The following is a 60,948-nucleotide window of genomic DNA, read 5'->3' as shown; positions in this document are numbered from 1 at the left end:
GGAGGAAGGCAAGGAACCATCATGGAAGGACAGGCCCCTGCACGGTATGTACCACCGGCAGATAGAGGAGGTGGCTGATATCCAGAAATCCTACCAGTGGCTGGACAAAGCTGGACTGAAAGACAGCACAGAGGCACTAATCATGGCAGCACAAGAACAAGCTCTGAGTACAAGATCCATAGAGGCTGGGGTCTATCACACCAGGCAAGACCCCAGGTGCAGGCTGTGTAAAGATGCCCCAGAGACAATCCAGCACATAACAGCAGGGTGCAAGATGCTAGCAGGCAGGGCATACGTGGAACGCCATAACCAAGTGGCCAGCATGGTATTCAGAAACATCTGTGCCGAATATGGCCTGGAAGTGCCGAGGTCAAAATGGGAGACGCCCCCAAGGGTGGTGGAGAATGACCGAGCTAAGATCCTGTGGGACTTCCAGATACAGACGGACAAAATGGTGGTGGCTAACCAACCGGACATAGTGGTGGTAGACAAACATGAGAAGACAGATGTAGTGATCGATGTAGCGGTTCCGAATGACAGCAACATCAGGAAGAAGGAACACGAGAAGCTCGAGAAATACCAAGGGCTCAGAGGAGAGCTCGAAAAGATGTGGAGGGTGAAGGTGACGGTGGTCCCTATGGTAATCGGAGCACTAGGTGCGGTGACTTCCATTCTGGAACAAGGCTTTAACATGATGTGGAATAAGTGATGTGCTGTGAATACTTTCTGGACACGCTCTAATTTCCTATATTTCTCAGTTTGTTGATGTATTTAGAGACAAAACCTCACTCATAGTTTTATAGGGATGTAAACCCACAGAGGAAATGACATAATAACTAATAAAATATACAAATGAATAAGACAACCAAACTGTGAAAATGGCCCGAGGGCAGAGATGAACTGAAATTCCTCCACCCAACAGATTATCTTCATGGGCCTGTCTAATTACACAGGCAGTTTTTGGCAGAGGTGTTCACTGAAACTTGGAACAGCGTGGACATGCTTCTTCTTTTTTCAGCAGTTGTTATTTTTAACTTTTTTGTTTTTGCTATCAAAATAGTCTTAGCACATACTCAACCTTTATTTTTAAGTGGGTTTTATTGGGTTAGATTAAAAAAAAAAAAAAAAAAAAAAAAAAAAAACAATATCTCAAGGTTTTAACAAAATCAAATCAAATGTATGTGCATGACCAGAGTAATGGCTATGATGAAACTGATATTTCCCAACAGTTCTGGCTCTAATGTTTGTGTTACAGAATAGCAAACATGATTAAAAATATGTGGAGCCTCTGAGGCAAAAAAAAAAAAAACTACTTTCCACATTCCTGAGCGACACACACACACACACACACACACACACACACACACACACACACACACACACACACACACACACACGTGCTCATGCACAAAGACTGAAGAGTGAGTGAGAGAGAAAAAGAATCAGACAGAGAGGGAGGGCCAAAAACACATACAGACTAGCAGAGCTAACAGAGTGCCCATAAGCTTACAGATCCAGTGGTGAGTCACTTCTCACTAAGCACTGACAACAGAACAGGTTAGAATGTGTTATGAAAAGTCCAGCTAAGGAAGACCTGAGCCTGTCCAACATGAGGTGAGTGTAAACATATTGTTTTCATGTCTATTTCAAGCTTGTTTTGTCTCTTAACATTTAAAACAATCTACCTGGATCACTTGTAGTTCCAATCTTTCAGCACATTCTAAATGTTGAATAATAATTCTAATTGCTATATTTGAATTAGAATATATTAGAATGGTAGCATGGCTCAAGATCCTAAAGAGATGTAGTTTATTGTGGAGGCACATAAAATTCACTAGTTGATCTAAGGGGTGGAAAATGTTAACTTGATGGACTTCCTCTACTTGATAGTAATTCTAATTCAATACAGTGTTCCAGACAAAATAGCGTCCCATACTTATCATTTAACAGTACACCAGTTAGACAGGAAGTGGGAAAAGTGGCAGGTTTCAATGCCCAGTAGTAACATTTTGTAGGTCGTTTGACATATTGACTCTATCTTGGCTTAAATATTTGAGCCCAGACACAGCTGTAGTTGTCCACTAGTTCAGGGATAGTTCAGTAGGTAGAGTAGTGGCCCCATGATCGGAAGGTCGGGGGTTCGACTCCACTGAACGGCTACCCTGAGGTACCCCTGAGCAAGGTACCGTCCCTACACACTGCTCCCCGGGCGCTGCATTGGTGGCTGCCCACTGCTTCACTGGGTGAATGGGTTAAATGCAGAGGAACTATTTCCCCATGGGGACTAACACGCACACTTTTTACTTTACTACAAAAAATAAATAAATAAATCAAACAAAAATAACTAACTAACAAAAACAATCTCTTCCAGTGGTCATGCAGTAGCTTCCCTGGATAAATGGGGGTTAAAGAGGAAATGAAACTCAAACTGACATAGATGTAACACTGTCTGTGAATTTTTTAAACACGTTTAAACAAGTTTTTAAACATGTTTAGTGCCATCTTCTGTCAGTATGTTTATGTTTGCTAGCTAGTGACAGAATGGATAACTCTGAGGAAAATCAGGACACTAAAACCAAAAACCAGTCTAAAGGGATCACTTTTGGGCTGCCCCTGGCTGCAACAATAAGTTTTATGTCAAGCAATAATTGGCTCTAATGTTTGATGGCTAGCTGCATTCAAACAGGAAAATCCATGTGTTTGCTGTAATGTTCATTGTTTTAAACCACATTATGAATAAGATAAGTGTGGAAGAGCCTGTTTAAGTCATGTGACAGGTTGTTCACCCAGACCGACATGCTGGAGTTGGAAACTGAGTTTTCTTTCCTTTTTAAAGGTTGCATTGCTTAAGGTTTCCTTAGTATAGGAAAGCAGGAAGGTGTGCATTTTTCACTTCCTCTATTGTTTTTATGTACAGCCTCACACAGCTGGTAGCATGGCTAAAGATCCTAAAGAGATGTATTTATCCAGTTATTCACTGAGCATAGAAAAACACTGAAAATCCCTCTTTCCAATACCTCAGCTGTGTTAGAAAGGAATGAAAAGGGTATTTCAGTGCTATGAAAGGTGTATAAGCTCTTGTGTTAGGAAGGAAGTGATATAACACAGAGCATCTTGTTTTGTAACAAATAGGATATTTAAATCACAAAATAGCATTAAAATATGACTTTCTTGGGTGGAACAATTGTTCATCACAATGAAAATTAAGTTTTTGAGACATCTGGAGTATGTTGGCCTGGAGGCATTCACTATTTCAGCTTTCACTACACAGGCTACAGGTAAGATGGCTTGGAGTATCTCTGCTTATATCCGTTTTTCATCTTTTAATGAGTTGTGTTGATAATTATAAAAAGATAAAGATTTCAGGTTTACTGTATGCTTAGAGACACTCCTAAGGCAAGCAGCCTCCTTAATTGCTGGCACCTGTGAAGCCCCTGTGGTAAATAAGCTAACATTGGGGAGATTTGAACAGCTGCTGGTGTCTATGTTGCCTGCCTGATGGTGTATGTAAAGTCTTCTCTAAAGATCTGAGCGGCTTAGTCATTTTGAGATTACAGGTTTTAAGGTATATTTAGAGAAAGTAGAAGGAGTGTCCAGGATGTGGTGATTATTCAGGGATTTGTTTGTATACTGAACTCACTGGATGTCTCCTGCTGCTCTGCCCTCTTAAATGTTTTTCAAACAGTTTTACTTTTCCCTGTGTGATTTATTTTAGTTCTTTAATGCTTCAACTTATGTTGAACCTTCGGTTATTATTTAACTGTAATGCTGAATGCTCAGAAGCCAACCCAGTTAATCTTCTTATCTTTTAACTGAGAAGATGTCCAGAGAAGCTCATCCTGAGCAGATATAATAGTTGATGCAGTAGTGGACCTGTGCCCACTGATACTGCAGCAGCTTAGAGACAATGAATGCAGTACATGTGAGTGCTGCAGCTCTGCCCTACTGCAGCTGCCTCCCTTTTCCCACTGTATCTAATTAGTTTTTCATTGTAATCAGATTTTATCTCTATGGGGGAAAGTAAAATTATCACATAGCTACTATTTTATCTTTATAATTAATGTCAATTTTCATGGCAATATCTAAAATGTTATTGCATATTTTATGACTTATATAAAGATATGATCAAGATGTTTGACAAGAACACAATTATCATGTTTCTCAACAGGGAACATTTACTACAAAGCAGCCTTCTGTGCTTGTGTGTTGTTGTCACACACATACATATACACACATTTATGGCTTTAGAAAGCAACAATGGAGGCTGCTCAATGAACTAAAGTGAACCCCTGAATCCCCAGAGTGCTGGATCACTCTAGGGCTACTTCAGTTAAAAGGAAGCTTCTTTAGTAAATAATAAGATTTTCATCAGTCCTTTGCTAGTTAGTGACATTACTTTGATATTTTTTTCATATGTTTCATGTCATATTCAGTGCCTGGTTTTAGTCAGTCACTGAATATGACCATTCATTGATTACTCATTCTCTGGCAGCATTAATAGGACACAAAACAAGGGCTTATAGGTGGAGTCAAGTGCCACTGAGACAGCACACATTTCTCTTTGCTGAGTAGTTTTTCCTTTTGGGTTTTGCAATAAGACAGAATTCATTTTAAATCCCTCTTGCTCTTTGTTTGTAAACTCCTCCTTAAAATGCCTGAAACCAAAGCACTTAAACAAAACACAAATCTACCCACACTATCCTGTTTAATAGAGCTTTTACGTGGTGGATGCTTTGATTTGTTGGGTGTGACTAATAACATCTGCAATTGTTATGTTCCACTTGAATGTAGTATTTTACCACAACATTGAGCGAGCATGTGCAACTGGAGAGCACTAGCAGTGAAACACGGAAGCAGAATTTAAAGTTCGTATTGTTTTCTTTAATGCTTTCCTGACCAGAGTATTGATTTGAACAGAGCAGACTGTAATGATTTAGTAATTATTCAAGACTCTCCAGAATACTTTTGTTCTGTTTTGCTCTAACGCCCCAATATAGTATCACACTCTTTCTTTTCTTTACTTGTCGTGTGGTAATAGAAAGAATTTGTCTCATCAAGCACAGGTGTTACTTCTATCAAATTGTGACTATCAAATATTTAACATTTACTAGAATGCTTTTTCTGTTCTTCTAAATCTAAATGTCTGTTGTAACAAAGCTGTATTAAGTTTGAATAATTGTTGTTATTACTTTTCTTTTCCTAGTTTGAGGGATGCTGATGGGAATATACAAAGGCTTTGTGATTTAACTTGACATTTCCCTTCAGAAAGAGTCATTCCTGCCATTTTTATACCCAGTCATCTGTTAATGGATTGGATGTTTTTCACTGTTTGTATAATTTGTGATTTAGTTCTTCAGCTCACCCTTCTTTGGCATTTCTCCCTCTAGAAGTGTCTAGTTAGTAAGCTGTTTTTGCTGGTATTTGTTCAAGTTTTCCTATCTGTCTCCCTTATGGTAGAAGGCTTTTATTGGAAATTCTTACAGGAAAGTCGTGATTCTTGAAAACAACTTTCACAGTAAGCGGTTTCTTTAAAAAAGTAACTGTCAGAGTCAAAGCGAGAAGACGATAAGCAAGTGCTTTTGATGATAGTTTAGATAACAGCAACTTAATTTCATTTACTGTATTTATCTTACTGCTCTTTGTCTATACAGCAACAGTGCTGGTAAAGAACATTTGATATATGATAGAAAAACAACCTGTGCGCATAAACATGTGTAGCATCTGTCCCTGCGGAGGATGAACATGATAACTTAAACAGAATCATCAACCAAGTGCAGCTGTGTTTGTGCATAGCATGTAAACAGCCTCATTAAACCAGAGTAAAGAACACTCATTAGTGAAAAAAGTCTGCTGCCAGATACATTTGTCATATCAGGGCAGTGGGCCCAGCACTGACAACACATGTCAATGAAAGAACTGTTTGCCACCAACTATTGACTGCTGGGTAAATATCAGATGCAGTAATAGATCTTTACACTTACTGGATGACGCTTTCCATGCATATCAGAGAGATATTGCGACTTAATGAATGATAGAACTGTTTGCTGTGTCTTTCACAACCTGGTTACTAATTTAGTGCATAGCTACCCTTGTCAAAAACTTACATTGTATTGTAGAAATTATATATTACCAGGAGAAGACTGACTTGTTGATATTCATATATATATACATATACATATACATATATATATACATATATATATATATATATATACATATATATATATATATATACATATATATATATATATATATACATACATATATATATACATACATATATATATATATATATATATATATATATATATATATATATATATATATATATATATATATATATATATATATACATATACATATATATACATATACATATATATTAGGGGTGCAACGATACACAAAATTCACGGTTCGGTTCGGTTCGATACTTTTGTGTCACGGTTCGATATTTTTTCGATACAAAAAAATGTTCATGCATTTTTAATTTGTCATTTATTAAAATTAGAAATATATATTTTAACTCAAAAGTACAGTTTTTAAATTTAACCCTAACCCTTGTGCGTGTTTTTTATTTTGACAGCGAATGCGCACCTCTGGACCACTTATGTGCAGCCCTGGTTATATAGCTCGTCATATCGCAGCCACAGAAATTCTTTTGTCCATATAAACCATAAAGCTGCACTTTCTTTTTGCCTTATAGTGGAGTAACCAGTGGAGTGGGTGCTATCTGCCCAGAATATGTCACCATGGTTGATTTGTCATAACTTCTCCGTTTTGTGGTAAGCTTTTCTTTGGCTGTCACTTCTTCACCCCGACCTGTCTTATTTGGCTCAGCAGAACTGAAATGCTTTTACACATGCACTCACATAAGCTCAGCGATTCTCTGCGCGATCAACCTCTCACATGTTTAAGCTTGCTGCGGGAGATTTCACTTGTCATGTTTGCATAGTAAGCTAACGATTAATAAGACGATGTCAGAGGAATTGGTGCGCAAATTATCATCACTCACAGATCAGTGCTGTCGCTCTCTATACACAGTTCGCATGATTGCAAAGTGAAAGCAAAAAAACAAGCGCAAATTCAAACGCGACTTCAATATGTCACATATTGACAGTGGCTCACCGATGCCAATGACATAATTACCCAGCTACATTTCTGAAAGAATGCAAAAGCATTGACATATATTTTTCCTACAATAGCCCGACGGGCAGGGAAGAGAGATTTTGGTAGCCCGACTGAAAAAATCGCTAGCTCCGGGACGTCGGGCTAGCGATATTGCGAGCCCTGTATCTGATTGAGGAATCACTCATCTTTGGAAAAGAGAGTTTATTACAGAGAAATGGCTCTTTCCAAAATAAAAGCTATACTATCCGCTTCTTCTGGGCTATATTCTCAGCAGCATATTAAACATATAAGGAGAATCATGTGCTAACAGCTGTCTAAATGACTCGGCTAAAGTTAGTAGCATGCTTGCTTTTTTTTGTCTGCTTCCACTTGTCTTTGCACTAGGATGATGTCGGCGTAAATGTGCAGTCATATTCGTTGTGTTCCCACTAGTGCTTTCAGGTTAATCTCGTTGAAATGACCTTAACGCCACAACACGGCAAATCTCTGTTAACGAGCTACCGCCGATCGCTCCGTGCATGGGGCTAGACGGCCAACACGTTAACGAGCTAACTGCGCTAACACACTAGTTCACACCAATGTAATTGAGCATTGCATGGCACATCCAACATACTGTTTTACTTTAGTCCATGACTCGCTTACCTTCAGGGTCATACGTCACATGAAAACCAAAATAATTCCAAACGCCAGATCTGAATGAGGTTCAATTTGCCTGTTGCAAGGAGAGCTTAACTTCTGTCTCGCTAGCTTGCCCTGCGCTCTTCCTTCTGACTATGCTGTCTGTGTTGAGCGCTCAGTGGATCTGCGCTCGACAGTGCAGCCTAGGCGGAGTAGTCGAACACAGATTCACTGAGCACTCAACACAGACAGCATCGTCAGAAGGAAAATTGATAAAATAAATTACAAATGTTGTATTGTTCGATACATATGCGTACCGAACCGAAAGCACTGTATCGAACGGTTCAATATCGATACGAATATCGTTGCACCCCTAATATATATATATATATATATATATATATATATATATATATATATATGATCTGCTTCTCAACCTTAATAATCAGAAATATATTTACCCCACTGAAGCAACCATCTGATGTGAGGCCCTCTATATCATCAATCAAGTCCTAAATAGAGTTGTTTGGCGTGTTGTGAGCACATCTTTGTGTATTTTCTGTTGGTTTTATTCTTCCAGGAGTTTTATACTAACCTCATTTCTCCTTTCAATTACTGTACACAATTGGATCCTAGTCTTTAAAGTATTTCCAAAAGATCTTTTAAAAAGTAGACCATTCAAATTTTGCTCTTCTTGTAACAACAAATGGAAACCTTGTCCTTGTTATGCTCTTATCTGTTGTTACCTGTTTTAGATACCGGATGAGCCAGTGCAGCTACATGGTGTCCTCTATCAGCAATTATGGAGCAAAAGCAAAGAAAAAAAAAGAAAAAAGCATTCACTCATCTTATTTCTTATTTGGTTATCCATGATAATTTGAGCACTTCCACTTGGTCATAGTTAGAATGCAAACAGTGTCATAGTTGTAAAATTTAAACGTGACACAAACGGTGATAACAAATTATCTTTCTTTTTTTTTCTCACATGCTTGGGGAGATTCCAGCTTGTCTTATATGAATTTGGCAGTGAGCCAGCCTGGGGAGAATAATTAACTCTGAAAAGATTTTGTATAGTATACTGTGTACACAAAAGAGATTATGTGTAGGTGTTTTGACTGCACTACGTACAACTCTATTTTGACACACCACATGACTTTGTTAAACAAATGAAAATAATACTAAAAATTTGAACAGAGAAGTCTGCAGCTTTGCCAACATGTTTGTGCAGATTCCTTTAACCGATAAGACTGTACACCGCAGAACAGAAAACATTTCTCTTGTGGGAATTGTACATTCATGAGAACCACAAAAAATTCAGCAAGAGGTCACAGAGAACAAAAGTACGGTTCATAAGAGGAGTTAAACACAGAAGCTCATAACCTGCTGGTTAATATAAAATCTGATAGACATAACTTAAAAGCTCTCAGTGTTTGCAGGAATGTGGCAATTTGGCTTACCTCTGTTGGAAACATTAATGAGGAATTTGCCTGAGGTAAAAGGTTTTAGTTTTCTGTGGTGGCCCTGAGAGATCAAATGCAGTGGAACTTGAGGAAACACTAACAAAAAGAAAAATGCTGCAAAGGCACACAAAATGTAATAGATGTTGAATAAAAAGCAAAGGAAGCTGAATAAAACACAACAGCAGTAGAAAAAAAATAAAACTTTACAAAGCAGAAGTGTTCTGTAGGAGACAGCAGAATAGCTACGGAAGTGACAGAAACCAAAAGAAAATGCTTAAAGAAGCAGTGAATTTATCAGGTTTGTGAGGGAGAAAATGATGCAAAGCACAATTAAGGGCATGCTGAGGTTTGTCACATGGAATGTAAATGGAGCTGGCACCAGAGGAAAGAGGTTAAAAATATTTAACCAGCTTAAAAAACTACAGGCAGATGTTGTTTTATTACAAGAAACTCACAAACCTGTCACAGGTTTAAATGAACTTAAAACACCTGAGTTTCCTAACGTGTTTGCAGCCGGTTATAATTCTAGACAACGGGGAGTAGCAATTTTAATACATAAAAATGTTAATTTTACAGTACTCGATACAGTTATAGATCCAGAGGGTAGATTTCTAATTATTAAACTATCAATATTGAACAAAAAACTATGTATTGTTAGTATATATGGTCCAAATGTTGATGAACCCTCATTCTTCCACGGTTTTTTTTAGTGCACTCTCTGAACACCTTGATTGCACACTCATTCTTGGCGGTGACCTCAACCTTGGACTAAATGAAGACATGGATAGGCTCAACACAACAGGAACTCAGCGTAATTGGCAGTCCACAAATATAATCAAACAGTATATGAACGACTTTGGTCTTTGCGATGCATGGCGCTCTCTTCACCCCACCAGTAAGGAATATACTTTTTTCTCGCATGTTCATCACTCTTACTCTCGTCTGGATTATTTTTTGGTCAGCAGCTCACTGCTGTGTGACATTTCAGACACTGAGATTCATCCTATAGCTGTCAGCGATCATGCTCCTGTATCTTTAACACTAATGCACAAGAATAATACTACGCCAAGTAAAAACTGGAGATTTAATATATCACTACTTAAAGATGAAGACTTTATTAAATACTTTAAAAAGGAATGGACTTCATATTTAGACTTTAATGACACTCCCGGAATATCTGCTTCTGTTCTATGGGAAGCAGGGAAAGCTGTGATGAGAGGTAAAATAATTTCTTTCTCATCACACAAAAAGAAAGAAGAAAACAAAAATATTCAGGAATTAGAAAAAAACATCAAATCACTAGAAGAAGCCTATGCGTCCCACCAAGATCAGGAAACATTGAACAAAATATGCAAAACAAAACTAGAATTAAATGAAACTATTAATAAAAAAACACAATTCCTTATACAAAGACTTCGCTTGCAGAATTTTGAACACAGTAACAAATCAGGTCGATTTCTAGCTAACCAGCTAAAAATAAATAAAGAAAAAATAACTATATGTGCTGCTAAAGATTTATCGGGGAACACAATATATGATCCTGGAAGAATAAACAACATTTTTAGGGATTTCTATGAAACTTTATACTCACCACAAATAAACCCATCTAAAAATGAAATTGATCTGTTTCTTGACAACGTAACTCTTCCAAAATTACTAGACAGTCAAGCAATGGAACTGGATTCGCCACTGACGCCAAGTGAACTCCAGGAAGCCCTGATAAGTATGCCCAATAATAAGGCTCCAGGTCCAGACGGCTTCCCTGCAGAATTCTACAAAGAATTCTGGACAATTTTGGCACCAGTATTCCACAGCATGTTGCAGGAAATCGAGGAAAAGGGCAGACTACCACCAAATATGAATTCTGCCAACATTAGTCTCCTGCTAAAACCAGGCAAAGACCCTTTATTTCCCTCAAGCTATCGTCCAATTTCTCTTTTAAATGTAGACCTTAAAATAATCTGCAAAGCTCTCTCAAAGAGATTAGAGAAAATAACCCCCCTCTTAATTCATCCTGACCAAACTGGTTTCATAAAAGGTCGGCACTCCTCAACAAACACTCGTAGATTACTTAATTTAATAGACTACTCATACGATAAAAACATCGAAACCATAATATTATCTCTAGATGCAGAAAAAGCATTTGACAGAGTTAATTGGAAATTTTTATTCGCAACTTTACACAAATTTGGTTTTGAAAACTCTTTCATAAACTGGATAAGAATATTATACAATTCCCCAACGGCTCGTATCAGAACAAATGACCAGACATCCTCCAGCTTCTGTCTCCTGAGGGGCACCAGACAGGGATGCCCACTCTCCCCTTCACTTTTTGCAATTTTTATCGAACCTCTAGCAGCAGCATTTAGACAGGCTACAACAATTAAGGGCATAAAATGTAAGAACATAGAACATAAAATCAGTCTCTATGCGGATGATGTGTTGCTTTTTCTGCAAAACACACAAACCAACCTCCCTGAGGTAATTACTTTAATAAACTGGTTTTCAAGAGTTTCAGATTATTCAATTAACTGGCCAAAATCTACAGTTCTCCCCATTAACTGCTCCTTCCATAATTCTTCCTCTGCCCCACTGCAATCCGGAAATATTAAATATTTAGGTATTAATGTCTCTCCTAAGCTTTCAGACTTAACTAAACTAAACCACATCCCACTTCTAAAGAAAGTAGAAGGCGATCTGACTAGATGGAAATCTTTACCCATATCACTCATGGGAAGGGTCGCCACTATAAAAATGATGATCTTGCCAAAAATAAATTACTTATTTTTGATGATCCCTAACAAACCATCACAAGATTGGTTCAGATCTCTGGATTCATATATTTCCAAATTCCTTTGGAAAGATAAACCCCCGCGTATTAGCTTAAAAACGCTACAAAGAACCAAGGATAGAGGAGGATTAGATCTGCCTAATTTTCACCAATACTTCTTAGCCAACAGGCTTCAGTTCATCTCAGAATGGTTAAAACATACCTTCTTAGTTGAGCCCTGGCTAGATGTTGAACAGGCACTATGCAAGGATCTAGAGATTTCAGACCTACCATTTATTAGCTCAAACATCAAAAGACATGAATGCTTTAAAAGTATCGACATCAGCTTTTCTCTAACAGCATGGTGGGAGTTTCTAAAAATAACGGAGTCTTCATTAATCCCATGCAAACGTACACCTATCTGGAATAACCCTGACATATTACAAAACAATAATATGATTAATTTCCCAGAATGGAGTTGTAAAGGAATTAAATACTTAGAACATATATTAGAGGGAACAGAATTTATTCCATTTGACAGACTAGTTGAACAATATGGGATCAACAAGACAAGGTTTTTAGAATATCAACAAATTAAATCCATAGTAAAAAAGAAATTTAACCTCAGTCAAGTTGAATTACAAACACCACTAAGTGCGGCACATTTTCTTACTCTTAAATCCCCCAAATTATTATCTAAAATATACAGAACACTTTCTAAATTAGATGAATCAATATCCCTTCCTACTGCAAAGTGGGAAGCAGATTTATCAGTCAACCTAGACCAAAACTTCTGGTCTCAGATTTGCTTAAAAACTTTTAAATTAATTAAAAATCCCAGTCTGCAATTAATACAATACAAAATACTTCATAGAGTGCACTATACAGGTCATCGGATGTTCAAGATGGGCTTTACATCTTCCAACAACTGCTCACACTGTCAAGGCAATACACCAGACAATTACATCCACGCTCTTTGGTTCTGTCCACCAGTGCAAAAGTTTTGGCGCGAGATATGTGAAGACTTATCAAAGTGTCTGAAATGTAACATTCCAACTTCCCCCTTAGTGTGTCTACTGGGCAGCTTAGATAATGTCACTTCAGAAAAGAATATAGCCCATATGATCTTCACTGCCCTATGCATAGCCAAGAAAACAGTCCTCATGAACTGGAAAAATAAAAATAATCTTAATTCTAACCAATATAGAAATTATCTATTAGATTACATTAGTCTTGACACAGCCTCTGCCACCACATTAGATCAATTGCTCTGGGCCCCTTTTATCAGCTCCATCACCTAGTGGGGGTGGGGGGTCATAGTTTGGTCCCGCCTTCACTGTTGTGATTGGTGAGGGGGTAGGGACAGGCTTAGGGCGTCGGGGGGTTCCCTGGAGGCATCTTCCTTGGGGGGCTCAACCCGGGGTAGCGGTCACGTCCGGTTGGGGGCTCTGGTGGCTCTCAGGTGACTGTTTCCTCGCGGCTGCGTGCAGCGGGGCTAGGGGAGGGTCTGTGCTGACGGACGTGGGTTACTGACCTGGCAACCTGGCTGCCCCTGGGTGGGTCCGGGATGGGCGTGAGGTTCTGGGGGCGCTCCGTCTCTGGGCTGGGGCCCGGGCCGGGCCTCGGGGGCTTGGGTCCTGGTTGGTGTGTTGCCGGGGTTGTGGGCGGGTGGGTGCATGGGGGCCCGGCCCTGGAGCAGGGTGCCGCCGGTGCGTCGAGCCGCCTGGGGGGCTCTTCAACTGGTGGGGGGGATGGTCACATCTTGCAGGAGCTTTCTTCTCTTCAGGAACTCTCTGCAGGAGGGGGAGATACAGGAGAGGTGGAGGAAGATCTCAGCCTGGGCGTTTACCGTCTTATGTAGTCTGGAAGATGTGTGGATGGTGGGGTGGGTGCAGTTTTCTCTGTGGTGGGGTTGGGTGGACTGTCCAGGGCTCTGTGGAGCCGGAGGGCGCTACTGCACTGGGCCCCGGTCTGATGGGCCTGGGCCCCCCTTCCCTGGCGGGTCGCGAAGGGTGGGAGTGCCTACTGGGGTCAGCAGGGGAGCTGGCCCCAGGGAGGGGTTACCTGCCCCTCCCTTCCTTCCCTCCCCATCTCCAGCTGCCTCCCTCTTCCCGCTCCTCCACAACCACCCACACATGCAGGGCCTTGGAGTGGGGGTATGTCACCAGGGTGCAGAGGAGGCTACCCCCCCCCCCCCCCCCCCCCGTCCCCTTCTGGCTGCCTCTGCCTCAATTTTATCCCACAACTTAGACATTCACATTATTCACACTCTCATTACACATACATATAGGATCTTGGGGGTGGGCACAATCACGGAGTCCAAATTACCATCAGGGTGTATACCTCACCCCTGACGTCGTTGCCCACCTCTCAATTTTAAATACACTTAGTCATTGAGGGCTAGCAGGAGGGACTATGCGCTTACCTGCTGCTCCTTGGCAGGTAGCTCCATGCCCTCCTGGGTTTTAATTGCACCTTAGAACACATATGCATCAACACTACAATGAGCGGGTGGAGGGAGGTTTGGAGTCTTCTCCCACCCCCATTCTCTGCGGCCTGCTGGAGCGGGACGGCTAGTAGGAGGAGTTGGCCGTCCGACTGCGGTCTGGGGTGTGGGGCCTCCCTGCTGCTGCGGAGTCGGGGTGGTCTGCCTCTCCCCACCGCAGGGAAAAGGGTAACACCACCTGGGTCTGGGTGCAATTCCCCCCTCCAGGGGCAAGGGTACCTAGACCCGGTTTGTAGAGTACGCTTGGGGAGTGTGATTGTGTGTACAGCGTCTCTTTATGTCTGTCTCCACGTTGGTTGAGTGTGGAGTGAGTGCATATGAGAGCATGAGGGTGGGAATGGATGTTTGTGTCTGTGTGTGCCTGTATGTCTGTGTCTATATGTCAGGTTGGGTATCAGACGCCACCTCTCTGGGGACACCTCAGGCCCTCCAAGGTTTGGAGGCCTATCTCCACCCACCACCACTTCCCCTGCCGGTGGCGGACTCCCTCAGGTGTCGGTGTGTTGGTGGTTCTTTGTGTCTGGGGGTGGGCGTCCGGGTACACACCGGCTCACTCCTTGGCGGCCGCTTGTCGGGGCCTGGGGCCTGGGGCTCGCTCGGGCCCCTTTGGAGGTGGCGTGCCCCCAGCCTCTCGGCCTGGGGCTCGGTCACTCAGGCACAGCTGGGGGCCGGCGGAGCTCACGGGCGCGTCACTGCAACTCCCCCTGACTTCTGCTCCGCGGCTGCTGGGCGAGCCCTCATCTGGGACTCTCCTCAGCTCTTACTGGAACAGTGGCGCGGCTGCCCCTCTGTTGGTCTTCCATGGTCTCTTGTGTTCTGGGGGCCTCTGGATGTCTGGAGTTTTGATCTCCTCCATACCCGCTTCACACCCTGGAGGACGGGGCTGTGGCCCCCCCACACTCCCTAGCAGATCATTACATGGAGAAACCTTTGGAATGCAAGCATGCTGATCCACACAGGTATGCACACATGGGTATTCACAGACGTGGACTAAAGCTTTCTTGGCTGCTGCCTCAAAGCACACTGTGCGCTGTCTATCTTGCGTGCTGCACAATATCGTTTATTATTTAGTAAATATTGATATCTATGACTAGCTAGTTTATTGTGATGGTGCTTTGTTTTCTCTATTATTATGTTGCTCTTTGTTGTTTGCTGTCTCCTCTGTTTGTTTTTTTTGTTTGTTTGTTTTTTTTCTCCATACAGGTGACCCAGGAGTTCTTTTTTTTTTTTTTTTTCTCTCTCTTCCCCCCCCTTCTCACCGTCTCTTCTCCCCTTTGGTTTTCTTTCTTTCTCTCCCCCTCTTTCTCTCATTCATTCCCCCTGTCCTATTTATTAAAAAAAAAAAAATGACAAAGGATGAACTGAAGCTCTGCCATCACGTAATGTCGCATACTGCTGTTTCTGATGTCATTTAGAAAAAGAAAAAAAAAAGCAAAAAAAAAAAAAAGCACAGGTGTTACTTCTATCAAATTGTGACTATCAAATATTTAACATTTACTAGAATGCTTTTTCTGTTCTTCTAAATCTAAATGTCTGTTGTAACAAAGCTGTATTAAGTTTGAATAATTGTTGTTATTACTTTTCTTTTCCTAGTTTGAGGGATGCTGATGGGAATATACAAAGGCTTTGTGATTTAACTTGACATTTCCCTTCAGAAAGAGTCATTCCTGCCATTTTTATACCCAGTCATCTGTTAATGGATTGGATGTTTTTCACTGTTTGTATAATTTGTGATTTAGTTCTTCAGCTCACCCTTCTTTGGCATTTCTCCCTCTAGAAGTGTCTAGTTAGTAAGCTGTTTTTGCTGGTATTTGTTCAAGTTTTCCTATCTGTCTCCCTTATGGTAGAAGGCTTTTATTGGAAATTCTTACAGGAAAGTCGTGATTCTTGAAAACAACTTTCACAGTAAGCGGTTTCTTTAAAAAAGTAACTGTCAGAGTCAAAGCGAGAAGACGATAAGCAAGTGCTTTTGATGATAGTTTAGATAACAGCAACTTAATTTCATTTACTGTATTTATCTTACTGCTCTTTGTCTATACAGCAACAGTGCTGGTAAAGAACATTTGATATATGATAGAAAAACAACCTGTGCGCATAAACATGTGTAGCATCTGTCCCTGCGGAGGATGAACATGATAACTTAAACAGAATCATCAACCAAGTGCAGCTGTGTTTGTGCATAGCATGTAAACAGCCTCATTAAACCAGAGTAAAGAACACTCATTAGTGAAAAAAGTCTGCTGCCAGATACATTTGTCATATCAGGGCAGTGGGCCCAGCACTGACAACACATGTCAATGAAAGAACTGTTTGCCACCAACTATTGACTGCTGGGTAAATATCAGATGCAGTAATAGATCTTTACACTTACTGGATGACGCTTTCCATGCATATCAGAGAGATATCGCGACTTAATGAATGATAGAACTGTTTGCTGTGTCTTTCACAACCTGGTTACTAATTTAGTGCATAGCTACCCTTGTCAAAAACTTACATTGTATTGTAGAAATTATATATTACCAGGAGAAGACTGACTTGTTGATATTCATATATATATACATATATATACATATACATATACATATATATATACATATACATATATATATATATATATATATATACACATATATATATATATATATATATACATATATATTAGGGGTGCAACGATACACAAAATTCACGGTTCGGTTCGGTTCGATACTTTTGTGTCACGGTTCGATATTTTTTCGATACAAAAAAATGTTCATGCATTTTTAATTTGTCATTTATTAAAATTAGAAATATATATTTTAACTCAAAAGTACAGTTTTTAAATTTAACCCTAACCCTTGTGCGTGTTTTTTATTTTGACAGCGAATGCGCACCTCTGGACCACTTATGTGCAGCCCTGGTTATATAGCTCATCATATTGCAGCCACAGAAATTCTTTTGTCCATATAAACCATAAAGCTGCACTTTCTTTTTGCCTTATAGTGGAGTAACCAGTGGAGTGGGTGCTATCTGCCCAGAATATGTCACCATGGTTGATTTGTCATAACTTCTCCGTTTTGTGGTAAGCTTTTCTTTGGCTGTCACTTCTTCACCCCGACCTGTCTTATTTGGCTCAGCAGAACTGAAATGCTTTTACACATGCACTCACATAAGCTCAGCGATTCTCTGCGCGATCAACCTCTCACATGTTTAAGCTTGCTGCGGGAGATTTCACTTGTCATGTTTGCATAGTAAGCTAACGATTAATAAGACGATGTCAGAGGAATTGGTGCGCAAATTATCATCACTCACAGATCAGTGCTGTCGCTCTCTATACACAGTTCGCATGATTGCAAAGTGAAAGCAAAAAAACAAGCGCAAATTCAAACGCGACTTCAATATGTCACATATTGACAGTGGCTCACCGATGCCAATGACATAATTACCCAGCTACATTTCTGAAAGAATGCAAAAGCATTGACATATATTTTTCCTACAATAGCCCGACGGGCAGGGAAGAGAGATTTTGGTAGCCCGACTGAAAAAATCGCTAGCTCCGGGACGTCGGGCTAGCGATATTGCGAGCCCTGTATCTGATTGAGGAATCACTCATCTTTGGAAAAGAGAGTTTATTACAGAGAAATGGCTCTTTCCAAAATAAAAGCTATACTATCCGCTTCTTCTGGGCTATATTCTCAGCAGCATATTAAACATATAAGGAGAATCATGTGCTAACAGCTGTCTAAATGACTCGGCTAAAGTTAGTAGCATGCTTGCTTTTTTTTGTCTGCTTCCACTTGTCTTTGCACTAGGATGATGTCGGCGTAAATGTGCAGTCATATTCGTTGTGTTCCCACTAGTGCTTTCAGGTTAATCTCGTTGAAATGACCTTAACGCCACAACACGGCAAATCTCTGTTAACGAGCTACCGCCGATCGCTCCGTGCATGGGGCTAGACGGCCAACACGTTAACGAGCTAACTGCGCTAACACACTAGTTCACACCAATGTAATTGAGCATTGCATGGCACATCCAACATACTGTTTTACTTTAGTCCATGACTCGCTTACCTTCAGGGTCATACGTCACATGAAAACCAAAATAATTCCAAACGCCAGATCTGAATGAGGTTCAATTTGCCTGTTGCAAGGAGAGCTTAACTTCTGTCTCGCTAGCTTGCCCTGCGCTCTTCCTTCTGACTATGCTGTCTGTGTTGAGCGCTCAGTGGATCTGCGCTTGACAGTGCAGCCTAGGCGGAGTAGTCGAACACAGATTCACTGAGCGCTCAACACAGACAGCATCGTCAGAAGGAAAATTGATAAAATAAATTACAAATGTTGTATTGTTCGATACATATGCGTACCGAACCGAAAGCACTGTATCGAACGGTTCAATATCGATACGAATATCGTTGCACCCCTAATATATATATATATATATATATATATATATATATATATATATATATATATATATATATATATATATATGATCTGCTTCTCAACCTTAATAATCAGAAATTTATTTACCCCACTGAAGCAACCATCTGATGTGAGGCCCTCTATATCATCAATCAAGTCCTAAATAGAGTTGTTTGGCGTGTTGTGAGCACATCTTTGTGTATTTTCTGTTGGTTTTATTCTTCCAGGAGTTTTATACTAACCTCATTTCTCCTTTCAATTACTGTACACAATTGGATCCTAGTCTTTAAAGTATTTCCAAAAGATCTTTTAAAAAGTAGACCATTCAAATTTTGCTCTTCTTGTAACAACAAATGGAAACCTTGTCCTTGTTATGCTCTTATCTGTTGTTACCTGTTTTAGATACCGGATGAGCCAGTGCAGCTACATGGTGTCCTCTATCAGCAATTATGGAGCAAAAGCAAAGAAAAAAAAAGAAAAAAGCATTCACTCATCTTATTTCTTATTTGGTTATCCATGATAATTTGAGCACTTCCACTTGGTCATAGTTAGAATGCAAACAGTGTCATAGTTGTAAAATTTAAACGTGACACAAACGGTGATAACAAATTATCTTTCTTTTTTTTTCTCACATGCTTGGGGAGATTCCAGCTTGTCTTATATGAATTTGGCAGTGAGCCAGCCTGGGGAGAATAATTAACTCTGAAAAGATTTTGTATAGTATACTGTGTACACAAAAGAGATTATGTGTAGGTGTTTTGACTGCACTACGTACAACTCTATTTTGACACACCACATGACTTTGTTAAACAAATGAAAATAATACTAAAAATTTGAACAGAGAAGTCTGCAGCTTTGCCAACATGTTTGTGCAGATTCCTTTAACCGATAAGACTGTACACCGCAGAACAGAAAACATTTCTCTTGTGGGAATTGTACATTCATGAGAACCACAAAAAATTCAGCAAGAGGTCACAGAGAACAAAAGTACGGTTCATAAGAGGAGTTAAACACAGAAGCTCATAACCTGCTGGTTAATATAAAATCTGATAGACATAACTTAAAAGCTCTCAGTGTTTGCAGGAATGTGGCAATTTGGCTTACCTCTGTTGGAAACATTAATGAGGAATTTGTCTGAGGTAAAAGGTTTTAGTTTTCTGTGGTGGCCCTGAGAGATCAAATGCAGTGGAACTTGAGGAAACACTAACAAAAAGAAAAATGCTGCAAAGGCACACAAAATGTAATAGATGTTGAATAAAAAGCAAAGGAAGCTGAATAAAACACAACAGCAGTAGAAAAAAAATAAAACTTTACAAAGCAGAAGTGTTCTGTAGGAGACAGCAGAATAGCTATGGAAGTGACAGAAACCAAAAGAAAATGCTTAAAGAAGCAGTGAATTTATCAGGTTTGTGAGGGAGAAAATGATGCAAAGCAATGTGTGAAGATCACAGTACAACAGGTCACACAGATCAAAAAGTCTTGACCTTTAAGTTTTTCTAATTAAAAAAAAACTTGATCAAACCATCCTATTGACTGCAAAATGACCTGTTGTTGTTTAGATTTATGCCTAACAACCACAAGATAAAGCTATCTGAGACTACACTGTGGGAGTTGCTGACTACTCTAATGTTTTTGCAAACTTATCCCCTTTTACAACTGGTGCACTGATCTGTATCCGGATGAGTAATCTGAGGAAGGGCAATTCTTAACCTAATGCTTGGCACACAGTCACACCAGCCAGATTATATTTGGTAACAATCAGACTTAAATTGCTGCTATGTGTAAATGAAATTTTTGCCACCAACAAAACATCAGTCCCACAACTTGAAAGGTCAACTTACAATAAGCAATAGAAATGATTCATCAGATCTACTCATGACTTCTGCTGCTGTGTTCTATATCTGCATCTAGGCAATCAATATAAAGTATGGCCAGTGTAACTAAACTAAACTAAATTGCATGTACAGTCAAAATTTGTTTTTGCTCCATTATATACAAGAGCAGCTGGTGAATGACATGAGTTTATGTTTTGTCTGGATTAGCATTGTTTTCACATTTTAGCATTACTATTCACCACTTATGTATCACACAGGCAGGCCTACAAACCAAAATATAAATGTAAAGAGAAAAAGCAAGAGGAATGCAGATAGGTGCTTCTGAACCCTGATGGAGTTATCACAAGACAACACATGGGATCAAAGAAAGATCTTGCATGGTCCGTGTGGTGTGGCGTGGTCTGCGGTGCCGTGCAGGGTTAAACAGTTACCTATTAATAGTCCTGCAACAGGCAGGTCTTTCATGTTCACATACCATGAATGGGTATTCATTAACCATGTCCACTTAAAGTAAAAATTGTATTTCACAATTTAACACTATTAAGATCAAAATTGAAATGAAAATGTTAACACTATCAATATTTTTTAGTGATATCTGGCAAATGATCTGAAAGACTTGGTGCCAACTTGGGGTTAAACTTGAACTTGGCACTAAAATGACCAAAATAAATGGAAAATGAAAACATTGTCTCGTGGCTTGAAATATAATTGCATTTCAAATCATTTAAGACAAAATTAGCATTGTTATAATTAGAGATGGCACGATACCACTTTTTTATGTCCGATACCGATACCGATATCATAAATTTGGATATCTGCCGATACCGATATGAATCCGATATAGTGTTTTTTAATCAACAAAACTGTTTTTTTTTTAAATATCTTGCTGCATTTTGTATATGTTCATACTCAAGTTTAAAACAACAACTACACTAAAGCTATTCTGTTATACCTATATGCAAAAAAAATTTCATAGTTCAGCAATACTGATCAATCTAATAAACTTAAACCTACACCATCCTCCCTATTCTGGTATTTTAAAGAGTACTTAGCGTAAATATTAAGCAACCTAACTAACAGGGTTCCAACTCCCAGCAACAACAAAAATAAATAAATAAAAAATAGGGAACCACCCCTCACGCGCCACCTCATGATGCTTAATCGACGTAATCAACCTTAATTTGATGCAGTGTGAAAAAATAAATGCACAGAAATCAATTATTTTTCAAGAAATATTAAATAGATTCAACATCTTTCTTCAACAAAATTGCAGACTGCACAGATGGTACCTTCCCAAAGGAAAAAAGTACTATAGCTTACTAGGGTATATATATTAGACTTAATAGTCACTATATACAATAATGGACTTCTACACATTTTACATCAGATTAAAACTTTGGGTGTAAGATTCGGATAAATATTAAATAATTAAAAGCTAGACATTTTAAATGAGAATAAGAAAGAAAAGTATGTCTTTGTGCCCCCTTTTCCCTGTTAATGCCCTATCGGCCCCCCTGGCTAAACTTTGCTAGATGCGCCCCTGCACAGTTACCAGCGTCAGCTACGTAGAAAAAGATCCTCGAGTAGAAAGTAATATTAAATACATTCTAACAACAGCTGATCAAGCTTAAACGTGCTGCTGTTGTTCAGCCGCTGGTTTCCTCTGTCTGGTGCAAAGTGGGCCAAAAGCAAACAAGAGACACGGACTCGCGACAGAAAAGCCGATCAGCTGATCATTAAATGGCTGGTAGGCTTTTAGCTAAGCTTTAGCTTCAGGCAAGTGGAAGCTAAATTGGCTAGTCATTCATATGTAAATTGGGTTGTTACCTGGGAATTCTGGAGGGAGGGGAGTGGGGGTGTGTGGATGAGGGGGTGGGGGAGCTGCTAAAAGCGGTGAGCTTCCTTTTGTTTCATCTTGATGCATTCTCAATCATCCAGGGAAACAAATCTCCAAAAGTCACCAACTTGGAGTGTTTCAGTTTGCCATCTTAGGGAGAAATCAACACACATGGGTGTATGTCCTTTGTTGCTGAGATTTATTGATAAAAACAGTACAAAAAATCAACCATTTGTACACATTTTTACAAATAATTATAAAAAGTGAGTGAGTACATTTCAACATTTTCAGCAATCACTCACAATCCTGGCACTGCCATGGTATCTGTAGTCTGCATTTACCTTGGCTTGGCTTCCTGATCAATTGTCCACTACCAAAAGGAAGCCAAGCCCTGTGATCACACCTTGTTTTGTTGTAAAGGGTGGCAGGGCTTGGCTTCCTTTTGGTAGTGGAGCATTGATCAGTCGTCCATTGTGGCATCAATGTGATCACACCTTGTTTTGTTGTAAAGGGTGGCAGGGCTTGGCTTCCTTTTGGTAGTGGAGCATTGATCAGTCGTCCATTGTGGCATCAATGTGATCACACCTTGTTTTGTTGTAAAGGGTGGCAGGGCTTGGCTTCCTTTTGGTAGTGGAGCATTGATCAGTCGTCCATTGTGGCATCAATGTGATCACACCTTGTTTTGTTGTAAAGGGTGGCAGGGCTTGGCTTCCTTTTGGTAGTGGAGCATTGATCAGTCGTCCATTGTGGCATCAATGTGATCACACCTTGTTTTGTTGTAAAGGGTGGCAGGGCTTGGCTTCCTTTTGGTAGTGGAGCATTGATCAGTCGTCCATTGTGGCATCAATGTGATCACACCTTGTTTTGTTGTAAAGGGTGGCAGGGCTTGGCTTCCTTTTGGTAGTGGAGCATTGATCAGTCGTCCATTGTGGCATCAATGTGATCACACCTTGTTTTGTTGTAAAGGGTGGCAGGGCTTGGCTTCCTTTTGGTAGTGGAGCATTGATCAGTCGTCCATTGTGGCATCAATGTGATCACACCGGTGCAGTTTCCTGCAGTATATTGCAAGTAAGCCGGACAAGTTTGGGATCAAGTTTTGGGTGGCTTGCGACCTAAAATCCAAGTACATTTGCAATGTCTTCCCATATCTTGGCAAGGACCCCAGTCGTCCCACTGGGGAGAGACTTTCTGAAAATGTAGTAATGAGGCTGATGGAACCATTCCTAGACAAGGGCAGAAATGTTACCACGGACAATTTTTTCACATCGCTTTCACTTGCGCAAAAACTTCTTAGACGGAAAACCACCATCCTCGGCACAGTCAACAAGATTCGCAGGGAAATTCCTCAATCCACTAGACAGACAGATCGCAATGAATTCACCACTCAGGTATGTTGCAGGTCTTTTCTGGTTCTATGTTTATGTGTTTCATTGTGTGTAAAAGTGCTATGGAAATAACAATTTATCTTATTTCTTAGGTGTTTTCAACCTCTGCTGCCACGCTGACGGCGTATGCGGCCAAACGGAAGAAGACAGTCTATATTCTTAGCAGCATGCACGGCGTGGTTCAGACTGATAACACTACCAAAAGGAAGCCAAACACTGTCACCCTTTACAACAAAACAAAGTGTGGCGTGGATGTGATGGACCAGATGGTTCGGGAGTACACTGTCCGCAGAGGAACACGGCGCTGGCCAGTTGCCGTGTTTTATAACATGATTGACATGGCAGCACTGAATGCACATGTGCTGTATCAAGCATGCTCCGGGACGAAGGAAAGACGGGTGGACTTCCTGGTGGAGCTTGCAAGGGAGTTAGCTCACTCTCATGTAGCTGCGAAGAAGGCAAGAAAAGAACAGTTGCCTTTGACACAACCCTCCACACCGAGCCCTGGAAAAAGAGCCATGTGTCAGGTCAAACACAATTGCAAGAACAATCATGCCACTGTGCGATGTGTTCACTGCAACAGATACACATGTGGTAAATGCAGACTACAGATACCATGGCAGTGCCAGGATTGTGAGTGATTGCTGAAAATGTTGAAATGTACTCACTCACTTTTTATAATTATTTGTAAAAATGTGTACAAATGGTTGATTTTTTGTACTGTTTTTATCAATAAATCTCAGCAACAAAGGACATACACCCATGTGTGTTGATTTCTCCCTAAGATGGCAAACTGAAACACTCCAAGTTGGTGACTTTTGGAGATTTGTTTCCCTGGATGATTGAGAATGCATCAAGATGAAACAAAAGGAAGCTCACCGCTTTTAGCAGCTCCCCCACCCCCTCATCCACACACCCCCACTCCCCTCCTTCCAGAATTCCCAGGTAACAACCCAATTTACATATGAATGACTAGCCAATTTAGCTTCCACTTGCCTGAAGCTAAAGCTTAGCTAAAAGCCTACCAGCCATTTGGCTGCTCTCCGGGTTTTAAAGGTAGAAAAGCCAAATGGCTGGGCTCTGGGCCTTCCTAGTGTTAAGCAGTTTCATGATTGAAGTAGCAGCCGGAGAGCGAGAGGCAGTCGCTCGTTAAGCTTAACGCAGGAATGCTTTACAAACATTCAGAGATGGACTTACACACTTGCTTTACTTCTCTCGGGGATAACTTTGTCGGAGATGAAATGCCAGGTTGCTAGCAAAACTCCACATGCTATCTAGACCACCGACAGGTCCCGCATGCCACAGCCGCTCTATCATGTGATGCATACTGCTCCAACGTGCTAACGTTCTGAGGTGAGTTACGGCGTGTTGCAAGTTTTGTGAGGTGCTTTCCTGATATTTAATGGATCGGATTACATTTTTTATTTTTCTCCGATATCCGATCCAGTAATTTAGGTCAGTATCGGACCGATACCGATACGTAATATCGGATCGGTCCATCTCTAGTTATAATATTAGTATAATATTGATAATGCAAAGTACCACAGCTGCTTTACATGGAAAACATTACTTTACAACAGTGCCTTTATGTGACGTGTCTTACTAAGTAAATGTTATTGATGTTTTTCTAATCTACTGTCAATTTCCAGGAACAGCTGTCCACTGAGGCCCAAGTCATATAGCTAAACAGTATTACTGTTGTGTTACTTCCCATACAATGTTTAACTGACAAATAAGGAAGAAGATTGCCAAAGTAACAAACACAGATATTGATTCAAAGAACTCATCTGTCATGTGACACTTTTTCCCCTAGAACAATACGTTAATTCACTCATTCACATGAATAATTAGAAATGATGAGTAACTGACTCAAATGTCAGTGGAATGTTATGAGAAATTACATTTCCCCAATGAATATATTTGTGGATAAATTATATATTTGTATTTTTTATTTATTTATGTATTTTTTATTTATGTTTCTGAATTATAATTCAGAAATTAACACATCAGTTTATCATGTACCATCAATCTGTTAGATGTAGCTGAGTCAATGAATTAAACAAAAATTATGTTTGACAGGATGATGATATATATATTTTTTTCCTATCCAGACTGTCACAAATGAACAGACAGTGCTCTAATACAGTATAATGACCTACAATTATCTAAAATAAACAGGGCAACAATGTTTTTCTACTCTAGCCATATCCATGCAGAATTGTTTATTCGACTCACATCAATTCTGGAATAGATAAAACAACATTGTTTTATGAGCGTTATAAAGCTTTCACGTAAGGGCACAAACAATGTGTAACCTTGAGCTACTACTATAAAAGGGGAGGAGAATTTGAAAGTGTCTGCATTACCAGCCCTTAGCAGAAAGGTAGACTTCACAGGGTAAGTGCTGTGTAATGACAAAGTTGCCGTTGTTGATGTTTACTGAGGGACCAGTGGAAATGTATATTGTAAATGGATGAAACTAATGTCTTTTTAAATGCAGGTTTGCTGCCTGAGTGCATTCAATAAATGCGGTGATGTGTGCGGTTTCTAGGTCAACTTAACCTGAAAAGAAGCTAGAAATCAGTGACTACCAGACACACTTATAACCCAACAGGAAATTATGAAATTAAATATATCAGAAAAAAGTGTTGCATTCATGCATCTTACAGGAATTAAACATTGGTTTTGTTTACTGTTTTGTAGAAGTGGTGTACTGTTACGTGTCACAATTTTGCCCAACATTGATAATGCAATTTCAAAAGTACACATTTTTCTCTGATTTATATACTTGCATGTGTGTGTGTAAATGTTTAGACGTCTTTGTGAGGACAGAAAAATTGGCATGCCACTGTACTTGTCGGGACCAACAGTCACTTATGGGGAGAAACGGTTGTCCCCACGAGTTTGACGGCATTTTTGTTATGCTTACTACTCAATCACATCTAAAATTTTTGGATTCAGTTTACTTGGATTTTTTATGCCCTCAATTCAGTTAAGTGAACACAAGGAAAATTGCAAAGAGATCTGAAGCCATGAAATAGATTTTTTTTTAAAGTACAGAAGAAGTCTAAGAAATACAGGAAAGGGGATTGAGGGAAAGCAGGGAGCCTAAAAGAGCACTCAAACACAGAATAAAATCTGAATGAGCATTAATGTTAATGTTTAATGAAATGTTAATCAAACTATTACGTGTATCTGGCATTTACTGTCTACGAAAATCAATAAAATGTTTTGATAATCTTGCCTGATCTTGTTCATTTCCAGGTCTAAAACAATGATTTGGAAGTTGATCCATTTCAGTGGTGTCTTTCTTGGAGCTCTCACACTCCCAACTCCATCTTCACTCCCCACTACCAACACTGAGGAAAGACCCTGTCAGATCTACAACTCTGACCGATCTGCAGATTGTCTGGGAAGACAGCTTGACAGTATCCCATGGAGACAATTTCCACCCACACTTGAAGAAATAGACCTCTCCTATAATAAACTTCAAGCTGTTTATGCTGATGACCTTTTCCACCTCCCTAAGCTTCGTATCCTCAAGCTTCAGTACAATAACATTTCATACATTGACAATGATGCCTTCAGAAACAACACACTCTTGGAGTATCTTGACATCTTCAATAACTCCCTGCAGGAAATTCCTGCCAGAGCTCTGACACCTCTCGTTAATCTAAAAGAGCTCTACATGTCTAATAACCTTTATATAAATGCAACTTTGGCTGACTGCTTCTCCAAACTTTCCAGACTCCAGGTTCTCTCCATGGGCGGCCCTTTGGTGATGGGCCTAAAAAAAAAAGATTTCCAACCCCTGAAGAACCTTAAGCTCCAAGGATTTGCTATTAAATGTTCCTCCCACCTCCATTACTATGAGCCTGGAAGTTTAGAAGTCATTCAGACAAGTCAGATGGGCTTTGACATGGCTATAGACCAACACCCAAATGCTCTTGTTCATATGCTACAGGACCTAGCTAACAAAACATTCACAGTCATTCAATTTCGTAACCTCTTTGAATTCACATACTACATGGGACAGGAGGACATTTTTCAGGGTTTAAAACACATTAAAGCCAAGCAACTCATCTTTCACAGAGGAAAATTCAATGAGAACCTTATAAGGATGGCTTTAATCAATTTACAAGCAACCAGCATCAAAAGATTAAGACTTCAGTACATTGACTTCGCCCGTTCGCCAACATTTGTTGATAGTGGTGCAAGTTCCAGCATCACAGATCTTGTACTGGATAAACTGGATCTTTGGTGAGTATTTTGGTGTCCTACAAGATTGCTCTAACAGTAGTTTACACATCTCACTGATCTAAACTGCACTACTGAATAATTCTGTACAATAATAACTATAGTTCTACAACTGTTAACAACTGTTTATAACTTGTATAGTTCATATTTCTGTATAGTTTCATATTTATATCCTGTTCGTAGCCTGTACATAGCTTGTACACTCACTAATCAGAATCAGAATCAGAAACTTTATTGTCATTGTCATGAGAACAACGAAATTAAGAATGGTCCCCGATCATTGCATCATCCCTAGCAATATCAACATATAAATAAAACAATAAAATTCAATAAATAAAATAGATAGAATACTTAAAATACTAATAAGATATAACAGTAAAACATTCACATACATTCCCACACACATGCTTCAGACCGTGCATAGATTAACACAAGAGTGGCGTGATGGACATTTTTTTGTAGTATTCAGATGTGTTATTGCAGTTGGATAACAGCTGTGTTTGAGTCTACAGCCTGTACATACTTATAGTTATAGCATATTCATAACATACCTTCATACCGTGTACATTGCAACATACCCATAATAGACCCATTTTTGTAATATATGTATTTTATTACTAAGCACTTTCTGGATGAATGCAAACTGCATTTCGTTGCCTTGTACGTGTGACATGTGCAATGACAATAAAGTTGAATTCTATTCTATTCTAATGGACCGTAAAATGTGATTTTGTGATTTTCATCTTGTAAATTATGGTTATACTTAAACAAGCAATTTTAGTCACAAGGTTGTGCAGCGCAACATAGGGCATGACTATAAAGGAACATACCAGGGCTTTAAATTAATGATCCAAAAACAGCAGCTGCACTAAATACGGTAGAGCTGCACAAGAAGATGATGCTATGAAATAGTGGGTTTGACAAGTATTTTGTTATAGTTATAATTCAATACCTTGTTACAAAGTGAAATTACATGAATGTGAAGCTCACTACTAAGGTCATATAAAAATACGCAAACTAAATATCTCTGTTTCTTGTAGGTACATCAGCAATCCTGATGTGCTACGATTTGATTGGCGTTTCACCTGGTTCAAGAAAGTTAAGCAACTGTCTATTCAACATGTGTATTTCAACTCTGCACCCTGTGATTCATGGGTTGAGATGAACGGTGTGGAATTACTAGATGTCTCCAATAATCGACTAAAAAATGAGTTTGTATTCAACCAGCGATGCGATTACAAGAACACCATGCCGAATCTTCATACATTCAACACAAGCAACAATGAGTTGACCAGCTTAAAAGACTTATCATCCCTCACAAAAGAATTCCAGGAGCTAAAGGTTTTGGATTTCAGCTACAACAAATTAGGATCTGCTAAAGATAGCCAAAATTGTGTCTGGAAACAAAATATCACCAAGTTTATTGCTCACCATAATAACTTTGTAGGTGAAGCTCTCAGTTGTCTACCAACCACAGTACAGTACTTGGATCTGTCCTACTGTGATCTGGACCAGCTGGACATGAACTACTTTGAGAAAACCACCAACCTCAAAACCCTTCTACTGAGTGGGAATAAAATTAAATTCATCCCATCTAAATGGGAAAGTGCATCACTGCAATCGCTAGCTTTGGATGGGAATTCATTTGGCCTAATTAGCAAAAAATCCTTTGAAGATATGCCTCAGTTGTCTCAACTTCAGGCAGGGAACAATCCTTATCATTGCACATGTGAGCTTCATGCTTTCATCCAGGACACAATTTCAAAAGGAAAGGTAAACCTCACAAACTGGCCTGAGAACTACAAGTGTTACCACCCAGAGGCTTTGCTCAACACAGTCATAGCCAAATACTTTCCGGGTCATGTAGCATGTGACATCAGACTGGTTATCATTATCTGTGTTGCAACCACCACAGCAGTGATCTTAATACTTATGCTGATTTGCTATATTTTTGACCTCCCATGGTACACTAAAGCAACATACCAGATCATCAGGGCTAAATACAGAGCTCACAAGGAGAAAGCAGCTGGTGATCTGGAAACTTTTACCTACCATGCCTTCATATCCTACAGTCACTCAGATGCTGACTGGGTGAGGCACCAGCTCTTACCCTGTTTGGAGAACAACACGAACCCCTATCGTCTATGCATTCATGAGAGGGACTTCATGCCTGGAAAGTGGATCATTGATAACATCATTGAGAATATTGAAAGCAGTCGTAAGGTACTAAAATGTATTATGTAGTAAAAGCACCCCACTATACACCAGCACATTAAAAGTTACAGTAAATTAAAGTCTTGCAAAATGAGAAACAACACACAGCAAAACCTAATTATTTTGGACATTTTTTTTTAGGAGCTACAGTTTTAGTCAGTTGATCTATAGCAACGTCACTCAGTGGAAGTGTGTGTCATTTTCACATAATTTTGTTCATTCAAAGGCAAAACAAAATAGCTTATAGTCACCTGGTTCAGTAGATGCCACTTCTTCTTGGCACTTCTCATTTTTTAAACTACATTGCAATTATAAATGATGAAAACATCATCTCAAAACTTGCCTGACAATTTGTTGACTGTTGGAATACCGAGTCTTAAAAGTCTAAAAAAGTAAGTAATGGTGATATGAGTTATGCTAAATGGTTGATGAATATAGTTGCCCTGTTATTCAGCATCTCATCATTGTTGTTTGGAAATTGGTAGGAAAGCATAAGGTAGAGACCCTATAATAATTTCCTTTCTGTTGTTTTCTTTATTCCTAGGTAATGTTTATTCTCTCACGGCACTTCATTAACAGTGAGTGGTGCAACTATGAGCTGTACTTTGCTCAGCAGAGAGCAATGGGAAAAACCTTCAGTGATGTCATCTTAGTGGTTAAGGAGCCTATTGATCCAAACTCCTTACCCAGCAAGTATTGCAAGCTCAAGAAGATGCTGAGTACAAAGACATACCTGGAGTGGCCCCAGCAGGTTAACCAGCAGGCATTTTTCTGGGCACAGCTGAGGAGTGTCCTGGGAAAGCCAACAACCCAAGAGCGGGCAAACAGTGTTAAGAGAAGAACCCTATCTGCGGGAAGAATATCTGTGATTGGTCCCCCTATTGAGGAAAGGGTGCCAGAAGAAGATAAGATGACTGTGGAAAAAGAAGCAGAACCCACAAACGAAGCAAATGAAGAGCCATTAAATCAGATACCACTGGTGGCATTTTAGCCATTAAATTAAAAAGAACTATTAAACAAATGCCTTTCTCAGTATTTTCTCAGTAAAGACCTCCCCTCAAGTAACCTTTTTGTTTAGGCTATGCCAACAAGGGAGCAAAATACAGCATCTCATTGTGATAACAAAGAAAAACAAACAACCCCTGCCCAACAATCTGTCTGCCCAAGGCAGTCTGTCATGTCATCCCTGACAGCTGAGCTGATGGCCTCTGCTTCACTTTCCCTCAGTGTCTCAGGCCAGGTGCCCTGCTGACAGGCGCTGAAAGGCCGGCTCACATGAGATCTCCCATGTTGCACTCTGGATAACAAGCAAGGTCCCAGCAAACCATGGTGACAGGTGCCACACTGTGAAAGGACTGTGCACTGTTACATTCTTGGCCCTCAGAGGTATGAGATCATGAATGTTCAAACTCAGATCAAGCCGAGTCAAATGAAACCATATAGTAACAATACAAGCGATATCAAGTTGTAGAGCAAAAGCTTAGAAACTGGAGAATGGTAATGCTCCATCAATCAGTGTTTGTATCAGCACTAGTTATTTTGAAGTTTTCGGTGCAATATTCAATGTGTTTCAAGCTGAATACTATTCCTATTTTAGTGAATACTGCACACAGGTAGTCACCAATTTAAGTTACTGCCAAATGTCAGTCTGAACTTGTGTGCTTGCTGTTTGTTTATTCCTAAAGCCATCCCTCATGAGTTACTATTAGCTTTGCTGTTGGCATACATTGCAAAAGCACACTCACAGAGATTGCTCACTTGACACATGTCATACTTTCACTGGGTCCTCTATGAATCACTGTTTCATATAATAGTTAATGTTTATCAAATATTTGTTCAGTTTTCAGTGTTATCATTGTCACCAGGTATAATATAACTAAGGGAATTAGAATGAGTTATACAGACAGATAGCAGATACATGTCCAGTGCCTGAATGAAGTTAGATTTAGTTGTCTTTACACATGCTTTAAATAAAATAAAAGCTGTTGTATGATTAAGAAAAATGGTTTTGCCAGTTGATAAATGTGAATGTACGTTTGTTACATATTGTTTGTGATGGAAGGTTTTTGTTCTAAATATTGAGTCATTATGTCTACCTTACTACTATTTTTAATCATTTGGATTCAGTAATGTAATACTTTGATAAAAAAAAAAAAAAAAGCAGCGTTATTTCTTTTTGCTGTGCTCTGACTTGATTCATGTTGGGCCATTTTAAATTTAACTTTTTTAAAACTGTTTTTTTTTAATTAATTTAACTTTTATTTAAAAAATGACTTAACTGATATGGGTTTTGCTATTAATGGTAAGTGTGCAGCCTTGCTTACTTACATATGTGGGCAATAACAAAGTTTGAAAATGGCCAGTAGATGACACCCTTGAACTTAGGCAGAAATGTGACACCACACAGCTAAGGTGTGATGTGCACCCATTTACCAGTTTTTGGTAGTAAGGGGAGTAAGCTCATATATTTTACTTCCCTCTGCATATGTGTATAAGTAATGTTAACATGCAGTCTATAGACTTCAAGTGTTTTTGTATTAAACCGCAAATGAAGGACATGTTTGTTTTTCATGAAGAGTCATATTATACATTCTCTAAAATAATGCAGTGCCTTATTTTATTGTCTTGTATAATGCTGGTCATTCATAATTCATACTGTGCAGATGTTGAAATGAATGAATAAAAACATATTTAGTTTCATTTGGCAAAAGAGTGATCACCATAGGCACATTGTTTAGAACAGCTTTTATGAGTAATCGACAATGGATGGTTTTATTCCCCCACACGAAACACAGAGTGTTTAATCTCCAAGTATGTTCCCCACACCAAAAATAAAAGGCCAGTCTGGTCTCACCTGCTGTCTCAGACCAGAGAGGACATTTTTTTTAAAAACGGTTGCTGTAGATACCAAATGCAAGTCGGTTTGGTAAATTTTTAACTAGCATGCAAAAAGCATTGGCATTACACAGGCTACCAGGAGATACTGATGCAAATCAACTCTTAACAACCTGACCCGCATTTAATTTGTATTTCTGCAAAAGTCGAGCTGTCATTCAAATACAATCAATATCTGACTTGCAAATGATATTTTAAAAAGCATTAGTCATGCTTGATAAGCTTACACAAGACCTCGGAGAGGAAAAGAGGAGGAATACTTCAGCCAATTTGCTTTATTCTTTATGTTGCTGATTTTAATTTTGGTTGTTTCAGATTAACAAATTTTCAGCTTTTAGGCTGAAATCAGGGATATTTGTAGGCACTTTAAAATGGAAATTGAAAAACCTTTTCTATAGATTTTTCAAGTTGCACTCGAGTAATATTTGTGCTTCTAATGCAACATTAATACATAACTGGTATATATAATGTAGCATACCCTGAATTACATATAAACACATGTACCCTCACTAACCATCTGAGTATCTACTTAATTTGTAACTAATCCCTGTTGCAACATAACTATATAAGGTTAGGAAAAAGAGTGAGTGGTGTTTGTCCTGCAAAGTTCTAAGAGCTGAGGTTGTTGCCTTTAATGGCAATCCAGTTCAATGGTGAAAGCGCTGATGATGCCGTTCAGAGGGAGGTGCCTATCTGATTAAGGTTCATTTGCACACAGGTGAGAGTCGCTATAAGTAATGAGGTGAGAGCTGTGGTGAGAGCTCAATTTGATCTACTTTCAACAGAACCGGTTAGGTGTCACTGTCCAGGTGAGTTACTGATCTTTTGCTTTTCTTTTTCCCTCCATTGTTTTGATGTGCAGTGGTAGTGTGAAGGATTTTTTTTTTTTTTTTTGTAGAACTACTTGTGCTGTAGTTGGAGTCACAGTTAATTAACACCAGCTTCTCATTTGACATTCAAAGACTTAATTAGCTCCCTGATCACGCTGGGAATAAATGATTAACAGCAATCATTGAGAATAATTAGGGGAATCTGATGCCACATCATTTGGAGAAGTGATTTTGCAAACTGTAGATATTCACACAATCTCTCACATACACTATAGATCATTAGATACATGTTGCTCTTCATATAGGCTAAACTATCATCTAATAGCTTTGATGGAAATAAGACCATACTCTAAAATTAATCTGAGGTTAAAGGCTATTTATATAATGTAATGCAACAAAGAGCAAAATCTATACTTATCTTACTGTATGTGCGACCTGTCCTGGAGGGGGTCTGGCTTTTGTCTTCTACTGGTTTGTGAGGAGGGGTGTGTGAAATGAAACTGCTCTCTTGTATAGGCTTCTCAGGTGTCTGATAGTGAAAGGCTGGTATAAGGTTAGACACTAGACCTGTCTGGTTACCATGCTGCATTCTCCTCTATGTATTCTGTTTGGCACCATTATTAGCAGGCTTCAGCAATTGAAATCTATTTGTTTCATGAGACAACATGCTTCCCCGGCAGTGCCATATTATATAGAATCAACACGCCTAACCAAGAAGTGGTCCCTCATCGCGTGTGTTTTACCTTGTTTTGTTTTTAATTATTATTTAAATGTCTTGAGAAAAGTGAGTACTTGCCCTTTAATCTACAAAATGTAATCTGATTCTGGCTATAGTCCACTGTACAAATAACCGTAAGCCATGCTCTGCCAAAAACTGTCCATACCACCATCAGTGCCAATCTTTCTGTCATTGAGAAATAAAAATGCAGGGAGGGAAGTGAAACACTGTCATGTAACCTGAGTTTTTCTATGATTACATGGTAAGTGTGTGAAACAGTTTTGCATCCTCATTCCTTTTCTAATTTGGTTTTGCTAGAATCATCCCAATCTGTGTGCCAGTGTATTAAAACAATTGTAATGAAAGGTTTCTCTTAAGCTTTTATAGAAACTGAATGACTTTTAGTCCCTCTTTGTATCTGTATATCAAATGATGCTGGTCACCCTGCTCTAAATCTAAATGGTATATTCCATGTTTGGAATAAATCTCTTTTGTGGTTAATTTATCCTTCCCTTTCTGATTTTTAGAATTGCAAAATGAGTGCCAATCTGAAAGGAGCAATGGTGGACCTCATTGATGTGTTCCACAAGTATTCTGGAAAAGAAGGTGACAAGTACACGCTCACTAAATTGGAGCTGAAGAATTTGTTGAAGAATGAACTTGGAGAGTTTCTGGAAGTAAGTATCTGTTGCTTAATCAAATTTTTTTTTTTTCTCCTTCTGAAGCTGACCTGAATAATGTATAATTTTAATGTATTTTAAGTTTTAACAAAGGTAAATCACCATGGTAATTTCCAAAAGAACCTGATGGTTTCTCAGTTTCAGCTATATTTTGAGGAAAAAGTATTTTATTTGCTTTTTTTTAACTCTATAATGTTGGCCAACAAGTTGATACCTGGGCAAATGAGGAGAACATGCCTCTGTCTAAAGTAGAAGTTATTTCCAGACTATGCAAATTAAAGACGACCAGCTCCATCATTAAGATTTGCACTTGGGGAAACTAAACTTGTTGCTCCCCTTTTAGGGCCCCAATGATGCTTGCGTGGTGGAGAAGATTATGCGTGAACTGGATGACAATAAGGATGGTGTGGTGGATTTCCAGGAGTTTGTTGGTCTGGTCGCTGCGCTGACTGTCGCCTGCAATGAATTCTTTAAAAGTGATTCCTCTTAAAAAGGGGGGAAATAAATGCTTATTACTAAATAACTTTTACGGCAGAGTTGGTCAGGGGTTCGGAGGGTTCAATCATTTTGGACACTAGAATGTTGCAGAAGATCCACTACTGCTAATAAATGTTTTTGTTCTGTCCTTGGAAATGCTTCCATCCAATAAAAGTAATTAAATGTGTGTGTGTGTTGTCCTTGGGAAGCATTTGTAATGGCTCAATAAGTTTACCCACATAATTTAAGTATAATAAAACCTTTCAACAGGTTTAATTGGCTTCATGAGCTTTCTAGCAACTTCAAGCACCACCTAATGGCTAAATCTTGGCTAGGAAAAGCGTTGGTCCTAGAAAGTAATTTTAAAGTTGGCTTTTGTATCTCTCCCATATTTAAAAATAAAAAAAAATAGCCTGGAAAGAAATTATGACAGGGTTTAAAAACTTATAATGGCTGTGCCACAATGGGCTTTATCATCTTTTAAATTGGAGTGTTGGGCGGGGTCTATCCTCCACTCTCTGATATCTGGAATCCATCTCAGTAGGGTAAGCATTTCATGTGCGTCTCATCCTAAAATAAATCTGCACTATCGAGGATGCACAGAAGTATTTCTACCTTCAATACAAAGAAACCTGCGAACTGTGAGGGAAGGGGGGCTCCTTAACAGCATGTCCTTCTCATTCACATCTTTCATTTAGATTATCAATCTTCTGCCCTTTGATTTGGACTTCATAGATCCCCCAGCGGGGAAATTTGTGCGTAACCTCAGCTCAGGTTTCTGTGACTAAAGAGATGCTGTATCATGTTGTGAATGTAAAGTGGCCTTATAAAACACACCAAGAGCATTGTTACACCTGAGCCAAAAGTGGACTATAAAGACACTACTTGGAATGAAGTGGTGTTACATGTCATACTGAACTGTTATAGCTTCTAAATGACAGGTTATCTTGGTTCGTACTTTAATACTCTCATGTCTCTTCGCTTCATCATCATAGGAGCAACAAACACGCGAGATGGGGAGTTGAGGTTGTGCAGTTTAGTAAATGGGGGGGGCAGGTCGTGATAGCTGCCATGACTTACTTGTACTTAAACCAATAGGAATGCGGCTCTAGTTACCAATGATAATTTAGTGTAAAACAACACTGCTGTTTTTAGCCTCAACACTGACTCTAGTTTATTTAATCCGTTTTGTGTTTAGTGCCCTTAACTATGGGCTTACAAGCGCTGGTCTCTTTTTGTTCTGAAAGGATTATCCGGATCAGGGATAGTAAATGGCATTATTCCAGGGGGCTTTTCATTACATGGCTGCATGCCTTTTCAAATGAGGAAGATTGTGAAACTGATAAACATTCATCTAGGCAAAAAGTCAAGGTGTGCTATCCATGAATGCATGTGTGTCCCTGAACAGGTGCAAGGTTAATGGGTGTTTGACTCCTAAAATCTGACTTTGTCCTCACTTCTGCAGCTGAAGCACTAAACATGTAGAAAAAAAATTCACACAGAAAAAAGTGTTTGAATTAGCATAATACCCTTTGATAGAAAAACAATCACTGCTTCACTTTGGCTCAGCACAGCAGTGTTCCACTAGAAATTTCTTTTCAAGCATGAATCAAGAAATTGCTTTCAAGATTGCTTCATTTTTATGTTATTCAATTTAAATAAATTGAGTGATTTGTTTAGCCTGACACGTAGCCAAAAATGTATACAGATCAATAGACCTACGTTTTTAGGTAAATCTGAACAATTAAATCTGATTTTCCTCAAAAAAGAAGCTTTGCTTTGCCCTGCCTATCCTAGCAAAGCTAGCTTTGCCTCCTTTGTTCACACTGACACAAGTAGGTCAGACAACCATTTAAGGTTAAACACAATGAAACTGCACACAATGAAGTCTAAAGAAACTCAATACAGCTCCTTATAAAGCTGTAAAGCTTCATTTATATTGTAAGAGCAGGTTGGTTAACTGACATTCTCCTCGGAAGCACAAGCTCGAGTTTCATGACACTGCTGCTAGCAGACAAGGCAGGTTTGTCTATACTGTCAAGGTCCACCCTGCTGCCACGTGGTGGCAGTGGATTAAGCTACAAATGCAGCTTCATAACTGATGAAGCTAAACAAATTTTTTGGAAAATGTCAAGATATAATTTCACACAATCTACCCACCCTTTCTATACAGTGTTCTGAAACAGTGAATGCAGCAGAATTCCCAAACTGTAATTTCAGTTTCCGCTTTATATAAATAAAATAATAATAATAATAATAACTATATATATATATATATATAAAACACCCAGCACACCCCTGCGGGCGGTTTATCCTTCAAGCTCGGGTCCTCTACCAGAGGCCTGGGAGCTTGAGGGTCCTGCGCAGTATCTTAGCTGTTCCCAGGACTGCGCTCTTCTGGACAGAGATCTCCGATGTTATTCCCGGGATCTGCTGGAGCCACTCGCCTAGCTTGGGAGTCACCGCACCTAGTGCTCCGATTACCACGGGGACCACCATTACCTTCACCCTCCACATCCTCTCGAGCTCTTCTCTGAGCCCTTGGTATTTCTCCAGCTACTCGTGTTCCTTCTTCCTGATATTGCTGTCATTTGGAACCGCTACATCGATCACTACGGCCGTCTTCTTCTGTTTGTCTACCACCACTATGTCCGGTTGGTTAGCCACCACCATTTTGTCCGTCTGTATCTGGAAGTCCCACAGGATCTTAGCTCGGTCATTCTCCACCACCCTTGGGGGCATCTCCCATTTTGACCTCGGGACTTCCAGGTTATACTCGGCACAGATGTTCCTGTACACTATGCCGGCCACTTGGTTATGGCGTTCCATGTATGCCTTGCCTGCTAGCATCTTGCACCCTGCTGTTATGTGCTGGATTGTCTCTGGGGCATCTTTACACAGCCTGCACCTGGGGTCTTGCCTGGTGTGATAGACCCCAGCCTCTATGGATCTTGTACTCAGAGCTTGTTCTTGTGCTGCCATGATTAGTGCCTCTGTGCTGTCTTTCAGTCCAGCTTTGTCCAGCCACTGGTAGGATTTCTGGATATCAGCCACCTCCTCTATCTGCCGGTGGTACATACCGTGCAGGGGCCTGTCCTTCCATGATGGTTCCTCGTCTCCCTCCTCTTTCTTGGGTTTCTGCTGCCTGAGGTATTCACTGAGCACTCGGTCAGTTGGGGCCATCCAATGTATTCTTGGATGTTCCTTGTCTCATCCTGGACTGTGGTGCTGACACTCACCAGTCCCCGGCCCCCTTCCTTCCGCTTAGCGTACAGCCTCAGGGTGCTGGACTTGGGGTGAAACCCTCCATGCATGGTAAGGAGCTTTCTTGTCTTTATGTCAGTGGCTTCTATCTCCTCCTTTGGCCAGCCTATTACCCCAGCAGGGTACCTGATCACGGGCAGGGCGTACGTGTTGATGGCCCGGATCTTGTTCTTACCATTCAGCTGACTCCTCAGGACTTGCCTGACCCTCTGCAGGTACTTGGTGGTTGCAGCCTTTCTAGCGGCCTCTTCATGGTTCCCATTTGCCTGCGGGATCCCCAGGTACTTGTAACTGTCCTCTATGTCTGCAATGTTGCCTTCTGGTAGTTCAATCCCCTCAGTTCTGACTACCTTCCCTCTCTTTGATACCATCCGACTACACTTCTCCAGTCCGAACGACATTCCAATGTCATTGCTGTATAGCCTGGTAGTGTGGATCAGTGAATCGATGTCTCGTTCACTCTTGGCATACAGCTTGATGTCATCCATGTACAGGAGGTGGCTGACAACTGCTCTGTTCCGTAGTCGGTATCTGTAGCCAGTCTTGTTAATGATCTCACTGAGGGGGTTCAGGCCTATGCAGAACAGCAGTGGGGACAGAGCATCTCCTTGGTAGATCCCGCACTTGATGGTGACTTGTGCTATGGGCTTGGAGTTGGCCTCTAGTGTTGTACGCCACATCCCCATTGAGTTCCTGATGAAGGCTCTTAGGGTCCCATTGATCTTGTACAATTCTAGGCATTCCAGTATCCAGCTGTGGGGCATTGAGTCATAGGCCTTCTTGTAATCAATCCAGGCAGTGCACAGGTTGGTCAGTCTGGTCTTGCAGTCTCGGCTGATTGTTCTGTCTACCAGTAACTGGTGTTTTGCACCTCTGGTATTCTTGCCAATTCCTTTCTGTGTCCCGCTCATGTATTGACCCATGTGCCTGTTCATCTTAGCCGATATGATGCCTGACAGGAGCTTCCATGTAGTACTGAGGCAGGTTATTGGTCGGTAGTTGGAGGGGACCGGTCCCTTCTTGGGGTCCTTGGGGATCAGGACCGTCCGGCCTTCAGTTAGCCATTCCGGGTGTCTCTCGTTAACTAGCAGCTGGTTCATTTGTGCTGCCAGACGCTCGTGGAGTGCAGTCAGCTTCTTCAGCCAGTAGGCGTGAACCATGTCGGGCCCTGGTGCTGTCCAACTCTTCATACTGGAGACCCTTTCTTGGATATCTGCCACTGTGATGGTTACTGGACCCTGTTCAGGGAGGTCGCTGTGGTCTGCCCTCAGATCCTCTAGCCACTGAGCATTGCCGTTATGGGTTGCATCCTTCTCCCATATGCTCTTCCAGTATTGCTCCGTCTCCAGCCTTGGTGGTGCTGTTCTCTTATTGTTCCCTTGCCACTGAGAGTACACCTTTGCTGGTTCTGTGGAGAACAGCTGGTTTATTCTCCTGGCTTCTATCTCTCTGGTGTACCTCCTCAAGCGGCTGGCCAAGGCTGTGAGTCTTTGCTTGGCAGTTTCCAAGGCCTCAGGTATGGACAGCTTGCTGTATTTCTTAGGCACCTTATTTGTCGCACCTTTCTGCAACTCCGTTAGTTGGCTAACCTCCCTCCGTGCTACTTTGATCTTGCCCTCTAGCCTCCTTCTCCATGGAGGGTACTGCCCCTTGTCGCTGTTCAACTTGTAGCCAAGCATCTCACTGATCACTGCTGCCGTATTGTAGATCAGCTTGTTAGTGTCGGTAATCGTGGTTGTAGGTATTGCCCGTAGTGCTGCATTAACATCATCTAGCAGACCTTCTGAGGGTACTTCACGTAATCTTGGTAACCGGCTACGGGGGATACAGGTTTCAAGCTTGGCCATGATCCTATTTTTCAGGTCAGTTCCTCTCGCACTCAACGATCCTTCTCCTATCGCACTTGGGGCTATGTACCCAATCTCGGGTGGGGGTGATGATATCGCCCCCCTGACCTGGCGTCCTGACTCCTCCTTGCCGTAGCATTTGTGTTGTACCTCGTCAATCTCTAGCTGTGAGAGCAGTCCCTTCTTTCGAATGTTGGAACAGTGAGCTACTAGTTGTTTCGCCGTCATTGTGGATGTTGGGTATCGAAGAATCCATAGGTCCCTCATCCTATTCATGTAGCCCCTTCCGCCGGGGTTACTTGCGTAGTAGCATTCCAACAACGCCCTGTTTTCGTCTCTTGCCCACCGATGCCTTCTTGTTCCAGTAGCCCACTTTTCGTCAGGGTGCCCTGGTTCCTCAACACCTGACGCGGACCTTGTTGATCCGGGCGACGTCCGAGCCGGCATGCCTTCATATTTATTTGTCTCGCTCATGTCTGCGGTAGGCTCGCTTAGCATAGGGGGTCTAGCCTTAGGACCCTTACTTGATACAGACGCCCCAGGCAGGAATCGAACTTGCGATCCTCTGTTCCAAAGGCGTGTAGTCTAACCAGGGACGCCTATCCAGCTGCATTGGCGTCCCTGGGTAGATATATATATATATATATATATATATATATATATATATATATATATATATATATATATATATATATATATATATATATATACACACATACACATACACACACACACACGCACACGAAGGCTCAGAGAAGAGCTCGAGAAAATGTGGAGGGTGAAGGTAACAGTGGTCCCAGTGGTAATCGGAGCACTAGGTGCGGTGACTCCCAAACTAGGCGAGTGGTTCCAGCAGATCCCAGGAACAACATCGGAGCTCTCCGATGTTGTTCCTGAGTAGACCTCTGGTAGAGGATTACTCATTCTCATTACTTTATTATTATAGTACGAGGAATAAGTAATAAGGGAAGGACTCTGGATCAGCACCACAGTATATACAGTATTCTGGAGAAGGTATACAATGTCACTGTATGTGCATGTGTGTGCCAGACATGCCTGTGAGGCCAGAATTTTAAAATTTTGATAGAACAGTAGCAGTATAATGTCCTCGTAAGTGGATATCAGGCCCTTGTAGAGCAAAATTGAGTATTTTGGTCTAAATAACCCAAAATGTGATGTCCACATATATGGACGCCAGGTCCTAGGGGGTTGATGCAATAGCAAATTGTGCCTTGTTCTCAGTTGGACAGCAAGTGGAGAGTAATAGATGAGATGAGGAGATGAAAGGAGGAAGAGAGGCAAAGAGTGAGTCAGTTTATTTGATCGCTTGACTTGTGATTACAAGCGCTGCTACCAATCTTTGCATTTTATTATTATCTCATAATACTTGCTTAATCAGCTACTATCTCTCCTATGAACTTTTTAATGTCTACAGTCTCAGATCAACACAGCCCTGCCCTCCAGCACTAACAGCAGCAGGAGCAGCAGCAACCCCTCAACAGCAACATTGCACCCCATCAGTAAAACATAGGCTCCATTTGCTTTGCATTGTCCTCACCCTATAACAACGATATAGCATGATGCGATTACATATTAGATTCTTGATGAATATGGGTTGTTGTTATTCAGCCTGGTTCTAAGTGCCCCTTAACTTTGAGCACCTGCCCCTTCAACTATCTCTGCATGGCCCTGCTTATAACTGGCTAATAGGCTGACTAAAAGGTAGGGCCATTATTTCTAGGGGAAATAAGTTATTGTCTCAAAGAGATCCTCTTTCTAAAGCTGTTCTCTAACATTTTATGGCCCAAAGATACTGGTATATGTAATAAATGTAATGGTTCATTTGACAAAAGTCTTTAAAAAATAATTTGATAATATTAGTAATGTTTCAAACAAAAAACGTCCCTGCAAGATAGTCATGAGCACCACCTAGTGACTGTTGGAGTAAATTTTTTACATGTGACATAATCATTTATAGCATTGTTCTGTTCAGCAGTTCTGGTTCATCTGTTACCATATAGCTTAGTTTTTTCTGATTAGGTCTACTCACGACTTGTAGCAAGTAGTCTGATTACTGTTGCATTTTTATAAAGGCCAACTGGGACCTTTAAGCAGCAGCAAAGATTATGGTCAGTAATAGTACCCAGAATATGGGTAGCCTGGTGGACTGAAGTTTGCGTGTGTGTGTGTGTGTGTGTGTGTGCCATGTTTACATATCTTTGTGGGGACCAAAAATTGGAATTTCACTACACCTGTGGGAACGAAGAGTCCTTATGTGGACAAAATGCCTGTCCATGAATTTGAAGGCATTTTTGAAACTCAAAATGTGGTTTTAGTGTCGGGGTTACAATTATGGTTAGGCTTAGCCATTCATTTTTGATTGTTAGGGTTAAGGCAAGCAGCTAGGGAAAGCATTGTGTCAATTAGATGTCCCCACAAAGATATGAAACCAAAGGTTAGGTCAGAAGTTTATACTTATCATGGGCATTAATGTCATGGTCATTTAGGGCTTTTACCTTTTTTTTTCTATGAATGACTGCACAGTCTTTAATGACTGAAAGAAGAAGAAACAAGCATTGGGTGCAGAAGTTTAATGTATTTACCATGTTTTCAAATCCACATAGGGTCAGAAAGATGCAGGCGCAAATATATACATACATCCTCACTAATATTTGGTTAAATGTCTCTTGGGAAGTTGCACATTGACCAGACACTTTTGGCAAAATTCTGCCTGGATATTAAACCACTGTTCTTGGCAAAAATTAGAAGTTTTCATTTAAATCGGTTTCCTGTTTTGTGGTTACTTGTACCTGGCCTTTAGCTGTAGCACGCACATTTTCAGTAGAGATGAGGTCAGGGCTTTGGGAAGGCTATTCCAACCTTTCATTAGTCTGCTTTAGCTAAACCAAAACCAGTTTTAGAGGGTGTTATGTTGTCCTTTGAAACACCCACTTGTATCAACCATCTAACCTCTGGACCATTGGTACCTGTCAGTATATAGTTGTGTATTGTTGTTGAATGAGCAGAAAATGTATAGGTGGACAATTCATTAATATTATTAATATTGTTTTTATTATATTTACTTTAATTTACTTATATTTTAATACAATTTGTTTGTTTTGTGGGTACTTTTTAAACTGAGTGGGGAAAACCAAAAAGCCTGCAGATGGACCAGCAGATGGAGACAAAGACTTCATGATGATCTGCTCTGCTCACAGGGCTGTTACCAAATTGTCACTGATTGAAAGTTCACAGAATACAGTTTTGCTGTGTAATTGGTCCGACGCATTCTAATTTTACAAAATCCAAGAGATATTACAATAACACACAGTAAGAGCATTTAGGTAAATCGTCTATTTTTATTCACTTCCAGTTTGTTTCAAGTGCCATTAAATTATACACAACTAGCAGGTTTACAACTGAAAAAGACAGGAAATGTGCTGCGTTATTAACAGAAAGAGTCAATGAAAATTCAATATCCTGACTGCATATGTGGAGCAATGGTTGTTAGAAAGTGTTTGCACATGCATATATGAATGCTAGCTCTCTGACATCAGGTTGCAATAAAACATATTTAAGGAGCTGTATATGTGCAGCAGCAGTGTAGACACATAAATACAAAGTTCCATAAAACTAATGGATTTCTATGTATATGTGAGCAAACAAGGGTTTTATAACTTAAATAAACATTCATTAAAATCAAGGTATGCACTGTTAGAATATCTTGGAATAGAACAACATGAATATGCACCCATGTCAAATATGCAGCAATTGCATGAAGCTTTCATGTCAATATGGACCAAACTCTATGAGGATTGTTTCTAGCACCTTGTTGAATCTATGCCACAAGATTTAAGACTGTGCTGAATGCAAAAGGTGGTCCAACCTAATACTACTAAAGTGAACCTAATGAAATATTTAGATTGAACACAATTCTCTGAAAAAAAATCAACTAAGGTGAGATTTCAGAGAAACACTAAATTCATCCTAACATATTGGTGTAAATCATGTAATTAGAAAATTACATTGTGGCTGTTTTACTCTTTGATAAAATTTACTCTTTGATAAAATTTACTCTTTGATAAAATTGTGTACAAATGTATTTTTATGTGCACATTCATTTATTTGCTTACAAGTTTGCATTGGGCTCATGAAGAAGGGCAGAGTGTGTACTGATCCAGTTACCTATTAACAGACACACTGGGTCATCTTGTATTACCTTCCTTCTTTTGTTTGAAGTAAACCCCTGGTTTTACTGCTCAACCTCTCATTTTAGTTTGCATGTGCTCTCTGCTTGCTGCTTACCTTTTACTGCACACTGGAGCAGCTCTAACCTGGAAGACTTTATAATTACACTGGAAGCCCTCTTTTTTAATGAGTCATAATAATCAGTCATAATAATATATAGATGCTATAGTAACAGTAATGAGCTCTTTAATATATAGCATAGCCATATCTCTATTATTTTCCTGTGTCAGGGAAAGGGGCGGTTATTATTCAAATTATTCAAACAACCACAACTTACTTTAGTGCCTTTTAGTTAAGGAGAAACATTCACTTTATTTCAGCTTATTAGTCGATCTATATGTTACAATCCCTATCAGTATACCACAGCACTTGCCTTGAGTGGATTGGGGAAGCCTTCTAGATGGGTTAAATTAGCTGCTGACCCTGTTTCCTTCAGTGGGACATGCCCTCTGATACCAACCTCTTTCAGCAGCCTTACAGCTGGCTAAAAAGCCCCTGCAGACCATTTCCACTGAACAGACTTTTACTTTTCTTTGCCTGTCTTTTTCGCCTGTCTTCTTACTTCACCTCTTATAATTGCAGTATTCATCCTTTCGTATGCCTCCTCCAGCAGGAAATGAACCAGAGCACCAGATGTGGGTGGAGGTTGGTAACTATGATTTCAGGTGAAAAGGTAAGGTTTTTATTGAGATCACCCCTCATTTCCCAATCTCTGGCTGACTGCAGTAGGCCTCTTTCAGATGGAGTTTGGCATGCTCTTTCTCCATTTCCAAGGTGAGCCAGGGTCCAATTTTTTTTCTGTTAGAATCATTTTGCTACCTACCATAAACGGTTTGGAGTTGCACATAAATAACACACAGCCCTGATAAAGGAACTCATAATCAAAGTGCCTCCTTTCCTTCTCACTTGCCCCTGCAACCATGTCAGGCTTGAGAAACTGTTGTGGCACATCTTGATGCCTCGTCCAATCAACACACCAGATGGTCTAGTTCACTTGGTGTGGCCCTTTGCTAGGTGGTACTGTTGTTCCCTGCCAAAATCCTCTGCTGGCATGTTGGACTTGCGATGTCTGAAGGAACATTGCTTCCACTACTGTTAAAGCTGAAACCCTTTTCCTCCAGGTTACCAGGGCTGGTGCAAAATCTCTTCTGAAGAGATCTATGGATCCTTTGAGTGTCACCTCCAGTGCTTATGTACAGTTAAATGCCTCCACAGGACTTGATATTGAAAAGGAGGAGGATCCATTCCCATACATTTGTATTCTGCTCAGGTATCTTGGCAGCCCAAGCCATTTACTCACCTGTGCATTCATAAATGGAAACATGAAGAGCACCAGCAGAAACACTTTATCTGAACAAAACTTTTTTTGATTGAATGCCTAATAATAAAACACACAAAAAGGTAGGTTCTGGGGGTCTAGTTCTCATAATCAGACCATACTTAAAGTTTACTATTTGGAGTGAAAGAGAATTATCAATGCATCCTTGCTGTTTGCATAGTTTCTCTAGTAAAAGATGGACTTGGACAAGCAGTGATATGACTCAGGTCAATGTTTACCTCTCACCTTTCTTATCAGGCTGGAAGTTTGCACTCCACCCAGGCTTAAAGCTCCTTGACTCTACCCTCAGCCTTTCCTCTCTTCTCTTCGTTGCATGTCCAACTATTGAGCAACAGTGTGATTAGAACACTAACACAGTGAGACATATGAGAACCAAAACCACAAAAACAGGAGATATCAGTGATTTTATGTTTAACTACGGCAGGTGGAAAACAGACTAAAGGGCACAGTGGAAGAATGTGTATTATGAACTTGAAAGATTGCGCATTGTGTTGTCAACTATTAACCTTTTTCTGGGAGTTTAACCTTAATCCATAACATTTACTTCTTATCTTTTTTAGTACAAAAGAGAAATCCATACATATATTGAGAAAACCAAAAGAAAAGAAAACAGCTAAAAGAAAACAGGTTGTTCTAAAATGACAGGACTTCATAAATTATTTTAGATTAGATTTATTGTAATTGGATAACTGCTTGATCTCAAAGCCCACCAGCATCCAGTTATTACCACTCATATTTGCCACTGCTCAGAAAATGATCCAAATTTGGGATTACTGGAGTTAGATATTTTTTATTAGCTGCTGGGGGTAATAGCCAGGATGCGGTGATGAGTGTGTTGCAGTCATGAGGTGGCCAGAAACATGTATTACTCTAATGTAAACTATGTTCTGTGATGTTCATATGAACCATATGAACATGAATATTAGACTTCCCAATCAACCATGTGGAGTGACCTGCCATTTTGACCCCCTATGACAAGGAGGAGCTGAAAGTAGCTATTAACTATGACTGGTAATTTATTAGTGTTTGCTTCTTTTAGTGTTTGCAAAGTCTTTGCTCTGTGTTCTTACAATGAACAATAGCATAGATGGTATTCTTTCTAACTGTGTGTGTGTGTGTGTGTGTGTGTGTGTGTGTGTGTGTGTGTGTGTGTGTGTGTGTGTGAGAGAGAGAGAGATGGTAAAATGTGATCCTTCTGTGGTTGCAGGAATAACTACAAAGGCAGCCATTCTTTGGTAGAGCTTTAGTAGATCTTTTTATGGCTACCTGGCTTTATTTTCCCTATGGATAGATATTGTCACCACACCGGTATCACAACTATGCGAGATACAGTCATAAAACTCTACAGATCCATTGCTAAGATCGAAATTAAGGCCAAGTTTAAAGGTGTGTTTCTTAAAACCCTTTAGTTATGAGTACTCAGATAATCATATACCTGTGACTACTGAGTACTCATAGGTTGCAACGTCACCATGTCGACAGACACGCCAAATGGCAATATATTTTTTACGTCAGTCGTGACTCTGTGTGTATGGATCCGTGTGTGTGCGTGACAAACCTTGGCCTTCGCCAATGCAGCAGTCAGGACAAAGGCATGCCATCCCACAGCAGACAGAGAGTCTGCAGCTAGAGAGAACACAGAGATAAATTATGTCGACTAATGGCTCATCAAACTGTCACGCTGAGCCAAGACAATGCACGCAGCACTGTCCAACTCCAGAATAATAATAAGATAACACAGAAGCAAAAGGAAGACTATACTTAAATTGGCGGATGTGTGTCACTCAGAATTGCTCAAAGAGAAAGCATGTACAGGCTTCCCTCACTCAGTGATTAACATGTAAGACTGTATGTGTCAATGTATAGACTGCACAAAACAAAAACAGAGGAAGCTCTTTGCAGTAGAGATATTAGCCTTGTTTGGGTTTGCAGAAAGTTTACATACATAAATACTTTAATTTCCTCTAATTGAATAACGATGGTGCACCTGAATCCAATGTATTTACAGTGACTATCAAGTAGAGGAGGTCCATCGAGGTGACATTTTCCACCCCTTAGATCAACTAGTGAACTTTATACATTATTATTTTAGTAGGTGTTTATTAAGTTTAAGTAAATTCTTTGAGAATTGCCTCCAGCTTTGAAATGAAACCCTGAATAAGAATAGCTTCTGTACTTGTAATAGTCTTTCAGCCATTTATGACTGTCGCACCTCCTTGGCCACAACCCTTTAGGTCATGGCCGGCTTTGCGTTAGCAAGATATCTTTTAGCATTTACAATTATGTTAAACTATTTTCGTTTTAGAAATGTCCTCAGTAATGTGCTGCTCTGAAATGTTTTGACTGGTTAACTTATACTTTGTAATTTAAGCTCTACTAGCACTACAGAATGTATATTTTTTGTCTCCTGATATCTGACTGCAGGACATGAAGGTTGTCATTTGATGGTATTCAAAACAGCTAAGGTCAACAGTGTGAACTTTCTCTTCTTTATTCGGCTTATAAACAGACTGCAACAATATACTAGTATCTTGGCTGGGGGCTCACATCATGTAAAGAAGTAGTTTACGACAAATTAGTTAGAAGATTTTAGTAAAACTGTTAAATAATCAGGTAAGAAAATGCAAAAAAAATTTCTAGGTTAACAATGCAGCAGTTCCTCCTCTACTGAGTCCTTATAAAACCTTTTACACTAGTATTATGCATGATAATTCATGGAAATTGTACCCACAGAGGTTGTGTGTAGGATTTCCATAGAACTGGAAGCTCTGTAGAACTTGAATCACTACCTGGGCCAGTTTTCATAATTGCAAACACATTTGTGTAGAAAGAACAGAATGAATTTACATGCAGAAGTTGATCAGTTTGTTTGGATATAAATCTGTTTACACTTTTATATTGTGAGAACCAATGGACCAAATTAATGTTTCCTTAATACAAATCATTTAACTTTCATGTGCAAACATCACACTTACTGTATATATCCATCATAATAAAGGCAATATTCCCTAGATGATGGAGACAAACCAGGGTTTGTGTAGTCTTATTTAAGATTCATTTAAGCCAGACTCGCCTTCTGCATTACAAATCTGTGTTAGGATATAGCCCAGCTGGAGACATTTCTCGAGAAACATATTCTTGAGATATGTCACTAAAGCCTGCTTTTCTCAAACTCCCCCAGTTGGAAAGACTGAAAGTTTTCAGCTATATAGTGAGTGTGTTCTTCCAGCCTGACTATCAGACCTTCCCAGACCATCCAAGAGTCATCAGTCACTGGAAGGGCATCATTCATTATTTATTTGTATTTATTTATGTATGGAGTTAGTTAGTTAGTTAGTTAGTTAGTTAGTTAGTTAGTTAGTTAGTTAGTTAGTTAGTTAGTTAGTTAGTTAGTTTCATGTGCAAATACTGGCAGTCCCTTATGAATGTACACTATTAGCTCCTTTACATTAGTACCTACTGTGTACTGTATGGTATGGTTGATTATAATACATCTGCAAATAACTGAAAACTCGATTATAAACAAGGAAGATCTTTTTTATGGGTTCAGGAGATTTTTTTTGTCATTTTCCTTTGGTTTGGAAAGTATAGGTGATAGGAAATTGCTCATTTATAGAGTTTACAGAAAATGTTAAACATGCTGAACATGCACCACAGTACTGTAAAGATAGGACAAATCAGTGGAACCAATCAAAGGAAAATAAAGTTCTTAAACAAAACAAACAAGCAAACAAACAAACAAACAAACAAAAAGGCAGAGACCAGAAGAAGAAAAGAGAAGAAATGAAAAGTTGCTTTTGTTTGACAAATATCAAATCTAATCTTTAGTGTCCTCCTTTGTGTGGATAATAATTACAGATAAATAAATACATTGCCATGACTTTACTGAGTTCCAGTTTGTCCAGTACCAAGAGTCACCAGTGGGTGCTAAATCAGTAACTACAGCAACACATTACCAAACAGTAAAAACTTTTCTAATGTAATGAAAAAAGTGATTTTGTAAACATACAATACCTGACTTTTGTTTAATAAGCAAAGACTCACTGTGGACAAACACTGAACTTGTTTCCAGCAGCACCACCCTGTTTCAAAGTATGCTTCTGTCACCCTTTGGCTATTAATTTGAAATGCTGTGAGTCCAATCTAACTGTGGCAACAAATTAACTGAATGTGAATTTTGGTTAACTAAAGGACTCAATTTTAATTTATTGTGTGTATTTAAGGTGAAGAACATTACCAAACAGCTGTTAAGCTTAAAATTGTTCTGCAGTTTGAAGCAGCAGCACCAAGCCAAAGGACCATTACGTTTTCTGTCATCGTTGTGACCGGTCAGTACAACTCTTGGTCAGGGCAAAGTGAGGACACTAATACCCCTCAGGGAGAAGTCCGTGTGTGTGTGTGTGTGTGTGTGTGTGTGTGTGTGTGTGTGTGTGTGTGTGTGTGTGTGTTAAAGAGTTGGTTTTGCAGAGTTGTTTAAAGACTGATGGTGGCTGTCACCCCTTGCTACCCTCACCACCCCTGGCAGAGTCCACTGCTGGAATATTTTTTATTATTATTATATATAATATATATATATATATATGTGTGTGTGTGTGTGTGTGTGTGTGTGTGTGTGTGTGTGTGTGTGTGTGTGTGTGTGTATTATCAGAAATGGAGGGCATCCTAATGAATGGCCTTTGACCACCAGAAAGGGGAACCGGACAGAGGAAGTTCAGGGGAGAGGTGAAGAGGGGAGATGGAGGCTAAGGGGGCGCCAGGCGCCACATTATACCTCCTGTCAGTCAAACAGACACCCACTGCTGCTCCACTCATGAGGGATCATCCACTGAAAGTGAGAACCACCAACCTTAGAAAAGATGCTTTAAAAAAAAATACACTGGAGTTTAAAGGTCACTGTCCCGAAATGTTTTTTTCAGGTCACGTAGAAACTAATTGTAAAATAAAATAAAAATGAAAAAAAGCATTTCCACAAAGGCATTTCTTACATTGTAAATTTGATTAGATCATAGATGCATTCATGTTAAAAGCAAGGGGCAGTTTCTTGAGCTGACGAGTTAAGCATTAAGAATAAGTGGAGATATATTTACAGATGGGTACAAAATGCACTTTTGTCCTATGTGGATAGCTTCCTTCTTCATAACAACTCTGCATTGGACCAATTTTGTTTGTACCTTATTCCCTATGTAACTGATTTAGGGATGTGGCTGCACTAATTCACAGGTTGTCCTAACATTTAGGCAACTAGGCTTCATCCAATACTTCAAGCAAAACTTAACTGGACTTCCTCACCATTACATGGCTAATATTAAGACTTGCTGTGTGTGATAGACCATCCAATTAGTTTTTGCTTCAGTTTTGCTATTTTAATAGTCAGTTATTTAGCACTAATTAGCCTATTTGCATGTGTGTGTGTTTCCCCCATGCAGCTAACGTAGCCAGGCAGCGTTAGATGATAAAAGGGCATTGCATCATTCATATAAAGTCATGTATAGATAAAACACTAACACTGAAGCTTCAACATGTCCAAAACCGATGAGTGAAGTCATGGTGGCTACATCCATCTTTTTATACCAGCTTAGTTTAGAAGTTGAACATTTAGTTGACTGTCTAGACAGAATATATCATCAGGAGTATATTTTGCAACTTGTCAACACACAAACCGTTCAGCACATTCAGCACACAGTTATTTAGTTATTTATCTAGCCAATATTTTCTCAAAGAAATCTGAACCTTTAAAGGAATAATAGGCAAAGGCCAGTTTAAAATATTTGCAGTATTTTTGTACAGTGTTTGTGCAGCAGGTTTTTCAACAGACATTTTCCTTGTTAGTAAAGAACAGGATTTAAATGTGACTTGAGCAGTTCCCAGCCAAACTTTCCATCAAAGGTTATCATGAACTGAACGCAGAGCATTTTAAAAGTCTTAGAATTGAACTACCCACAATTCAAGCAGAACTGTGGCAGTGAAAGTGAAAGAATAAATGCTTCCTGGGAAGGTTTTCCTGTCACTGAATGAATGTACTCAGTGTGCTTCAGCAGGCTGTCCTGTAATTTTTGGTAACTGTGGGGTGGAACTTACTGCAAATACTTGAATATCTAAGCCAGATGAAATGCAAGATTTGGCTGCCAAACTTCAACAGCGCTAGAAGACATGTATAGACACAAAGTCACATAGACATGCACAGAAAAACTTGGAAAGTACTGGATGTCTTTCCAGATCATATGCGATTGGCTGATGCATGGTCTGACGATCCCATGCCCTGACCTCTAAGTCTGGGATTTTAATGCAGCTTCAGCAGGGTCAAGGCTGGGACACCACACAGAAACCTAATGACTTCCTCCAAATAAAGACGTGATGTATGAGTTCTGTGATCAGCCCCTGACCAGCAGTTAACCCATGAGATCAGGTGAAATACACGAAGAAAATAACCCCGCTTAAGTTAAAATTGTATTATATATATGCAGGCAATATGAAAGCAAACTGAAATTTAAATGAACAAAACAAGCTGAAAAAATTCAATTGATGGAATAATAGTGTCCATTTTAATTTATATTTATTATTGAAACTTGCACCAAGGGAGTGGCACTCCAATTTCGTTGTACTCTGTACAATGACAATAAAGGCTATTCTATTCTATTCTACTCTAATTTGACTGCACTACATCCACTGACAAACATTCACTAGGGTTTGTTTGATGCATGCAGCATTTTTGTGTTTGTGCAGTGGAAAAAACTAGTTGGAAAAAGAAGGGAAGGAGGCAGGAAGAACAGGAAGAAAATTAATTAAGGTAGAGGAAAGTTAAAGAAGGTACCAACAGAGAAGCATCCCATCAGAATATCCCACAGAGTATGGTCACCACTAGATGATAATTCACCACAGCCATGAGCCACAGGCTACTTCCTCTCACTGCTGTGGTGCTTAAGAAGAGGGCATGACTGTGTGTGCTTTTGAGAGAAGGGGAGGGGTTCATTTGAGCAGGATGCTTGGAAACTCTGATTCATTCAGATTGAAGTTACAGCAGTTACAGTGGACTGGTTTTACTGGAAGGGTAACATGGCATCATAAAACCAGAAGACACCCCCCACATCTCACAACACTGTGTTCTATGTTCACTTCAGGCAACTTGTGTCTGTAAACAAAGGTTGTATGACCTCAGCGTAGCTCAGTAGAGAGCCTGACCTGTGTGCCTATAAAAATAAGAAAGTTGAGTTTATTCAAATAAACAAATTTTTGAACAGATGTGGAAAAAAGGTTGAGCTGGATCTTTATTATTAATGATGTTGTCTTAAAGGCAAAAGTAGAGAAACTGTATGTGTATGTATCCACTCTCTAAAAGAGAGAAACAAGAGATTAATGTTTTACATATTTGCGTGCATGAATAAACTAACTCAAGCATATTAGTAGTTTCTACAATTTTAAAAAAGTAATATCTTATTTTACACTAATTAAAACTGAATTGTGTAAGCATGCTATTCATATCATATTCTTTTTGCATGCTCAACCAAGTGATATCACGAGATTTGCCAGAAATGTGTATAAATATAAAAGTGTGTTCATTTAGATGACAAGATCAGCACATAGATAGAGAAAAGGAGGGCCAGGAAAGAATCTTCTTAAACTATGTTCACTTTTGGTTACACTATTGCACTGCAATAAAGTCATCAAGAACAACTGCATTCATTAATCTCTTTCTTTTTTTTATCATTGCACAGTCCTGATATGACAGATATTGGCTCACAAGCATGGTTTGTTGGAAAGATACTGCTTTGATGGTATGTTATAAATAATCCAAAATTTCTGAAAGGGAAAATTCATATTTTGAACAGAGCAGACACAGAATGAACACTAGGTGGTGACACACAGTTATAAACACAAAACCTCTCATTGTCTCCCTACTTCACACATACACAAATACTCACTCAAACACACACAAAGACTCATATACAAAATCATAAAGTATTTTAAATTTACTTTATTTGTTTTATTGGTTCATTTTCAGTACATTTATTTAATGCTATAGATTTATAGCACTGAATTAAATCTCAATTTTTAGCGTGAAAAGTGTAAATGACCAAACAGATCAGAAAAATTGGGGAAAAGTGCTAAAAGGAGAAATGGATGAGGAAAGGAAAGAGTTAGAGGAAGGGAAAGAGGAGGAAAAGAGGAAAAACAAGACGCAGTATAGAAGAAATGGAGGAAAGGAGTGAAAGGAGTGTGAGACAACATATAATAAAAATGGGGAAAAATATGTAGGGATTTTGAAATGGAGAGAGAATAAATAATGGCTAGGAAAAAAGTAACAAAAACGGACGATAGAAAAAGTGAGGAAGAGAGATTAAAAGAGGAGGAAGAGAAAAGGGAGAAAGAAGGAAGAGAGGGGGACAGCATCTGTTTCCTGTCTGGGGTCCAGCTGGAGGTGGAACAAACGACAAAAGAAGAAGAAGAGGTGGAGGAGGAGGAGAAGGAGGAAGTACCGGCCAGCCTGAGAACCTGTCTCATACACACATGCAGGCTTCCTCAGGGAAAAATTGAATCCTACTTCCTCCTGTGTGTGCATGTGTGTGTGTGAATGTGTGTGTGTTTGGATTAAGCTTAGTTGCATACACAATTTTTAAAAATATCAGGCTAGTGTTACAGATACAGATGGGGCGATCGTGGCTCAAGAGTTGGGAGTTCGCCTTGTAATTGGAAGGTTGCCGGTTCAAGCCCCGGCTTGGACAGGCTCGGTCGTTGTGTCCTTGGGCAAGACACTTCACCCGTTGCCTACTGGCCCGGTGGTGCCAGTGTCCGGCGGCCTCACCTCTGTCAGTGCGCCCCAGGGTGGCTGTGGCTACATGTAGCTTACCATCACCAGTGTGTGACTGAGTGGATGACTGGATGTGTAAAGTGCTTTGGGGTCCTTAGGGACTAGTAAAGCGCTATACAAATACAGGCCATTTTACAGATATGTGTTTTTCCAAATTTATTTACATATTAAACAACTACGAGGCTAAATCAGGCTGGCGCACTTAATAACACACACACTCACTGTAGTAACTGATGTCAGAACTCACCAGTTATTTTAAATGCCAGAACAAACATGAACCTGAAATTTTGGGTTTAAATTCACATGCCATTCCACTGCAACTTTCTTTTGATTTGTTATGCAAATATGCTTTGTCTTGATCATTCTAAAAAACACAGATGTTGGACAAAGGGAAAGTCCCCCAAAATCTCCAACTGACCTTGAGAAATCCAAAGATCTCAAGCACTAAATTCCATGAACTTGTCTTGGACTTTTTCATGTTTCACTATGTTTCATTCATGGTCCAGGTATTACCCGTTTTGCGGAGATCCAATCTGGTGACAGTTGTCGTACATGTACAAATGTTCATCACAAAAACCTTTCCATTCTACATTATTAGGTTATTAGATATTACTTTATGTAATAAACTAATAACTGTTTGTGTGTGTGTGTGTGTGTGTGTGTGTGTGTGTGTGTGTGTGTGTGTGTGTGTGTGTGTGTGTGTGTGCAGCATAGATGGGGGGTGGGGAGTAGGGTATCCAGATTTGTTTGTTCCTCTCACACACTTTTCTTCCTGGTCCAGGCTAGATTTAGACTTCCTGCTTGGAGCTATTCTCAGAGCACACACACTCTCTCTCGCCCCCTCACACACACACACATTAAATGCACATCCCTACATATAAATACATTCCTCTTTGTAGCTCATGTGTGTCTGTGTTCGCAAATATCAAACTATCAAAACATAAACTACATCTTAATAACTTACAGCAGCAGGTGCTTAATTGCAACAATACCAGCACAGACACGTAAAGCTCGAAGCTCTAAAGCCAGCTTTTCTCACAAGCCCTTAACAATCAAAGGAATTCATTTTTTTTTTCATTGTGTGCGAGTGCATGTATGTTTCCTGTTTACCTATATAAACAAAGAACCCCCTCTTTCTCAGGTCATTGTATCCCATCGACACTCTCTCCTACGTTAAGATCAGTCATCCCCTTCCAGGCTGATGTGATGATGTGTTAGCAGACCGATATGATTTGGTGAAAGCGGCAGTTGGTGTGTTTAATGTGCTCCCTGTGTGGTCTCAAATTTTAGGTTGCACGTGTACACCTGCATGAATTTCTGTCCCTCATACCTCTGCGGACTAACACAGCTTTGGCCTTGTTCCTTCAGATTATCAAAATATGAAACTGTTTAAGCTGAAGAAGCTTGAAGAAGTTTAAGTTCTCACCATAACAGTATATGCTATTGTGTTAGATTTACTTTTTTTACATTAATGTTTCTGAAATTGATAGTAAAGATTTTTGTGAATTAGTGATAAGTATAATCATCTTGAGCATGTCCAGTTCTCCTGGGAAAGTTAGATTAAGATAACATGTCAAGAAAAACTTGCATGCGTTGTGTGTAATTTAACTGATGGATACCAAAATTAACTTTACAAGTATTAACTAACTTCGAGGATTTTTTTTAAGTTGACATTCACGTAAACTCTGACAGATAGTAGACCCACCTGCGGCAGGCAACGTTAGAAATTTTTTCATCCACTCTTAGGCCTGCGATTTGCACAAGTGTGTGTGTGTGTGGGGGGGGGGGGGGGGGGGGTGTTTCATCAGTCAACATTGTCCATGGAGTCAGTAATTACTTTTGGGGATGTTTGTGTGTCTGCAGGATCCTCCAGCGACAAAACATGAAACCACAACAGAAATGTAGTGTGTCTCATCTTCTCATGTTATTTATAGGCCTTTGTATTAGAGACACACACGCAGATTTTGTTGTGTGTCTGTGTGTGCTTTCTACAGTGTGATGGATGAATTTTGTGCATGTGTGGATGTACATGTGTGAGCGTGTGTGAGCGTGTGTGCTTGTGTCTTTTGATCGTCCTGATGAATGACTATGTTCACAACATCTGCATGTTTGTGTTTGTGTGTGTTGGTGCAGCAGAGAAGTGGGATGATTTTGCTGAAACTTCAAAGCAAAAAGGAAAAAGGAAAATTCAGACATCCTGCACCCCCACACAGACGCACACACACATACACTTGGCAGCGCATTTGTACCTCTGCAGTTGTGGAGACTCTCATTGACAAAACACATCATAGCCCTTAACCTTAAACCTAAATCTAAACCGTAACCCTATAACCAAGTCTTCTCAACCAAACCTCAAACAGCCCTTTGAAGAAGTTAGGACTGGACGAAATGTCATCACTTTCTAAAAATGTCATCACTCAAAAGATCTGAAGTTCTAACGGGTTCTCTGAAAGACAGTGCAAGGGCGCATGCACACACACACACACACACACACACACACACACACACACACACACACACACACACACACACACACACACACACACACACACACACAGTGAGTCTGAGTCAAAGCTCTCAATAGAGGAGGATGGCTGGACAGAGCGGATACCGTCAACCAAATGCTATATCATTACCACAGATCTGCTGTGTGTGTGTGTGCATGTGTGTGTTTATATCCTTCAATGCATCGGTTTGTATTCTTGTTTGATCTATTCTTAGTTAATTCTTTCTGCAAGTTTTTACATTTCGATTTAATCGTTGAAAAAATGAGTGATCCCAAAAAAGTTACACAGTCATCACATATATTCAGTCATTAATCATCATCAACTTATTTTGATTGAATTCATTCATTCGTTTTGGTTAAATTCTTTTCAGTTTTATTAATATAGTGTCAAATCAAACAACAATATCGAGCACCTCAAGATCCCAACAATCAAATGACCCCCTGTGACAATGGGAAGGAAAAACTCCCTTTTAACAGGAAGAGACCTCTGGCAGAACCAAGCTCAGAAAGCGGCAGCCATCTGTGTCAACCCAGTGGAACTAATGACTGAATGCAAAGTGGTGTATAAGCACAAGGAAAGTGAGAAGATGTGGGTAAAGAAGAAACAATTCATTCATCATGGGAAGCCCCCAGCGCGCCTACTGCAGCATAACTAAGGGAGAGTTCAGGATCATTCGATCTAGCTATAAATATATGCTTTATCAAAAAGGAAAGTGCAAATTTAATTTAAAAAAAAAATGGGTGGCTGTTTCCCAAATTGCAACTGGGAGCTGGTTCCACAGAAGAGGGGCATGAAGAGGCTGAAGTCTCTGCCTCCCATTCTTGTTTTAAATATCGTAAGACCCCCAAAGTAAGGCAGCAGTCAGAGATTAAAGAGCTCTATTGGGGTGATAAGGTACTATAAGGTATTAAAGATAAGATGAGGCCTGATTATTCAAGAGCTTGCATTTGAAGAGAAGGATTTTAAATTTGATTCAGCGATTTTAACAGGCAGCCAATGAAGAGAAGCCAGTATGGGCGAAATTTGCTGTCTTTGTAGTCCCAGTCATTTCTCTCAATACAACATTTTTAATAAAAAATGAAGGCTTTTCGGGGAGCTTTTAGGAAATCCTGATAATGGCTAATTACAGTAGTCTAGCCTAGAAGTGATAAATGCATGAACTAGTTTTGCAGCATTACTCTGAGACAGCAAGTTTCTAATTTTAGAAATATTGCAAAATTGTTAGAAAGCAGTCCAATATATTTGTTTAATATGCATTTTGAAGAACATATCCTGGTCAAAATTGACTCCAAGATTCCTCACATCGTTACTGAAGGCGCAAGGTAATGCCATCCAGAGTATGTATCTGGTTAGACATCGTGTTTCTAAGGTGCCTAAGGGACAAAACCATATATAGAGCACAGAACCCTTTGGAGCTCCATAATTACCCTTAGCATGTGAAGAAGAAGCCCCAACTACAACACGCTCTAATCTTAGCTCTAATCTTATTGTGGTCTACAGTATTGATCACTGCACATGGTTATATGGTGGTCCTACGCACAGCCTACTGACTGCTTTGCACACTGTGATCTACATGTTGTAGCTGTTCATGTTAACCAGAGGGCAGCCTCACAAATAACATCTCTGTAGACTACTGTTGCTTGTTGATGAAGAGTGAAATTATAACTTACAAAGAACTGAAGTGATGCTAAATGTTAAAAACAATGAAAAGTGTCCACTTTGTGATTCTCACGCTGTATTTTTTCATGTCTTTTGGGTCCTTTGGCTGTCTTTCTGGTCATAGCAAACTCCACTGCCACTCCCTTCCCTGTTTCAGCCCACTTTCCAAAAGGTCAGCATTTGCTTGGTGTTATCCACACAGAGCTGTGTGCTGCTCTATATAGGCAAATACCTATGCAAACAAGTATTGACTGTGACTCTGATTTCTAAATTCTTTTAGATTTTTGAAAAATCTAAAAATTTGCATTCTATCATTAGCAGCATTTAACACGACTATTACCTGACTACTATGAAAACATAAGCTTAATAAGAAATCTATTGCATATCTATAAATCTAGTATATATCTATATAAATGTATTTAATATATAATATTTATCTCTTTTTTTTAAAAATTTGGGGGCTTTTTTTAATCATTTTATTGCATGGTTGAGGTTGAGTGGAGAGATTGAGGGGGGGGACACACAGCAAAGGGCCATTGGTCAGGCTCAAACCTGTGCATACAGTCACTCACTCCACTGACTGAGCTAAACCAGCACCCAGTGTCATTTAGAATCATCAGAATTAGAATATTTTATTAATCCCTGAGGAAATTATGTGTCCACAGTGGCTCCAAGACAATAAAAACAGTAACTAAATTAAAAAATAAAATTACAAATTTTGATATGTTACAAAACATACCACAATTGCTCTAATAGATACAAAAAGCTCTAAGTATAAATATCCCACAATTTCTAAATATAGAAATTCTGAATAAAAAATGACAACAGTAAATATTTTTAAGTGCGGCAACTCATGTGTGATTCAAAAGTACTGCTCCTGTAATTATCCAAGAGTTCTTTCACTTTTGTGTGTATGAGTTTGTGTTAGTCAGTGAATGTGTTTGTGTTTGACACAGCTCATCAGTCACTTAAGAAGAAATGACACCATAGCTCTCAACCTAGCGACAACAAAACCCAAGTTAGCTAATTCCGAGCATTGCTTTCAATGCAGTCTGACCGCACATCAGTCAGCCTTCACATTAGCAAGTTGAAACTATTCAAAAAAAACAATCCTTGAGGATCAAAATGAAAAGGGGGCAAATATACTAATACTTCTCCAAACCAATGTTTCATCACACAGTAATCCTTAAGGGTATTGTTGACTCAGAATAGCTTAAGCTAGTGCCTGTGGCTGCGGGACTGGTTATCCTAGAGGCCGAGGCCACTGAGCC

General features: G+C 39.7%; 2 protein-coding genes across 3 annotated transcripts; both read left to right on the top strand.

The window, feature by feature from the left end:
• The first annotated feature begins 1,515 nt into the window (after positions 1-1,515).
• Positions 1,516-33,073, top strand: tlr18 (toll-like receptor 18). 2 transcript variants are annotated; one of them, XM_085423674.1, is made up of 4 exons: positions 1,516-1,614; positions 27,201-28,196; positions 29,234-30,416; positions 30,952-33,073. In XM_085423674.1, exons 1-4 carry the CDS (start codon positions 1,571-1,573, stop codon positions 31,396-31,398), a joined length of 2,670 nt encoding a protein of 889 aa, XP_085279800.1. In that variant the 5' UTR covers positions 1,516-1,570; the 3' UTR covers positions 31,399-33,073. The 2 variants fall into 2 exon arrangements, with proteins under 2 accessions (XP_085279800.1, XP_085279801.1); XM_085423675.1 differs by lacking the exon at positions 1,516-1,614 and adding an exon at positions 17,164-17,540.
• Positions 33,074-34,025: 952 nt separating this feature from the next.
• LOC146659582 (protein S100-A1-like) lies at positions 34,026-36,188 on the top strand. Its single transcript, XM_085423681.1, has 3 exons — positions 34,026-34,111; positions 35,378-35,527; positions 35,874-36,188. The coding sequence occupies exons 2-3, from the start codon at positions 35,387-35,389 to the stop codon at positions 36,018-36,020; spliced, it is 288 nt and encodes a 95-aa protein (XP_085279807.1). The 5' UTR covers positions 34,026-34,111; positions 35,378-35,386; the 3' UTR covers positions 36,021-36,188.
• Positions 36,189-60,948: the final 24,760 nt, after the last annotated feature.

The sequence above is a fragment of the Rhamphochromis longiceps genome, linkage group LG11 (genome assembly GCF_057381845.1).
Source record: "Rhamphochromis longiceps isolate RC_006_pf linkage group LG11, R_longiceps_female_GT1.1, whole genome shotgun sequence".
Taxonomy (NCBI): Eukaryota; Metazoa; Chordata; class Actinopteri; order Cichliformes; family Cichlidae; genus Rhamphochromis; species Rhamphochromis longiceps.
The sequence above is the reverse complement of the archived record's forward strand: the minus strand, read 5'-3'. Positions and strand labels throughout refer to the sequence as shown.

What these genes read in the sequence shown, in the direction of transcription:
- LOC146659582 (XM_085423681.1), top strand. Translation starts at nt 35,387, where the DNA reads ATGAGTGCCAATCTGAAAGGAGCAATGGTGGACCTCATTGATGTGTTC. An exon ending in AACTTGGAGAGTTTCTGGAA is followed by an intron (nt 35,528 to 35,873) that starts GTAAGTATCTGT and finishes CTCCCCTTTTAG; the next exon opens with GGCCCCAATGATGCTTGCGT.
- tlr18 (XM_085423674.1), top strand. Translation starts at nt 1,571, where the DNA reads ATGAAAAGTCCAGCTAAGGAAGACCTGAGCCTGTCCAACATGAG. An exon ending in CTGAGCCTGTCCAACATGAG is followed by an intron (nt 1,615 to 27,200) that starts GTGAGTGTAAAC and finishes GTTCATTTCCAG; the next exon opens with GTCTAAAACAATGATTTGGA. An exon ending in CTGGATAAACTGGATCTTTG is followed by an intron (nt 28,197 to 29,233) that starts GTGAGTATTTTG and finishes TGTTTCTTGTAG; the next exon opens with GTACATCAGCAATCCTGATG.